Source organism: Notechis scutatus, chromosome 1, assembly GCF_049901735.1.
Source record: "Notechis scutatus isolate UNSWTSFEM ecotype Mainland chromosome 1, rNotScu1.2, whole genome shotgun sequence".
NCBI lineage: Eukaryota > Metazoa > Chordata > Lepidosauria > Squamata > Elapidae > Notechis > Notechis scutatus.
Window position 1 is genome coordinate 136649604 of NC_142009.1, and position 72089 is coordinate 136721692.

At 41.3% G+C, this 72089-nt stretch overlaps 2 long non-coding RNA genes across 2 annotated transcripts; both read left to right on the forward strand.

Moving 5' to 3' along the window:
• The first annotated feature begins 16414 nt into the window (after window positions 1-16414).
• LOC148133015 (uncharacterized) lies at window positions 16415-30730 on the forward strand. The gene is made up of 4 exons (XR_015747033.1): window positions 16415-16784; window positions 18140-18215; window positions 27863-30254; window positions 30316-30730. It is a non-coding gene; the product is annotated as an uncharacterized LOC148133015 (long non-coding RNA).
• Window positions 30731-42232: 11502 nt separating this feature from the next.
• On the forward strand, window positions 42233-53493 carry LOC148133016 (uncharacterized). Its single transcript, XR_015747034.1, has 3 exons — window positions 42233-42457; window positions 49590-49708; window positions 52803-53493. It is a non-coding gene; the product is annotated as an uncharacterized LOC148133016 (long non-coding RNA).
• The last annotated feature ends 18596 nt before the right edge of the window (window positions 53494-72089 follow it).

The following is a 72089-nucleotide window of genomic DNA, read 5'->3' on the forward strand; positions in this document are numbered from 1 at the left end:
GGCATTTGGTTCTGAAATGAGGTCTTGGCTACAGAATTTAACCTGTACAAGTGGTGATGGGATTGTGCATTTAAGTGGCGGTTGGTGTGTCTTTTCTTCCAGTGGATGGTGTGTCCTAGGAGTCATTGGGTTTTTGTAAATTAGAACATCCAGGAAGGAAAGTAGTTGGCTTCTGTTTCCACAGTGAATTGTATTTTGGGGTGTAGGCTGTTGAGGTGTGTGAGGAAGTTGTCCAGTTTTTCTTTTCCCATGTGACCAAATTACGAAGTGTCATCTACATACCTGAGCCAGAGTTTGTGTTTGTGTTCGGTTGTCTAGAGCATTGGTTTCAAAGTGTTCCATGTATTGGTTAGCGATGATGGGTGAGAGGGGTGATCCCATAGGAGCTCTTCTATCTGTTTGTATCTTTGTCAGCCCCATTGGATGAAGTATTCGTTGGTTAGGCAGTGGTTGGTCAGATCTAGGATGTGTACTAGGGGTGTTGTATTTGTTTTGGATGTCTGTCAAGCCTTCTTTAATAGGTACTTGGGTGAAGAGTGCGTAGTGCTTTTTCAACATTGTCTTCTGTGAAATCGATATGTATTAGATCATTGTTGTTATCTGTGGTACGGCTAGGAAATACTGGGCATGATCCATTGCTGTTTACAAATACTGAGCCGAAGAATGTGTTAAAGATGTTGGCTTTAATGGTGTCGTCGTTGTAGTCTTTACCATCAGGTCCTATCAAGGAGGGATGGACCTTGAGTCTTTGCTAGTTTGTTGTTTACAAAATTGTAAAAAGCACGGGTGGAATTGGTGCTTAGAAGGTTTTCCTCTTGTTTAATGTGATAATTGGTGCACAGAAGAATTATAAAGATTATATATAAGTTTGATATTATTTTTAAAGATCTATTTAGAGCTAGAGGATTCTTTACAGATTTTTAGAAGTAGAGGGAAGGACAGCAAAATAATTATTCTCAGCAGCTTCATCTGTAATCAGCCTGTTTAAGGATCGCTGCTAAAAATCTAAATCTACCATACTTTGTCCAAACTATAAGTATTAACATTTTCCTTAGTATATAAATTCCATTAAAAACATGAAGATGCTACAGTGGAAGATTGATAATAGATTGAGGCAGTTACCTTGCTTGTCAAAAAGTGGCTTTATGATCCATGCATTTTGCCAGAACTACTGCGAAGGGCTTTAGAAAAAATGGCTGGAATGCAGCCAAAGTGCATGGTAACTACAATAGATGTGACTCCAGGCACTCTATGATTGTATCCACACTATGTTGGATAATACTTAGTAAATTCGCCTCCTCCGGTTGGTTTGTCCTCAATGTTAACAAATGTTTTCTTTTGGCAGGTGTGTCTGGAGAAATACTGACAACATCAGAGACCAAAGTAAGTAACCAACTATTTTGTTTGTGTGAGAACCGGTAGCAGGAGTGGGGATACAAAGGCAATCCTCCCTCTGCATCACACCTGACCCTTCCTATTTAAGGGCCAGTCTTAAATTTCAGTGATCTTGGTGGGTTAATATGTAACATATTTTGTGAATGTTGTTTAATAGCACAAGTGTTTTTCCTATTAAAATACAGAAAAAAAGTGGATAGAAGAACTACGGTCAATGCAAGAAAAGGAGCTGGCAAAAAAAGATACCACCATAAGAGCTGTAAGTCACTCATTTCCTTTACCATGCTGTTTAAGCTTCTCTTTTTGTCCACGTATTTATATTATATGACTGATGTTTGCTTCTTGTAATTTCTGCATCTTAGTTGGAAGAGGAGAACAACCGTTTAGCCAGCAAAATGGCTCAGCTTATGAGGGAAAATAAAGAGCTGCAAAAGAAAATAAAAGACAATCCAGAAAATGAGCATTATTTTAACTTAACAACATTTTAATTGTTTTCATTCTAAAAAGAAAAGTGATTTATTTCAAGTTAAGTTTGACTGTACAAATTCTAGTTCTGTTATTTTTTTCCCAGGAGATGCTGACAGAGAGGAAATGGAGTACGAGGAACTAAGAAGTAAAAATGAAAAATACCAGAAAGCCATCAGCAGAGTGAAGACTGTATCGTATATGATAGTAAGAAATCAGAGCAACCTCTTTGAGTGAGATTTTATAATGCATTAAAAGTTAATTTTGATTGTACTTCACCTATTTCTTTTTATAGGAAGTCTCAAAAGAAACTGAGAAAAAGAAAGAACTGGTAAGGGCTCAGGAGCAGGCAATTGATGACATCTGCTCCCAACTTGTATCTCTACCTGTCCAGGGAAGACCAAGATGGTAAGATTTGTCCTTCCATTTCTTGGAGAGAAATAGACATGTTTCAATTGATGACTTGCTACATGGGATGCGCGGAGGCCAAAAACAGGGCACGTGGAGGCCGAAAACGGGGCACATGGAGGTGGTGATAGGTGATGGCGATCCCTGCAGACTGGAACAGGTGATTGTCAGTACTCTGGGAGGCTGACAATCAGCTGCTCATGCTAAATCCGGCTGTGTTGAAGTTGACCAGGTTGTTTGCTATTGGCTACAAGGAGGCAAATTGCTGGGAGGCAGAGGCAGATTTTTTTTTTTCTTGTTTTCCTCTCCAAAAGCTATGCGCATCTTATAGTTCAGAGTGTCTTATAGTCAAAAAAATATGGTAATACTAAAGTATTGCCACATTACTTGGTAAGATAGATAAATGTGGGGATAGACAGCATTACCACCAGATGGATTCATTACCGGCTGACCAATTGCACTCAACACTTCATCCCCAACGAAACTTCATCTAAATGAAGAATGCAGTGGGGTATCTAAAGGCTCAGTACTCTTATCACCTTTGTTGAGGTATTCCCTGTTAGGAGAATGAGTGCACTCAGGGAAACGTAGTGAGAGTGGTGTTGAATAACACACAACCATCATACAGATACACTGAATAGTAAAATGTAGGTTTTACTTCCAGTAAACAGGTAAACAAAGTCCAACAAACAATCTAAATCATACACGGTTATAGCAGGTAGTATTCAATACAATCAGTCCAGGGATAATCCAAAAACGAAGTCCAGTATCATAAACAAAGTTTGCTAACAGTTGCAAGACTCACAGCAATCCAACAGAACGACGATCAGGCAAAAGGCAATAGGGAAAATGCAAGAAGAGAACAAACCAGGTTTCTGGCTCTATCTTATGGCCATTGGAGAAACCTCAGCCAATCACAATTACAGCATTCTCTTAAAGATACAACAGTATTAAATGACTATCCTGGTTTATATATCACCAACCCAACTGTTAGGTGACTATCATTCCTAACAACCTTCATAAATGGTTTAGAAGAAGGAATAGAAAGGGGATTCATCAAATTTGTAGACAACACCAAGCTGGGGAAAATAGCCAACAATTTAGAAGATAGTCTCAAGATACAGAAGGCTTTTCACAGACTTGAATACTGTGCCCTCTCCAACAAAAATGCAATTCAGGGATGAGAAAAGCAAGGCAAGAAAAGTCAAACATATGAAAGGACTCTATCGAGTCTGTCCCAAAGACCTAGAAGATGATCACTACAAATACCTGAGCATCCCTCAAGCTGACAACATCAAGCACACTGAAGTCAAGAAAAAGGCTGGACATGAATACATCAAGAGTGTGAAGAAGTTCCTAAAGTCCAAACTCAGTGGAGAAAATACCATCAAGGCAATTAGTGCCTGGGCAATTCCCGTCATTAGACACAAAGCTGGAACAATGGACTGGACTCAAGCAGAACTAAAGGCCCTGGACTGGAGACCAGAAAGACAATGATAATGAACCATACCCTTCATCAACACAGCAATGTTGACAGATTCCACCTACCAAGGAATTGGGTGGGTATGGAATATTGCAAATAGCTCAGATGACTGAAGAAAAAAGAGCATTGGAAAATTATCTGAAGGACAGTGAAGATATACTGAAGCTATAATATCAGGAAGGCTATTAGGTATTGGAGACACCAAACTGGCCTACAAGAAGGTACATACCTATACCTGTGGTATATTGCTTGAATTATTAACTGGACACAAGTTCACCTAGATAATTTCAATTGAAAACCAGAAAGTTAATGATAATTTGCTAAGCAAATACATTTATTTGGTGATATTAATACATTATACTTGCCCCATAGAAATGGAGGCAGTTTCTAGAAATTCAACAGGGACTGCTAGGATGTTGTGCCAGAAAAAGGGAGATAGATGAAGATGTAAGGTTGCAGATGTTCCCTGGAAGGCATTCCCAAATGCAGTGAAATAACTAAGGGGAGAAGTCATTTTTGGATATGCATGCTGACATATGAATGTGCGTGTGTATTTTTGTGCACTCTTGACCCAGCACTGCATGCAGTCTTCATGAACCAAACAAATTTCCCCTGGTAATGGCAGTGTTAGAGATGCCTATATATATATTGCAGGATATGCTCTAGGTGCACTCAATTTTGTTGTGGGTGAGCACAGCCAAGATAGTTTAGCAGCTGCTCTGGTTTTGTGGAAAAAAGATACATTTGTTGTCTAGCTTTCTCCCTGGGTTGCTCAGAAAGCTTTCTGTAATATAGGTTATGAAAGCTAAAGTAAAGTGAAAAGAAGATGAATTAGTGTGCTTTCCCTACAATGCACAACAGCAGTACTTCGTGTTGAAAACCTATTTTAACATTCACATTATTTATTTAATGCTTTTCCATCCTTCTCCAAACTGCATCATTTTCTTTAGTACTGGAACAGTAATTTTTAGAAATAATGAAACTAATAAAACAAGACGCAGGCATACTGTATCTACCTGAAAGAGAATAAAACAGCAGCCAACCAATTTTTTAAAAAAATATGCTAAGTGCTACATGGTTTAGAAATCATGCCTTGCCACATACAAAACTTTCTTTAAAAGCTAAGTGTTGATTGAAGGACATAATGAAAAAGTACAAAGCTACTAAGTGCAATGACTGGAAAAAGGCACATTTCTTATTATTCTACCACAATTAGCTGCCACACCAACCAAAGTTTTCTTTCTCTGAACTTAGTTTCAATCACAATTCCTTTGTTCTGACCTAGGTTTCCCAAGATCATGAAGCAGACTCCTCGTCCCAATAAAACCCCTTTTATTTAGGTTAAAGTGAATTCCTCTCTAGCAAAAGTCCCAGCAAACAGTCTTTCATGAGATTTCACAACTGCAGACCTTTATCAGGTGTGGAAAGTTGCCAGGCAGATATCTTCCAAATGCCACACTGTAGCAGCAATTACTTGGCAAGAAGTCAGGAACAGATCTTCACCCTAATGAATTGAACTAATTGTCTCCTGCAAACACCACTCCCCTTTCGCTCCTCTTTATTCCCTATGGGAGGGGCCATTCACTGTCCACCTGAGCCTTCCCGAGTCGATCCTTGTTCTTTAACTCTTCCCTTCTCCTGGCAGCTCTGCGCATGTGCACACTGGGAACAGGCTCCAGCTGTTCTTCTGTCCCACTTATCTCCGACTCCAAAGGCAGCTAATAACTGTCAGATGGCCCTGGCCCCATCTCTGCCTCCGACACAGAGCACTCATCCAAACCTTCCGCAGACTCCAGGACTGGCCCATGTTCCTCCCAACCTCCTCACTGTCCGAATCTGCCACCAGCTCTGCTGGCCACTGGTGGGCCACAACATCCTTTTGCAAATCAGATCTATTTAATTTTTGCCGACATTGCATGTTTGATCTCAGCTGGCAGGCAGAATATTTGGGGAAAATCAATTGAAAATAATTCAGCACTCCTTAATCACCCTGAGCATAGATGACAATTTTTTTTAGTCTGAAAAAGGAAAAAATAGACTTGCCCCTTCTGAGGTTCTGAAATCTGGCTTGTGAGCCTTGCATGAATAACTGCAGGGGAGAGGGGAGGCACACGAGTTAAAAGCATGAATTCCTTGCATCAGCCATCCTGATGCAAGCACATAAGTTCCTCAGATCCTTGATTCCTTGGTCACTTTGGGTTTATTGCTGTTTGCCTTGGAGGGCTCTGCTTTGACCAACTAAATCTGCCTATGAAAACAGCTCCCTTGACCTTTATAAAACTCTTATTTGACGAATGACGCCTGCTTTGCAACCTTTTCAAGGATGCTAAGAGGCAGTCACACTATAAATGAAACCATACCTACCAGGGATTTCTATATTTTGTATGGATCACTGAAACAGCATCTAGCTAAAATAAGGGTCAAGTTATTGAAGCTTCCTCTACTGAATGTAAAGCTGAAAGGCTTCATTTTTAGCTCAGGATTAGTTTCTTCCTATAGAATGTTATCTAAAATTATGCCTCATCTTCTTTTCCCATTATGGTGGCCATATTGTTTTTTCTAATGGGAAAAAAAATCTGCTAAGATCGATGCCATTTGGGATGGAGGAGGGTGGGAGGAATGGTTTATATTATTATTATTATTCCTTCTCCCTGTCTCTCTCCCTCCCTCCCTCCCTCCCCCTCTTTCTCTCTCTCACCCTCCCAAAATAGGGACAAATTCAGGTGTGACTTCATTTTAAGCAACCTGCAAAAATTAAAACAATATGTAGATTAAAATAGCTCTTTCTTTTCGAAATAGGCACTTTTCTGAATGCTCAGTCTTTGGCTCAACAATTCCGTGGAAAAGGAATTGGGGAAACATTGGGGAAACTTGCAGATGTGAGGTTACAAAATTAAACCAACACTTTTCTCCTTATTAAATGATGCAGACTAGCATGTAGCTTGGACCAAATCGAACCAAACTTGATCAAATGCATGAAAATGCCCTGGATATGGTTCATCTGGTGATCTCTCACACTTCGTGTTTTGTTTGGAAAACAGTCATTCCTCAATTTTAGTGTCAGTCTCTATGGAACAGTAATTAGAACAAGTCTATAGGTTTACGTGCTAGATGGCTAATATACCAATCAATCATTTTCTCTTTTACAACTTAAGGGAGGTTCAAATAAATGTGCAGATTTTGTAGGGGTGAAAACAGATCTTCGTGAAGCTATTTCACAATTTCCCAGAGACCCTGGGATCTTACACCAATAATATATATCTTACACCAATAATGCAACATTAGGTAACCCCCAACTTCACATAGTGGAACTGATAGTTTTGACATCAGAAGCTGGATGTCCTAAAAATGGTGTTCTATACAGTATTGTTTATGAGAATTTCTGGTTTCATACCTCTTATTTATTTGATTTCTTTAATCCTGCTTTTACTATTTTTATAAGTAACTCAAGGCAGAGCATATCTAATCCTTCTACGACCTCCTATTTTTCCCACAACAACTAACCCTGAGATGTGGCTTGGGCTGAGGAAGAGAGAATGGCTGGTCCAAAGTCACCCAGCCAACTTTCATGCCTACGTTGGGACTAGAACTTACCATCTCCTAGTTTCTAGGCCAGCACCTTCACTATTAGAACAAAACTGGCTCTAATATAAACCCAGACACCATGGCTTCAACTCCTGCTACTTTTTTCTCCCTCCCACCCCATCCTGTTTATTTAATCCATAGTTGGATGACACTTTGCCCCCTGAGAGTTACACTTTTGTGTCATCACATAAGGCTGCATGGACAGCATGCAGTACATATCATATTGCATCCCATCACGCTCCATTCCACACAAAAGTCCCTTCCCTCCCTTCTGTTCAAAACCATTCTCTCTCAGATGTACAGCAATCACCAAAGCTCTTTATTGGTAGATGAAGGAAGCACTAAGATGTTACCGTTCCTCCCATCGATGGCAAAGTCAGATGCCGTTGGCGCAATGGTTGGAAAGCTGTACTGCAGGCTACTTCTGCTGACCGCTGGCTGCCAGAAGTGTGGCAGTTCAGTTCTCATCAGGCTCAAGTTTGACTCAACCTTGCATCTTTCCGAGGTCAGTAAAATGAGGACCGAGATTGTTGGGGGCAATAGGCTGACCCTGTAAACTGCTTAGAGAGATCTGTAAAGCACTGTGAAGCGGTATATAACTCTAAGTGCTATTGCTATTGCTCCATTTTTGCTGCCATCAGCCAAGGACACCCAGCAAATCTCACTTGCAAAAGTGCCCATTTAGTAGCCTGCTGATAAGCCAGAGGTTTGGCAATGCTATCCAGATTTTAGTGGCAAAGCAGCTCACTAAAGGCTTTCTGAGGGCTGCATATATTCCTAGCAATGCCAGAATCAAGCCTGAATGAAGTCATTTCACCACAGTGATTTAGAGTTATCTGATCAAACACTGGGGAGGAGTACAAGCTTTTTACCAATTCAGTGATGAATGGATGACTTTGTGAAGTTACTATAAGCATCTAAGTGAGAAAATGGTCAAAGAATTTTAGGAAAATGCAAATGCTTTTGTCATGTTTGAATTGGTTTATTGCATGCATTGCTCTAGGATGGATTTAGAAAGAGAGAGAGAGAGAGAGAGAGAGAGAGAGAGAGAGAGAGAGAGAGAGAGAGAGAGAGAGAGAGAGAGAGAGAGACGGCATTCTTGCATTTGTTTTTTTTTTTTTAAAAAAAACATGTAGGTTATATATTGTTTTGAAGCCTGCAGTCCTAACCACCATCATTATTGTCTAAACAGGAGGAGGAGGAGGAGGTGGTAGTGGAATTGAAGAGACAGCAGTAAGTAAAATGTCCCTTTCTTATCCAACAAACATCATGATATTGTGCTGGTTTCAAACACTATCCTTGTCCATTAAACCTTCTTTTCTTCCACCACACTGCCATTTATTTCTCCAATTGAATTATCCTCCCTTCTTCCTTTTGCTACAATCCATTTTTCAGTTTTGGGTTCAGCAACTCAACAAGAGATTTCCTAACACAAGTTCTCTGGAATGAGGTTGTCTATGTTTCCTAAAATGTTATTACCAAAGCATCTAAAAACATGCCTTTGCAAATTATGCAAGTTCTGGGAGACTCAAAGAAAGAGACCATCAAAGAAAAACTGGTGGGTTGTTTTTTTTGTGTGTGCCTTATATTGAGAAAAGTGTGTTTTTCCTTGCTTTCTTCAGGTAGAATCAAGATGACATGTGGCACACCCCCATGGCTGCAAAGTCCATTTAATTCAGCTCAGTGCTGTTTTTACTGTCTTCTAAATGGGCAGCTTTTCAGAGAAAGCAGAGAGAAGGATAATCAATAAAAAAACAGAGTTACCCAGTTCACAACATAATCTAGCCAACATTCATATACAACACAATCTAGCCATGCATTCTCTGCTAACAAATCACACAATCAAACTTGTTACTATAGCACTATTTGGAGATTTTGGATCTAAAACTTTATTCATGGACTGTTCCTGCGGAAGAGAAGAACATCGTTAAAAAATTCTTTTCCTTCTATGGTGCAGGGACAAAACGTCTACCATGAAAATGGGGTAAATGGGGAAATCCAAGCTTGATCAAGGTAGGGAAAGAAGGACCAATCGAATGCTTCTTAGATTTACACTGACCAGGCTCTTGCTAGTGTTATTCCTACCAAGGGTTTCTTGAACTCCCAATCAAGATATAGATTAAAGCCATATTGGTCATTCTCACAACTACAATTAGTATTTTTACTTCCCAGGACTGCTTTTAACCTAGAGAGAAAGAAGAAAAAAATAACTGTTTCCTAATCTGCTTGGAATTGCAGCATCTTGTTCAAGGCTGCTGACCTGTGCTTTCCGAATACAGCTTCAACAGTTTCACCAAACAACCCACTCTGTCATTTTAATCCTTCCTGCTGGGCCCTCCCTGGCAGGTTTCTGCTGCTTCCAAGGATCTTTTCTCTCCTCGGGCCAGGATTCGCACAGGGTCTCCAGTTCACATAGCACAAATTCAACACAAACAACCTCCTCCATGGCCTAGCACAGCGGCCCCCAACCTTTTGGGCATCTGGGATCGGTTCTGTGGAGAGAGATATTTCCATGGACTGGAGAAAGCCTGGTTTCATGTGCTGCCTGCATCCCACGGATGGGGCTTCACTTGTTCGAGCGGCCCAGTTTCTGGCATGCCGCAGACCGTCCCAGTCCGTGGATCAGGAGGATTGGGACTCCTGGCCTAGCAGATAGAGGTATCTGCTTCCGGGTGTGTTAATTTTGCAAGAATCAGTGTCTACCTGACTTTGCATAGAGTTGGCACCCAGACAAAAATCTTTCACCTCAACACACATTGCAACTCTGTTCCAACCTAGGTATCTCTCCCTGGCAGAATTACTTCTGCATCTGTAAGTTTTATTGCTTTAAAATATTGAATGCCAAATTAAATATTTCTTCCGGGCTGTAAGAAATGCGGTTTTGATGGGAGGAACCAGAATGAACTTATTTTCAAATAAATAAGAGTTTGGTGTCCTAATTCACTGTAAGGCAGTTCATAATGGGAAAGAATGATGCAACCTTTCAGTCGGTTTTGTTTTCAATTCCCTGTTAAAATACAATGTGAAATGATTCATAAGTTAATACCATACTTCAAAATCAGTCTTCAACAAATCTCTTAATCAAGGGTCCCATGGAATCAGTGACAATTAGCTCACATTGCAAGTGGCTGAAGCATAATGAAACTAATAATCTGATTATTAAGATTTAATATTGAGTAGAATAGGGCAGCCCTATCTGAGTTGCAGGTTGGATGACCACCTAATGGCAGCAAATGGAGCTTTCTCAAACTTTATACCATCTAGTAATTATCTGGACCAGTAGCCTGGATATTCAGATTCAGCTTATCAGAGTTGGAAGGGACCTTGTAGGTCATCTAGTCCAACCCCCCACCCAAGCAGGAGATCCTACACCATTTTTGACAGATGGCAGTCCAATCTCTTCTTGAAAGCTTCCAGTGATGAAGCTCCCATGACTTCTGATATGATACACCCAAAGTAAAATCCAATGGAGTCCAACTTGCTGACAGAGCAACTTCAATCCAGAATGCTAGCCAAACACCATTACCACACCATTACAGCACCAACAATTGTTTTCACAGTGGTGTAAACAGTTCTTTTTACAGTTTGGTTCTCCACCTCTTGGTGCTCCAGTCTCTTCAAGCCAACGCTGAGTGATAGAAATTTCCACAATGCCTAATTTCTCTTAGAAAAACCAAATTGCATCTTCTTGCTTCAGATGTGAATCAAACTTACATTCCAACAAGTTCATCCTGTGCTGGTAAATGTTTGTTTGTTTTTACTGGAGGCCCTCCTTGCTTTCTATGTAGTGTTTCATTCTGCTGAATGAAGCAATTCTCAGAGTATTGCAGCGTAAATTCAGCGCCAGAAAAGTAAACACAGATGGCTAAGGCTTCATTTAACTTCTTTATAAACACAAGTAAAATTTTACAATACCAGTTGTAGATTTCTTCAACATGGAGCAAACTCAAACAAACAGACATGTTACAGGTTCAGAGCAGAACAGCAACTCAACTTCAGCAAACAAGCAAGCAAGTTAGTTTCTCTTTCACTTTAGAGCTGAGCACAGAGCAGAGATAAACCATGCCCAGATTCTCTCTTTAAGTTTCAGCCCTCAATTCAGCTCTTGTTATTAAGCTCTATTCCAGTTCATGAATATACTCTGACAAGCAAAAAGTCCTCAACTTCAATTTTAGGAGCCTCCTCTTCCTCACTGGGTCAACTGCTGTGCAACCCTCTCAGACTTTGCTGATGCCACACAGGGATCCCTAGAATACCACCACCAAGTTTGATCTGCAATTCTGATTTGGAGCTATGGGAGCTCTTTGATGCGCTTTGTATTTCAAAAATTACCTTCCCTTTCAAACCAGCCCCACAGCAGTTGAGAAATGTTTTGCAAGCCATCAGACAAATGTCCAGAAATATAAGGGAATAAATGCTTGGACTGGTACATGCATTGAAAAGGGAAACTGTTTTATCCTTGCCTCTTTCTTTTTCAGTGAAAGAAGAGAAAAATATTTTTTTTAATTCATAGAGCAGCGGAATCTCTAGGCATGCTCCATGTAGCAATGGACCAGTCAGAAAGTCCACTGACGGCTTGGCATTTTCTAGGCCCAGTCTTCACTTATCTCAACCCTGACAAAAATTGTCTGAAGACCTCTCTGGATTCCAAGGTCATAGGCAGCTCTAGGCCAAAAAACATTTGGGATTCACAGATAGTGTAGATATCATAGAGAAATCACACGGCAAATTATTGGCAAATGGGAAGGCAAATTGAGAAGGTAAATTGGGGTACAGAGGGCGAAGAATTATAGCCCCAATACATTCCTGAGCAGAAATAAAAATTGAATTTACAGGAGAAATGGTTCATGGTAAAGCATATTTTTAACAAAATGAAGGAAAAAAATCTTTGAATAGGTGCATGTTTATAAATCCCCCAGGCTATATTTCCCCCTTATTTCAAAACTGGAATACCTTGTCTTACAAATAATAATTATTCATTTTCCCAATGGAGATCCCAATACACACACACACAAACCCCAAGTGTACTGACCTATGCATATTGTAAATATACTGCAATTTAGCAGAACAGGTAAACATTAGGAGAAGGCCATTGCTGAGATACATCTCAAATTCAATTAAATAAAGAAAAGGGAGCTGTAAACTAGTACAAAGTCTTAGCCCACTTAAAATTAACACAGGAAGATCATTGATTTTGAAGGGAGTTGAATGAACTTGAAAAATCTGCTTGTTAATCAGCATTTAATTTGTTAAATTACAACTAGGAAGATTTGAATATTTCAAAGGGAGAAAGCTGGCCCTAGCAGATTCTGTACAGCCAAGTTAATAAATACTGTAGTTGCTCCCAGTTCAAATCAGACTTTTTAAGAATGAATATTCAGAGGCAACTGGCAACATTTCCACAAATCACTTGAGTTTGAATTGCCTGTAAGGAGAGCAACATCAAATGACAGAATAGGAAATTGCTGGGAATTGTAGATACATTTGTACATTTTACTTTTTAAAAGTAAATAAATAAAATTTCAATGTATGAAATAATGGCTTCAGCTTCTGTGTTGAGATGGTTTCACAGTTTTAGCTTTTAGAAATACATAATCCTTTGAAGCTTTGTAATTGTTTGACTATCAGATAGCTTTATCTTTAACCAGTAAATGCCTCAAAACAATACATTTCTTCTCCCATCTCAAATACCATATTTTTCCTACTTAGATCTGCATACTAAAATGTTTCTCAATTACTAGAAAAACCTCCATTTAAAGAATTTAAATGTAGCTTTCTGGCATCCAGTAATTCAGTGAAGCCTGCAGGTGACCCAGGAAAGTTCTCATTTTAAAAAGGTTGGTATAACATGATCCCATTACTCTGCCCTTTCAGATCCTTTCACATTAGATTGCTGGAATGGAGATAGATATTTAGCATCCATCCTTCCTCTGAAATTATCATTCCTCCAGAATTTAGACTGGCTCCCACTCTGATAGTCTTTTGTAAGACACTGAAGATGTGGTTTTGCCAACGGGCCTGGGAAACCCAGAGTGGGATGGAACCAGAAGTGGGTATTCAGCAGGTTCTGACCACTTCTGGAGAACCGGCAGCAGAAATTTGAGTAGTTCGGAGAACCGGCAAATCCCACCTCTGACTGGAGATTTTACAGTGTCCTTCCCCTGCCACGCCCACCAAGCCACGCCCACAGAACCGGTAGTAAGAAAATTTGAATCCCACCACTGGATGGAACCCATTAAATGGCTGATATGAGTGTGTGTGTTGTCACCAAGGGGGCTTGATAGTGGTTTATTATTTTATTATTTTTATTTTTTCTACATTATGTTTTTTTTGTCTGTAAGCCACTAGAGTTGCTGTGAGCGAGTAGGCGGCTATATAAATTCTCTAAAATAAATAAATAAAATAAATAAACAAACTTAATACCTGATCTGGTCTCAGTAGCCGTACAAAAGTGCATAAGAGTTAACTACATATCACATAATGAATCCAAGTACATTTGTATGAATTGCACTATAAAGCACTACTGTATGATGTTTAGTTTTTCGTTATGTGGCAGGTTTTGTTTTATTTTGTTGAAAAAGTACAGTATTGGTAAAATTGCTCAAAAGCCCAGGAGTCTGAGTAACTGTCAGGTGTAAGAAACCAGAAACAGGAATTCAAAATACTAAAAGTTTATTTCATGCTACCTATAGACAAGACTCTGATCTTTTTAAGTCAAGTTTTTTATTTGTATATAAATATTTTGAAGACAGTGTATTGTCCAAGCATTTCATTTTACAGAAGAAGAAGAAAGTAACAGATATAGTGATAGTGATAATGATAATACACATAATTATAACCATGTTTACAATTATGTTAGCTTATTTATGATCATATTAATTATACTAACATACTTATAGACAACATTCATATTTTACTTACACATAACAATGCTCTTTCCTCATCTAATTTCTTCCTCTTATGTCTAACCATCGATAAAACCTGTTCCATATTGAATACTACTCTGTGTCTCCTTTGTCTTTTATTTTCAATGTCAATCTATCCAACTCTGCACAATCCAATGTTTTCCTAATTATATTTTCATCTGGTGGGGTGTTCTCATTTTTCCAATATTATGCAAATAGAATTCTTGCTGCTGTCAGTACATGTAGCATTAAGTATATGGTCCCTTTATCATAACTTTCTGGTACTATACCTAACAAAAATATTTCTTGCTTTAAGTCTATTTGCTACTTAATCATCTTTTCCAGCCATGTGTATATTTTCATCCAATATTTTCTTGCTTTCACACATCCACCACATATGATAACAGGTAAAGAATCTGATCTTCTAATGGTCAAACCAAATTGGCTCTAGGGTCAGTGGAATTCCCAGGGGGCTGGGCTTGGGTCTGTTGTGGAAGCATAGTGATTCCAAACTGATGACACATTTGACCCTACCTTCATTCTCTACCTGGTCATCTCCAACTTCAGTTTCTAGAACTGAATGTGAATTACTATTACTTGTTTTGCTAGATGATAGAAAGGGAGATAGAATCATCCCATCTGCAAATGATATATCAGATGAATTGAAGTATTTAATATACACTGTTTTTGTTAATGTTTCCCTCTCCCAAATAAACTTCAGGGCTGGCAAGAGTGAAAAACTTTAGATTTTCTCTCTCCCCACACAGATAGCATTCCCTCTCCCATCACCAAAATACCAATTTCCATTGCAAAAAATATCACCCCCATTATAATCATGCAACTGAATAACATTTTCTTAAGTCATGTACAGCAGGAATTCTCATTTTTTCAAAAACCTCCTTTAATAAATAGACTGGGAAGGAACATTTATCAAGTTGTGTTCATATTTACAATGACTGGGAATTGGTTAACATTTCAACAGGTATGATGAAGCAATTATCATTACTTAAAGCACAGGTCATTATCAACTTTCCAATTTAAAAAAAGCTATTTCTTTTAAAAGTATACCTTTAAAAATACTGGGCACTGCTTTTCAAAATGATATTTCATTTCTGTATTTTCAATGGACCCATTTCCTGATGGAGTAATTGCTGTACTCCAGAATGCTTGATACAGGAGATTTTTATCTCCAGAAATATCAACTCTGGGATAATTTTAGTATCACTTATACTAGCCATAAATACATGCCATAAACATACTGAATTAGAACTTTAAAATGCTGTTATCAGTCAGACATGAAACAAAAATTACGCAGGGATTGGCTACCAAGATAAATAAAACTAAATAGATGACCAATGATCTTGTTGTTTGTTTTTAAAATAGTCCCTTCTCTTAATTTGCAAAAAGAAATGAGATGGTGAAGTGATGTGTCTTTTGTAAACCATATAAAGAATGGCAAAGATATTATAGAATGAAAGAATGGCTAAGGACCCTAAAAGAGCATTTTAAAGGACACTAACTATGACAAGTCTTCATTTTCTTAATCACTTTGGGATATAATCAATTTATACTACAAAATAGGTCTTTGAAAATAGACCATGAAAAAATGGAAAGATTCTGAAATGTCCACAATGGAGGAATGGTTGGTGAAGATGGCAAAATTTAATGTATTTGTTTAGAGGAAGATTAATAACTAGGAACCTCTTATGGACTTTTTGCTGAAAAAAAGACAAATGAACTTGTGATTTGTCATTTGAAGATTAGAAAAAAAGATTATGGAAAGACGAAATTATAATGTATCCTTAGGGGAAAGAGGATAAAATATATAGGTATTAATGATCTCTGTCAAAAAGTTTGGAAGCCAGTTTTTCTTTTCTTTTTTTATATATATATTTTTTCTTATTTATTCTCCATTCTTCCTTATTTTCAATATTGGTATTATTTTTATATTCCTTAATATGTTAATAATTTTTATTAAAAAATAATCCATGTAATTCAGAACAAGTTCAATTATTTGCAGCAGAAAGTTATTAGATTGCATTTTTACAGGAAATAATTTTTGCTACATAGACATTTAATTGATAGACATTATCTAGAAAATATGACTTCATCTGGGAGAAAAAACTTATTTAAAACTAAAACTCCAAAATAAGAGATCCAAAATGCTTTGCAATCTGACAGTATATTTTGAGCATGTGCATCAGGGATAAACTATAAAACACATTTCCTCCAAGTCCTTTTCTACCTTCCAATTCCTTATCTCTTTTGTTTATATCTCTTTTGTAACTAGTACAGAACAAATGAGAGCCAGTCTGATGTTCTGATTAAGGCTTCAGGCTAGTAACTGGGAGACCATGAGTTATAGTACTGCCTTGGACAGAAAGCCAGCTGGGTGACCTTGGTCTAGTCACTTTCTCTCAGCCCTAGAAACAAGGTAATGACAAACCACTTCTAAACCAGCTTGCCAAGAAAACAATCCACAGAGTTTCTGAGAATCTGACATGGCTGAATAGAAAGGAAAAAGAAGAAAGAGAGCAAACAAAGTACATTGGAGGGAACCCTTTTAATTCTGTCCAGCTCTTGGTGAAAAGCTTACAGCTTTCTAAGATGTTGCTATGTAAAGATTCTTTTGTGACTTCACTGAGTTTCCTTTGGAACAATCGGGGGGGGGGGGGGAGGGAAGGGACCACTGTTGTCTTCTTACTTTTTAAACTATCACTCTAATTTATCGTCCTCCAAGTGTTAACCAGATCTGGTCCTTTTTGTGCTGAAACTGAAGGACTGAAAATGGTTTCAAATCACATACACTATTTTTCATACAATCAAGGATTTGGCAGATCTCTTCCACTGCAGTTCCCCTCTAGACCTTCTTAAGTAAAAGCTGGATCAGGCTCATTGTGAAGTTGCAAAAGTCAGAGGTTAATAAATTGGCAGATGCTAGGAAACGTTTTGGTGGGCACTATTTTGATGGACTCTTCAACAGTCTCTTTAAATGTTATCAGAACAAATGGTCCTGAGTAATTAGATCACCCTAAAGCAGGGGTGTTAAATTCAAGGCCCGGGGCCTGGATCTGGCCCACAGGGTGCTTAGATCTGGCCCATGGGGCCACCCTGGAAACAATGAAGGATGGGCCTGTGGTGCCTTTGCCAGCGAAAATGGAGCATGGGAGGGCCATGGGTGGCCCTCTCCGTTTTCACTGGCAGAGGGTTGCAGGAAGCCATCACAGCCAAAAATGAGCTCAGGAGCCCATTTTCACTGTCAGAGCACTCAGGCCACCACAGGCGCTCCTGACATGAGTGACATCAAGCTGGCCATACCCACCCTGGCCACGCCCACTCTGGACCACCCCAAGGTCAAACACAATCCTGATGTGTCCCTCAATAAAATTGAGTTTGACACTCCTGACCTAAAACAAGGGTGAGCTGCACTATACATTTTTATCATTTAGTGGACTACAAGCAGTGATGTTGTGTGGTCACAGTGGGCAAGTGCAATATTTTTAGCTTTTTAATGTTTGAAATCTCTGAGCAGTACCATTAAAAGTTTACCATTTTCTCTTAACCACTCCCATGGGAAAGAGTAATCTTATTTTTGGAGTTTAGAGAGTATAAAATTTGAGGAAGCCAGTTCCTCCATTAACAGCCTCTTCAACTTTCAAAGTAGGCCAGGAATGTTGGACCAGCCTACTCAACCCATTAACACACAGTCGATAGATCAAGGATTGTCCAACTCTTTCTTAAATTCATGTGCATTTTTTTGTATCTTGGTTTTCTCAGGAAAACCCGTCGTCAGATGTAGACTGAAAACTATTCAGAAATAATTCCATCTGCTGCTCTCCTTCATTTATCCTTCAATCCTGCCAGATCCAATTAATCTGTTCTATTTTTTCCACTGTAGGAGAAGCTTCCAGACAATTGATATACTAGCAAGATGCAACAGATTCTCAAATGGAGCTGGCAATGAAGGATTACGGGTATGGTCCAGGCTTTCACCATGCAATCAAAATTTCATGAAATTGGTCCATTAACTCAAAAAGCAATGATTTGATTTAAATGACTTCTTCTCTCACACACATCACTTTGCTTTAGCTGACTCACTGTGCTGTTTTGGGAGCTAGTCCCACTGAACTTATCTATTTAGACATGAATTATGAACTGGGAAGTGGGGTTGAGGGAAGATATTGTAAAACTGGTGAAATTGTAGGAGAAGGTCCAGGTTTGTGTCCACTCTTGACCTTGAAGCTTACTAAGTGATATGGAAGTTCATTCATTCTATCTCAGTAGCTTAATCCAAATGGTGGGGGGGGGGGAAATCCTTTTATATTTGATGTTATATGATTTTCCCAGCAAATCAGAAATATTTCTAATAACTGGAATCCCCATCTTAATTATCTTGCAGATGATTGATCAAGACAATAACTAGTTTCTACTAGCTGTGCTACTGAATTAAAGGGATTATTGTACAAAATAATTATTTTAAAAAAAATTCAAAATAGTGAATTCCACCTATTTTGTCTTGTCAGCATGCTCAATCTACCTGATGCTATAGAACAGGAGTTTCCAACCTTGGCAACTTTAAGACTTGTGGACTTCAGCTCCCAGATGGCTCAGGAACTCTTGGAGTTGAAGTCCACAAGTCTTAAAGTTGCCAAGGTTGGAGACCCCTGCTATAGGTAATACCTGTGTGCTATACCCACAACTAATAGTTTGTAAAAGCAAGCATAAGGTAAAGGTTCCCCTCACACATATATGCTAGTCGTTTCCAGCTCTAAGGGGCGGTGCTCATCTCCGTTACAAAGCCAAAGAGCCATCAATGTCCGAAGACGTCTCCATGGTCTTGTGGCCGGCATGACTAAACACCGAAGGCACACAGAACGCTGTTACCTTCCCATCCAAGTGGTCCCTATTTTTCTATTTGCATTTTTATATGCTTTCGAACTGCTAGGTTGGCAGAAGCTGGGACATGTAATGAAAGCTCACTCTATTATGCAGTACTAGGGATTCGAACCACCGAACTGCTGACTTTTCTGATCAACAAGCTCAGCATCTTAGCCACTGAGCCACCACATCCCTGAAAAGCAAACATTGCTTTTTAGGGATTTCTATAATATTCATTGCTCTATAGCATTGCTGTAATATTCTCTGACCTCATTTCCCTTCACCTATCAAGTTTTCACCTACCCTCTGCAATTATACACCAAATATAAAGCATGAGAAGTCATTTAATCCATCTTATGGCTGATACAATGCATTCTCATTTTTTACTCAGAAACGAGCAATTAGAATGGCACAGAACTTTTAAAAAGTATTGGTGGCATAGTGGTTAGAATGCAGTACTGCAGGCGACTTCTGCTGACTACTGGTTGTCTGCAATTTGGCAGGTTGATCGTGACCGGTTCAAGGTTGACTCAGTCTTCCAAGGCTGGTAAAATGAAGACCCGGATTGTTGGGGGCAATATGCTGACTCTGTAAACCCATTAGAGAGGGCTGGAAAGCACTGAAAAGTGATATATAAGTCTAGTGCCACTGCCATTACAATAAGCATTCACTTGAAGCAAGGTGACCATGTTGCTTACTTTGGTCTGCTTTGCAGTCTTTCACATTTTTCCCTGGTAGAGTTCATGCTATCAGAGAAACCTGAGGGAACTCTTCCAAAAAAACGTTCAAGGTGTCTCCCAGGTTGGCTTAGCCCAGCTTGAGCTTCAAGAAATCATACCAAGATGCAGAAGGAGTAGTCAGCTCGAAGTCACCTAGGATCACTGAGGAGCTCCCTAGGCATCATACTTCTTCCAACATGGGTTTCGGGAGAACCTCTTCTAGACTGCTCCCACCAATGAAGCACAATCTGGGAGCCCTTTATCACATGCGAAGGGGGAGCCAAGGTTGGGTAGGTTCATTGCAACTCTGCCAAGGTGGAAGAGACTTCTTCTAGGTACCTTCTTCCATATGTGGTGGTCATGCAAGGAAACCCAGAAGTATTGGCAAAAAATTAGGCGCTGGCTAGAGGAGATAACCAAGGAACAAATTGAGTACAAACCAGAGTCCTTCCTTCTAGGAATTTTTGATAAACAAATATCCAAAAAATCAAAGTATATTACAATTCATATCTTAACCGCGGCCAGACTGGCATTCGCCCAGTGTTGGAAATTACCTTCCATCCCCACTGAACATATGGTTATCCAGAAAATTTTACAATGCGCTGAAATGGACAAACTAACCCAAGCATTAAAAAATAAAGAATCCTCAACCTATTATAACAATTGGAATCCTTGGTATAATTGGCTAAACCAAAGATAGATCACTTCTAGGAAAATTAAGGCCGAGGGCTTCCGAAGCAGAGATAAAGAAAAGCACCGCCAATGACATTTTTGAAGAAGAAAGGATCTTACAGACAGTCACCAAAAATATGGTTTTATTTTAATTGTTTTCCCTATTCTACCCCCCGCCCTTCCCTTACTCTTCCCTCTTTTCTCTCTCAAGCCTTCCTCTCTTTCCCTCTTGGCCTATGCTAAGGCCTGTTTGTCTTTTTGTTGTACATAATTTGTAGTTGTGTTGTTTTTTTAAAGGTAAAATTAATAAAAGTTTTTTTCTAAAAAAAAAAAAAAGATATACAGCTGAATCCACTGGGGCTCACGCTGTTTATCAAATCGACAATTAAAATGACCAGAGTAGCACGTAATCCACAAAAACAATTAAAACATTGCCAGTACATATAAATAACCAATATGAAATTAATATAATGAATAATCAAATCAATCATGAACAAAATAATAGATGATGTAAATAACAATTACGGCAACAGCATGCAAAGTACCAAACTCTGGGAGAATTCTGTTTTAAGTAAAACTTGAATGCTGTAACACAGGGGTGTCCAACCTTTCACCTTCCCTGGGCCACATTAGAAGATGAAAATTTGGTTTGGGCCGCACATAATTAAATAAAATAATTAATTTAATTAAAAAATTAAATTAAATTAAATTAAATTAAATTAAATTAAATTAAATTAATAAAATAATAAAATAAAATAAAATTAAAATTATTATTTATTATTTATTAAAAATTATTTATTTTTTATTTTATAATTTTCCGGCCAAATTTTGCGGGGTGGGGGGAGGGGGAAGAAAGCTCGCCCGCCTCGCGCCTACCTCTCTTCCTGCAAATTATTTATTTTTTATTAATTTTCCGGCCAAATTTTGCGGGGGAGGGGGAAGAAAGCTCGCCTGCCTCACGCCTACCTCTCCTCCTGCAAATGCAGCAGCGGTGGCGGCGGCGCAGCAGCAAAGCAGCAGAAGCAGCAGTGGCAGCGGGGGGCAGAAGCAGCAGCGGCGGCGGCAGGGCAAAAGCAGCAGCGGCGGTGGCGGCGGGGGAGCAGAAGCAGCAGCGGCGGTGGCGGGGGGGCAGAAGCAGCAGCGGCGGTGGGGGCAGCAGCGCGGCGGGGCGGGGAGCAGAAGCAGCAGAAGCAGCAGCAGCGGCGGGGCAGGCAGGGGGGGCAAAAGCAGCAGCGGCGGCGGCGGGGGGGGGAAGAAGCAGCAGCGGCGGTGGCGGCGGGGGGGCAGAAGCAGCAGCGGCGGCAGTGGTGGCAACAGCAGGAGGTGGCAGGGCGGGACTTTTGGGCTGCAGCTGCCCGCCTTTTCTGTTGCTCGCCTCGCCCCGCCTCGTGCCTGCCTCTCCTCCTCCTCCTCGCTGGATCTTTCATGAAGGTTGGGGTGGGCGTTGGGCCGCATTACGAGGCGACCTGGGCCGCATGCGGCCCGTGGGCTGCGGGTTGGACAAGCCTGCTGTAACAGATGGAGCAAGGTTTATTTCTAAGAGAAGATGGTTCCCTATGGCAGCAGCTACAACAAATAAAGACAGCTCTCACCTCTGGTTTCTCTCACTTTATGAAAATAGGGTACCACCAGGAGCTTCTCCTGGGATGTGTATAATAATGAAATGATTTGAAATGAAACTGAAATAAGGGAAGGTTGGAATGAATATTTTAAGGATGTGTATGGGAATGAAGTGGTATCTTGAAGAGTGATGTTGAAAAGAAGGCTATAAATGTTAGTCTCCAAGAAAAAAAAAAGCTATACAGTTATTCATAGTAATTTTATTCTGTAGAAGTGCCACAGATACTGAATTAATAAATGCCCAAACTTCAGCCGGGAATATGTCCATCAGGTGATTCCACTGTTTTGCTGCTCTGCATTTCTGTGAATAAATGCAACAGCATCATAAATATTGATTTTGGGGTTGCCAAAGAACATTTTCAGGAATGAGCAAATCCCCAAATACAGAACCTGCAAATAACAAGGATTGCCTGATTATGCGGTGAGAATGCTAAATTGTTATAAAGCTGACAAGGGCAGATGGCGTAGCTGAAGAAAGGCTAAAATACGAATGTAGTTTTCTTACAGAGCAGCTGGGTGATTTGTTTAATCGGTAGGGAAGGCTGTCTTTGTGCCTGATGGGGAAAAGGACACTAATTTTCCCCTATACAAAAGGAAAAGTAACAAATATGAATGCAAAACCTACAAGGGGATTAGTTTGTTAAGTGTCCTTGAAAAGGTGCTTGGAAGAATTCTGATCAAGGAGGAACTAAAGATGACAATGAGCCAAATTTGAGAAATATCAGGCAGCAGAGGTATAGAACAAACTTTTGCTCTTCAGCATAGAAATGTATGATTAAAATTAGTTCCCCAGATCAGGAGAGCCTTATATTTAGCTCAATATAATGCTCTCCCTACAGCTGTCCTTGAAGGAAAATATAGGAATACCCCATATGAAACCCCATACTGCCTCTGTGGTATGTGTAGCATAGAAACCACAGCCCATGTTCTTCGGTATTGCCAGTTCTACAGGGGCAGAGACATCTCCCTGCCAACAAAAGTCTGTACAGTCAAGGCTATGGTTTTCCCGGTTGCAATGTATGTGAAAGTTGGACCAGAAGGAAGGCTGAGCACCAAAGAATTGAGGCCTTTGAACTATGGTGCTGGAGAAGAGTCCTGCAAGTCCCTTGGACTGCAAGGTGATCAAACTGGTCAGTCCTAGAGGAGATCAACCCTGACTGCTCTTTAGAAGGCCAGATCCTAAAGATGAAACTCAAATACTTTGGCCACCTAATGAGAAGAAAGGACTCACTGGGAAAGAGCCTAATGCTGGGAAAGATTGAGGGCAAAAAAAGAAGGGGAAGGCAGAGAATGAGGTGGCTGGATGGAGTCACTGAAGCAGTCGGCGTGAGCTTAAATAGACTCCGAGGGATGGTAGAGGACAGGAAGGTCTGGAGGAATGTTGTCCATGGGGTCACAATGGGTCAGACATGACTTCGCAACTAACAATAACAATAACAACAACAACAACAACAACAATAGAGGCATTTGCCATCAGTTGATTATCCTTCTTTTATTTAAATTCCTGGAGCACTCTGGTAACTTTTAGTTGCACTATATGTGAAACATGTAATTGTATAAAAGTGGCAAAATTTTGCTACATTATGTGTAAGCTTCACTCACAAATGGTTACTATCAGGAGATAGGGTTGTGTTACTCCTTTTATTGAACGTACTGTTTATATTGATCAATGATCAAAATAAAGTTCTGTCTGTGACAGGGATCTCCAAACCTGGCAACTTTAAGACTTGTAGACTTCAATTCCCATAATTCCTCAGTCAGCCATGAACTCTGAGAGTTGAAGTCCACAAGTTTAAAAGTTGCCAAGTGTGGAGACCTCTGGTCTATGATTTATGATTTAATTTATGGATTGTTCTGCATAGGGATAAAGTTGAAAATGTTTGATGAATGTGACAAGAGTGGGATATAATGGAAGGAAAAAATAAGGGAATAAATGGAATACTTAGTGACCGATTCATCATTGAGTAGGAAATGAGAAAAGGATATTTGATAAGATTTCGATTGTTTAATATAATTCTGGTTAAAGAAGTAAGAATACTTGTTAGAATGTTAGAGGTGAGTTAATAGAGGATATGAATATATCTGTATCTAGGCATGATGATGATACTGTTCATTGGCTGAGAACCCAACTACGATTAGATACCTCACATGATGCTACGGTACAAGGAATATGAATCTGAAAATTAATGTATCAGAGAAGTACAAACTAGCTATGCTTGGCAGAGAAAATGGAGTAAATAAATGAAAGCTAAGCATAAATGACAATAAAAAACTATAGCAAGTATACGAATGTGTGCAACATGCAAGGAACAGATAAGGAAATTCTAAGTTGTGCAAATGCTGATAGAATGTGGTTTGTTCTAAGGAATGAACATTTGCTATAAGAAGCAAAAATGGTTGTCTAGAAACATGCTTTACTGTATGGAAATCAGAATTGGGTGCATCAGGAGAAGCGTTAAAATAACTTGAAAGCAGTGAGAATTGAGTGTGGTAAAACAAGAAGAGACAGGGTGAAGAATGAGAAGAAGCTGAATAAATGTGAACTGAATACAAAACTGATCGGTACAAAAGAAATCTACTAAGGTGGTTTGGTCATAAAGAGAGAATGACTAAGGAGTGAATTGCAAAATAAAGGGATAGTAAGGTGGTTGAGAGAAAATAAAACTAAGAAAGTCATTACTGAATCTTCCAAAAGAAATGTGCAGAATTATTGAATGCTATTGTAATAGCGAAGACAAATGGATGGCATCTCCACTTTTGTTCTGTGCTTTTCTGTTAAAAAAAAAAGTGTCTCTTGTCTTCTTCTACAAAGCCTGATTGGGTAAGGCCTGAGATTTCTAGAACAAGCTTCTGAGCTCCCGCCCCCACCTTCTTCCTCCTCAGCTTTCTCAGTTATTTGCTCATCTCTTGAGGCAGACTAGCTAAAGAGCATTAATCTTGTTGTTTTAAGAAATGCTCTCAGCCCCAAGGCCAGCCACTCATGGAAGGAAGATTTGAAATATGAAGTAGTACTGTCTTCCCAAGCCTTTTTATGGCTGATAGGCAAGAAGGAGAAACAATACAGGTGCTTAATTAGAAATGTAACAATTGCAGTTATGTGCTATATATAGGGAGGAATTTCGGTTAAAGAGGTCAATCCCAACAAAGATGCTACATACAAGCTGGTATAATCTAAGAATGCCCATGGACAAGGATGGTGCTTTCAAATGAAAGGAACATGGGATTTGATTCTGTACTTAACATTCTTCTATGAACGTTGCCATTTCTTGCTCTGTTGCCTTGACCATGAATGCAATGAGCCATGTGCAGATATGAACACTGGGGAAACAAAACAACCACTTCATAAACACATGGTACAACATGGGAGAACAAATCCATCAGAACTAGATTCAGCAGCCCATCTGCAGTTAAAAGGCAAAGGCCACTCTTTTGAAGAGTAGCAAAGCCCACATTTTGGACAGAGAGGACCACTGATCTGAAAGATCAGGAGGCCATTTATGTCAAAATTGAGCAGCCCTCTCTCAACAGAGGAGGAGGGATACGACATCATCTATCTCCAGTCTACAACACAGTCCTTTCAACAGTTCTAAGAAGGCTCCACACCTATTTGCACCATTCAGGTGACCCTGATGACACAGATAAACCGCCAGGTGACCTCAATGACTCTCTTAAAAAATGCAAAGGTCCAGCTGTCTGCAAGGAGTACAAATCCTTTTATTCCCCACCATTCAGCCACAGCTGAAGAAGCTTCTTGGATGAGAAGCGAAACATCTTCAAAAACAAAAACAAAAAACCAGAAAGTCCAGTTGCCTCTTGAAAAAGCACCTTTGGGACTTGATCGTGAATATTTCTGTCTATATGTTGCATGTAAAGCTTTTTTCTTCCTTTGCTTTCTCCAATAAATCTGCCCACAATTCAGAGATGGAAAGATTAAAGAAAAGACAAATTATGGAACACTATGTTGATGTGGAAGAACCAAAATGATTTGCAAGAGTAGAAAAGTATGGAGAGTATATAGAATGAAGTAGACATGAGCTAGACTTAGCTATATTCCCTTGTACTATTTCATGCCCTTTATTTCTTGGCTGTTTGTTACCTATTTCTTTTCTGCACCTTGCATAACACTATTTACTCTGAAAAGGACTAATGTGATAGTTATGTACCGTATTTGCCGGCGTATAAGACGACTGGGCGTATAAGACGACCCCCAACATTTCCACTCAAAATATAGAGTTTGTTATATACTCGCCGTATAAGACGACCCCCCACTTGGAGGCATGTTTTTCAGGGCAAAAAAGTCATCTCATACGCCGGCAAATATGGTAAGTTGTAACACTTGGGGTATTCTGGATATAATTCTTGATTGACACCCCCACCCCTTTCCCCCAAACTTACAAAGCCACCAAAATGCTTTAGAGAGGCAGCTTCGCCTTTCTCAGGCTGGCACTCAATTCCTCTCCCTTTCTTTGTGACAGCCCCCGCGTGCGTGCATCGGGACTCAAGGGTGGGGGATGGACAGCTGCCAACTCTCTCTCTCTCTCTCTCTCTCTCTCTCTCTCTCTCTCTGTGTGTGTGTGTGTGTGTGTGGTGTGGAGGGTAATTCCGCTATCTCTGGCCTCCGCTCGGTTTTAAAGTCACTTGGCCGGTTCCCAAGTCGCAGCGCGCTGGCCGGGAGACGCGGCGCCGGGTGGCAGCTCGGTGCAGGGGAGGCGGATCTTTCTCTCTAAGTGAGGAGGGGACAAGAGGAGGGGTGGGACGGGACGGGGTGGGAGGAGGTCCTCGCCTTCTTCCACCGCTCACCGGACCCTTTTCTTCCCAAGGGGACCCTGGAAAGCAGCTCGGGAGCCGGGTGGCCCTGCCCAGCAGGGTCCCATCAGGAACTTCCCGAGGAAACCCCCGCCCCAAGCACAGCCCTCCCGGTCTTTCAAAGAGGGAGGAGAAGCGGAGGAGCAAATTGCCGCCCCGCCCGCTGCCCAGAAGGAGGGGCCACAGTCCACCCCACCACCTTCTCCCTCCCACTCCCGGGCCATTACGCGGCTCGGGGCTGGCTGGGCGGCGGCCCGCCAGAGACCCTCCGCTCCACCCCCACCCCACTTCCAGATTGGCCTCAGCGCGCCCGAGCCGGGCGGAGGGTGGGGGTGGGGGGGAGGAGGAGGAAGAGAGACTCCGGCTGGGCTTGAAGGGGCTTCGCAAGTTGCGGAGCCCCGCCCCATCACTCTTGCACCGAGTGACAACGTATTTACCGGCGTATAAGACGACCCCCACTTGGAGGCATGTTTTTCAGGGCAAAAAGTCGTCTTATACGCCGGCAAATACGGTATGTGCATAGAAAATAGATATTTTCTTCAAGGAAGTTGTTTTGAATGCATACAATTTGATTTTGGGGGAAGGGGAGAATAAGAATGTTCTCAATGTGAGACTAATTGCTATAAAACATTATTAGTTCCTATAACACCTTATTCTAATATGATTTTTGTCCCCTACTTCACATCCTAACCCTAAGTGCCATAAATAAAAGCACAGTGTTAGTGAATATGTGCTTTTTCTAGTAAGTCACAATGGACAAGGCAATTAACTATCAGTTCATAGCTTCTAGGCCTTTAATGAATAGATAGCAAGGAAAAATAAGTGGGAATTTTCTAGCTTAAATAAAGTGAAACTTCTATTGATTTTCTGAACATCATGTACATTTTAAAGGCAATATCCCATTTTTCTTCTCTCACTTTCCACAGAGAAAGCATACACGTGCATGATACATGTGCCCAAAGGACTCGGGAAGACTCAAATTACACAAACACTAAGCGGTGTTTTGCAGGCTGGACAATGTGATACAATCTGTGTGATGGAAGACTGGGATGACCCAGAGTGTAACACAAACGTAACAAAATCCAAAACGTAAATAAATGTCCTTTAATGCCTCCAGCTTGGTCCCACTGTTCAACAATACTCAGTTGGAGATAAAACGTACTCAAAAATAGTCTTCAAAAGAAAGCAATATAGTCCGAACTTAATGAGCAGATAGAGGTGAAATAACAAACCAAACAAACTACAATGACGAAATTTCCACAACGGAACAGGAGAAGGATTTATCAAATTCAAGGAGATAACAAGGCACAGTCTGTTGGAAGGACGCCAACCAAGATAACTTCAGACCCAAAAATAAAACATGCTTTGTTTCCAGCATTTGCCAGTACGCAGGTCCAGACTCTTATTCAGTTCTCACACCTGCAGCCCATGAAGAGGATCAAGGTCCTCTCCTCCCGAGGAGACCATGTCTCTCCCTTATCCTCTCCCCCCTGAGTGCCCTAGGATGGATAGGGGATGGGCCTAGGTCCTCCTCTGACTGCTCAGCCGGCCTCTGCCCTTCCCCAGCCTCCTCCACAACATCCAGAGCTACACTTCCACTCCCTGTCGGCTGTTCCTCCTCTCCCTCAGCCAGTCTCCACCAGGGACATGACAGAAGTCTGTCGGTAGAGTAGTGCAGCATTTCATGGAATGTCTGTATCCCCATATGCTGTGTGGTTACGTGATCGTTCCTAGAAGCATGAGAGAAGGCAGGCCACGTATAAGTTTATCATGCTTTTTTTTAATGCTGCTGGAAGAGATTTCTCAGCCAATTAATTCATTTTTAAGAACAGTGTGAAAATTGCCCTGCCAAAGTGACAATACAATGAAGTACATTTTTTGAGGTTCTGCCAGTGCTCAGCCACAGTAGGGGCTGTAAATAAAAGCTTTTAAATATGTTTTACGTAAAGCCTGGGGGGTGTCCAGTGAACTGATGAAAACAATGAAGGTGGTTGCTTTCAACGCACGTTATGGATTGTCTCGGTACGAACAATTTTCTTAATTAATTCAGCCCAGCCATTTAAGGGTTTGAGTAATTGTATCTTTTATCAAGATGGAGAGGCAGGAAGGCATCCTGGCAGTACAGAACTATCAGGAGAGAAGACTTGTTTAAAATGAAAAGAGGCTTATGATTATGCTTGATCATTAGATGGACATAAGTGTGGCTTGGGGAAAGCTGTAATCCCCATCCATGGAGAGTTCATTGGTTTTATGACTCTTGATTGGATAGCTGGACAATAAAAAGCAGGAAACTATACGGAATCATTTGAAAATTTATTGGTAGTGTCTGCTGTTCTTTTTAATTGTCCCCAGATCTACCTGATCCGGCAGGAATCTGTTTCTCACATTGCCCCTTTGTTAGGAATATAAGTCACCTAACAGGTATTTGGGTTAGAAATATATAAGCCAAGATAGACATTTTAATACTGTCTCTTTAAGAGCATGCTAAAAACTGCAATTGGGTGCGGTTACTCAAACGGCCATAAGATGGAGCCAGAAACCTGGGTTGTTTAGCCTTAGTCTCAGAAGAGAGTGAATCTCTGTTTCCTTCTGTTGGAAAGTATTGCCGTTCCTCCATTTTTCCTAATTGACTGATATTCCTGGATTTAATGTAAGTCTGATACTGAACTGTTTTTGACACTGGAATTTGATATTTGGATTATCCCTGGATTGAAAACTGACTGATTTACTTGTGAATGACTTTGGATTGCTTATTTTGGACTTTGCTTAAACCTTTCTGGAAGTAAAAAACCTACATTTACTGTACAGTGTATCTGTGTACTGTGTGTGTATTATTCAAACACTTCTCTCAAATACGTCTCCTTGTATGCGCTCACTCTCCTAACGGGGAATTACCTCAACACCCTTCGGACAAGAACAGTAAGGATGGAAAGATAGCAGATACAGATAGTCCTTGGCTTATGACCACAACTGACCCCCACGTTTCCGTTGCTAAGTGAGACAATTGTTCAGTGAATGTTGCCACAATTGTTAAGGGAATAGCTGCAGTTGCTAAGTTAGTAAAGTGGTGGTTAAGTCAATCTGGCTTCCCCACTGACTTGGCTTGTCAGAAGGTCTCAGAGGTGTAAACATGACCTGAGGACATGTCTTAAATGTGTGAGCCAGTTTCCAAGCATCTAATTTTCATCAGTGAACATGGAGATTCTGCAATGGTCTAAAGCAGGAGTGTCAAAGTCAAGGTGGCCCATGGGATGCATAGATCTGGCCTGTGGGGCCAACCTGGAAATAGCAAAGGACTAGCCTGCGATGCCTCTGCCAGTGAAAACAGAGCTCCCAAGCTCTGTTTTCATTGGCAGAGGGTTGCAGGAAACCATCGCAGCTGAAAACACAGCTCAGGAGCCCATTTTCATTGGTAGAGCACTCAGGCCATCACAGGCACCACCCATATGAGTGACGTTGAGCTGGCCACGCCCACTCTGCCCCCCCCCCCACACACACACACACATGTGAGGTCAAACACAACCCTGACGTGGCCCTCAATGAAATCGAGTTTGACACTCCTGGTCCCTAAGTATGATGACCGGGGCGTGGCACAAAAGCAACAAAGTCGCAAAAATGGGTAAAGTTCCTTTAATACCTCCAACTTGGCCCCCAGCATCCAGTTATCCTCGGCTGGAGATCAAACTCTTCCAAAAACAGTCTACAAAGAGAAGAAATGCAGTCTGAACCCAAAATACAGATAAATTAGAAATAAAAAACCCAACACAAACCACTCTGAAGTAATTAACACGACAAGCCAGGATAATAAATTACAGTCTTCCAAAAGATAATGAAGCACACACAGTTGGGAGGACCAAAACCCAGATAAGCCTTGAAAAAGATAATGCACGCTTTGCTTCCAGCAAGGAGCTGTGTGCAAACGCCCTTCTTATATCCTGTTCTCCCAGCTGCAACTAATGAAAGGGATCAAGTCCTTTTTTTCTCCCGTAAGCCACGTTGCTCCCTTCTCTGTTCCTCCCTGCGTGCCCTAGAATGAAGACGGGGTGGCCCTGGGTCTTCCTCTGAATGTCCAGTCGGACTTTGCCCTTCCCCCATTTCTTCCACAGCCACCGGCGCCACACTCTCACTCCCTGTCAGCTCCTCAATCTCCCCCTCAGAATCAGACTCCAACAAGGGCATGACACTAAGTGTGAAAAATGGTCATAAGTCACTTTTTTCAGTGCCATTTTTACTTGAAACAGTCACTAAATGAACTGTTGTAAGTCAACCTGTAATTCAGGCAATAAATATGTTTGGTATTTTAATGCTTGTTAAAATTTGTTTGAATATCTCTCTTCTTTCTTTTATTCACATGAACTGTAATCTCTCCTTCACTCTATCCTCTATCTATTTATCTATCTTACACAACCTAGATGTCAACACTGAGTTTACTATTGAAACCCGCATTGTACAACAAATACATTGATGCAATCTGTAGCAGTTTCTTTTATCTAATGTTATAGTCAACTTTGGACAAAAAAGTCACATAATTGCATGTTTGTGATATTAACAACCTAATTGAAATTCATATTGATAGAAGATTTATCTTTTTCTTTTGCTTACAACACTGTGCATTATCTAAATAGTAGACTGTCAATAAATTTAATTAATATTGTAGAAACATTGATGTAAAGACTGTATTGAAGCAATGTACGTATGAAGATTTACAACAATAAAATCGGGGCGGGGGGGGGAGAACTAAAAGAATCATTTTGTGAGATGGGGAGGAAGGAGAAAACCTGTTCAATGCTTTATTCTTTCATTGTAAAGCAGCTTCAAATCTCTGTCCCCAAAAGGCGGGTGATTAAAAATGTTTCTTCCCACCCTCCCTTCCTTTTTATCTAACTTGAGCAGGAACATTTTAAGTTCCAACATAATCAAAAAAGAAAGAGCTACTCTTCCATGACCCAACCTTTTTTCCTCACAGATCACATTCTGCCCAGAATCTATCCATCAAGACATTTTTATTTACATGAGTATAAGAAAATATTTTAAGACTATTTATTTTCTTTCAAAATATACATTCTCATTTCTTAGCCAAAACTATGTCATCCTATTCAGAGATGTATATTCATATAAAGTATATTCAGGTTTACACATTACCTCTAGTCGTGTTGATTTAGTCAATTCATGTTCAGAATGAATGAATCTCACCAGCTTCCTTATTATAGGTAATCCTTGGCTTACAACCAGAGGTGGTATTCAGCAGGTTCTGACCAGTTCTGGAGAACCGGCAGCGGAAATTTTGAGTAGTTCAGAGAACCGGCAAATATCACCTCTGACTGGAGATTTTACACTATCCTTCCCCTGCCACACCCACCAAGCTACGTCCACAGAACTGGTCGTAAAAAAAAATTGAATCCCACCACAGCTTACAACCACAACTGAACCCAAAATTTCTGTTGCTAAATGAAACATTTGTAAAATGAATGTTGCCCCATTTTATGACCTTTCTTGCCACAGTTGTTAAGTGAATCACTGCAGTTGTTAAGTTAGTAACATGGTTGTTTAGTGAGTCTGGCTTCTCCATTGACTTTGCTTGTTAGAAGGTCACAAAATGGTGATCACATGACCCTGGGACACTGCAACTATCATAAATATGAATCAGTTCCCAGGCCTCTGAATTTTGATCACATGATTTTGGGGATGTTGCAACCATCATAAATATTTAAAAAAAAATAGGCATAAGTTACTTTTTTCAGTGCTGTTGTAACTGCGAACGATCCCTAAATGAACTGTTGTAAGTAGAGGACTATCTGTACAAGATGCCATTAATGATCCAAAGGTGCTTTTTCAAGAGACAACTGGACTTTCTGGTTTTTCTTTGAAGACCTTTAGCTTCTCATCCAAGAAGCTTCTTCAAGAAGCTGAAGAAGCTTCTTGAATGAGACGCGAAATGTCTCCAAAGAAAAACCAGAAAGTCCAGTTGTTCTTTGACAAAGCACCTTTGGGACAACCATGACCTGGATGACTGAGAATCTCCACAGACATTTAGCTATATATATAAGGTTATACAATTACCACATTTGGGACAATCAGACGATATGTCACTGCTTTTAGCACCAGCATACATCCCTCTTAGGAGACGGGCTCTGCTTATAATAAAGGCAGTGAAATCTTGGCCAGAAGATGCTTCCCAACAACTTCAGGATTGTTTTGAGAACACAAATTGGGACATCTTTTACCACCCTGACCTAGAGGTGCACTGTTCTCTGCTATATCAAACACTGCATAGATACTATCACTGTATTAGGATCTATCCCAATCAGAAACCCTGGATGACCAAGGAAGTCCAGTGCCTCTTGCGTGACAGGGCCAAGGCCTTTAGGTCCGGTGATGGGGCAAAATACAGTGTTGCCAGAGCTAATCTGAAGAAAGGTATTCGGAAGGCCAAGATTATAAGAGGAAGATTGAGGATAATTTTTATAGCAATAACATGAGGCAGGTGTGGTGAGGGATTCAACAAATTACAAACCATCAACCAACCAATGTCATCCCTGCTGAGGGGGATGCTTCATTGGCAGAGGAACTGAATCATTTCTTTGCTCGCTTTGAAGTGGAGACATCAGAGACAGCTAAAACACAATTACCAGCCAATTGTAGCCCCCACCTCATTTTGGAGGAACAGGAGTTTAGGAGCATTCTGAGGGCTGTGGACCCTAGAAAGGCTGCCAGTCCTGACGGTATCTCTGGCCGAGTGCTGAAAGACTGTGCTGATCAGTTGGCTGGAGTCTTTACCAGGATCTTCAATTGGTCTTTATCCCAATCCACTATTCCATCTTGTTTGAAGGCTTCTACCATTGTTCCGCTGCCAAAGAAGTTTCTTATCAATAACCTCAATGATTACAGACCAGTGGCACTCACTCTTATCATCATGAAATGCTTTGAGAAATTGGTTTGCCAGCACATCATTTCTGGTCTTCCGGATACATTTGATAAACACCAGTTTGCATACAGAAAAAATAGATCTACAGAGGACGCTACAACCATCACTCTTCACACTGCTCTGACTCATCTAGAACAGCGGGAGGTTAAGTGAGGATGCTCTTTGTGGATTTTAGTTCTGCGTTTAACACAATTCTTCCACATAGACTAGTGTCTAAATTTCTGGACCTTGGGCTTTCTAATTGAATCTGCCTTTGGATTATGGATTTCCTGTCTGGCTGCTCACAGAGGGCCAGATTAGGTAATCATACCTCTTCAGCTCTTATTCTTAACACTGGTACACCACAGGGTTGAGTGTTGAGTCCCTTACTCTATACTCTTTATGTGCATGACTGCATTCCCACTCACGTTAGTAATACTATTGCTAAATTTGCAGATGATACAACAGTGGTGGGACTTATCTCCGGGGGGTGGGATGAGTTTGCCAACCGAGATGAGGTGGACCAGTTGCTTTTGTGGTGTGGAGACAACAACTTGGTCCTCAACACCAATAAGACCAAGGAGCTTATAGTGGATTATAGAAGGAACAGATCAGACATCCAGCCCTTGCTTATCAATGGAGACCGAGTGGAGCAAGTGGCCAGTTTTAAGTTTCTGGGTGTTACCCTAAAAGAGGACTTGACCTGGGGTGCCCACATTGCAGCCCTGGTCAAAAGGGCCCAGCAGTGATTATACTACCTGAGGTTTCTCAGAAAACAACAACTGAATGAGAAACTGCTGGTGACCTTCTACCGCTGCACCATAGAGAGCATTTTAACATACTGCACCTCTGTATGATTTGCCAATTGCACAGTGGCAGATAGGAAAGCACTCCAAAGGGTTAATGTCATTGCCCAGAAGATCATTGGTTGCCCTCTCCCCTCTTTGGAAGAGCTTTATAGCTCCCGCTGCCTTAAGAAAGTTCAAAACATTCTCAAAGATCCATCTCATCCTGGGAACCCTTTTTTTTGAAGTATTACCATCTGGCAGATGGTACAGAATAATAAAAACAAGCACAAATAGGCTGAAAAATGGCTTCTATCCCAGGACAGTAGCTCTTTTGAATTCTGCTGTGTAGTGCAGTGTTGGTGTGGTGTTGGGGGTTTCTGGTTCAATGTGTGAAGGGTGAAGGATGTGAGTTTGTGTTTATTTTCATAGTCATGGTCATGATGTGCACTGAAGATGGTGTTTGATTTCATTGTATGAGGTGCAATGACAATAAAGTAAACTAAACTAAACTATGCCATTAATGAGTTATCTATTATTATATTTATATTCCATCTTTATTTTGGCCAACTGTTCCCACCCTTTATTTTCCAAACTATAACAATAATGTTGCAAGGTGGGCTGGGCTAGGCTGAGACTCCAAAGTCACCCGAAGAGATTCTGTACTTAAGGGAGGACTAGAACTCATGGATTCCCAATTTCTTGTCCAACACCTTTAAATACTACATCAAACTGGACATCCGGGCAACAGCTTCATTCTATACTTTATGAAAGGTTTGTTATTAACTGGAAATGCATTAAAATGGTTTTCTGTAATTTATATTGCTAAAGTTGTTCTAGTTAAGGTTAATGAGAAAAAGTAACCAGAACAAATTGCCTTTGAGATAGATGTCCTACGTCCAGGATGGTCTCCTCCCTTTGGGGCTTCCTGCCTGCCACAAGTGATGCCCTTGCCTTGAAAAATGTGGCACAGTCCAGCTTTGTGTGATTCAGGAATTCAATTGCCCAAGTTTTCATCAATAAACTTCAGAATGAAGTCCCATGTTTCTTGGTGGCATACTTTTGAAAAAACAACAACTAATAGTGACTTTGCATTGTGTCCAAACTGGAACATTCTATGGAGGTAAGGAAAGGCTCACTGTTAAGGTTTTTTTAAAATTATTATTTTTTGAGAAATCAAATTGCTGAATTGATCTCTTTCTATGATTCTGGATTAATGCAATTTGGTGGCAAGTCATAATTTCCCACCCTTTTCAAAAGCATGGCTGTGTCATGCCCCTGTCAGAGTCTGAATCCGAGGAGGAAGCCAGACAACTGACAGGGAATGGGAGTGTGGCTCTGTTGGCTGAGGAGGAAGCTGGGGAAGGGTAAAGTCTGGCTGGGCAGAGCAGGGGAGAGATAGAACAAGGGAAAGGGAGTTCAGAGGAAGAACCAGGCCCACCCACTCTTCATTCTAGGGCATGCAGGGAGGAACGGAGAAGAGAGCAATGTGGATTGCATGGCTTATGGGGAAGGAAAGGGCCCTGATTCCCTTCATTAGCCACAGCTAGGAAGACAGTTGATAAGAAAGGAAGGCTGCTGGGAGCAAACATGACTTTATCCTGTGTTGTCATGGCTTATCTTTGTTCCTGATGTCTTTCCAACTGTGTGAGTTTTGCCGTGCTTTCAAATCTGAAATTCTTGCTTCTGCCCTGCCAAACTAATTATTTCAGTTTGGCTTGTTTGGATAACAGATAAATAGATAATCAGAGTTGGAAGGGACCTTGTAGATCATCTAGTCCAACCCCCCGCCCAAGCGGGAGATCCTACACCATTTCTGACAAATGGCAGTCCAATCTCTTCTTGAACTTTAAGTTACAGTTTGCACTTTAACTTACAGTTTGTGTTGACCATGTTTTGGACTTAATTTTTTGCAGTCAAAGTTTTTCTCCAGCCAGAAGGTAAGCTGGACATTGGGGGCAAAGTTGGAGATAATAAAGAGACTCTTATTGATTATCTGACTGTGTTGCCTTTGGCCACACCCCGGGTCATCACAGGCTGCAATTACAACCTGTGATTGCAAATACATTCCTGGGCAGGAACGGATACAGAAATGATAGAAGAAAGGAAAAGACTATTATTACCTGTATTGGGCTGCTTTTCTGTTTTCCTCCATCAGCTCCCTTTAGAGTGACCGTACCTGACATGAACGTTGAGTGGAAAATTAACTTTTTCTCTCTTTCTATTTCTTTCTGTCCTATGCAATGGTATTGTAGTTCCTTCCTTTTCTTTATTTGCAAATAAATCCTCCTCCTGATGTGAAGGGCAGGAACCTTTCTGCATTTTGCCACACTGAACATGGCAGCTACCCTATGCCTCCTCCTTTTTAATTACAGCTTGACTCTCGTGCCCTTTTGTATGTGATAATTAACATTTCTTCTACCCTCATCGTACAATGGCAATTTATCTCTTGAAGGTATGATTCACTTCTTGCCCTCTTTTATTTTTGCTCTGGAAGAGGGCACAGACTTAAAATATTTTCAAAGGGAAAAGTGAGTGTTGTCCTGTTCTGTAACAAGTCTTTATTAGCTGCTGCAAGTATTAACACAATTATACACAATACATTCCCTTCTGCCATATTATGCTTTATTAATGTTTTAACTTTCCCATCTCCATGGTTACTTGATATATTAAGTATTCCTGAGGCAAGGAGAGGCTGAATATACATGGATAAGATACACCCACAAGAACTATCAGTGGAGTGTTCCCTTAGAGGGTTGATATAAACCAAAATAGCTGAGATTATCTCTTTCCCTTAATGGACCTTGTTGACCAGTGAAAATAACCAATTCTACATATGGTGTGGGGACTGCAACAAAGTTTAGGGCAGACTGAGGTGTACCTCACTTCTGGAGGTGCAGACTGTTCAGAGTTTTTGCAGCGTTAATTCAGCACCAGAAAAATAAACAGAGATGGCTGATGCTTCACTTAACATCTTTATAAACATAATAAGTAGATTTTACAAACCAGTTGTAGATTTCTCCAACATGGAACAAACTCAGACAGAAACTTGTTGCAAGTAACTTCCATAGCACAGAGAACAGACACTACTAGTTCAGCAAGCAAGCAGAGGAGGGAAGCAGTTTCATTTTCAACGGACAGACTCAAGAGCTCAACATAGCTTCAGAGCCAAATATAGAGCCACGCCTAGGCTACTTCTAGTTTCAGTTTCCAAACAACCCTCATTGTCTGACTTAGTTGCTATGTCTATTCACTGGCTGACCTTGTTACTATGCTCTATTCCAGTTCATGAATATACTCAGACACAGACAGAGACCAAGGAGGCATGAAGAGCCATTAAATCCACTTTTCCAAAATGTTCATTGCATTGCTTTCATTACAGGTAGTCCTCGACTTAGGAACACAACTGAGGCCAACATTTCTGTGAGACAGTTGTTAAGTGAAATTTGCCCCATTTTACAACTTTTCTTGCCATGGTTGTTAAGTGAATCACTGCAGTTGTTAAATTAGTAATCCAATCGTTAAGTGAATCTAGCTTCCCCCTTTGACATTGCTGGTTTTGAGAAGGCCTCAAAAGTGGATTACATGACCCTGGGACACTACAATCGTCATAAATATGAGTCAGTTGCCTTATGTCTGAATTTTGATCACATGACTATGGGGAAGCTGCAACAGTTGTAAGTGTGAAAACAGCCGTAAGTCACTTTGTTCAGGGCCACTGAACTTTGAACGGTCACTAGATGAACTGTTATAAGTCAAGGATAACCTGTTTTCATTTTTGTTCATGGTAGTGTTTGGATTTTTAGAGGAGGCGGGTACATTAAAATTGGGGTACTGAAAGAAACCTTCCCCTATTATTCTCAGTACTTATGCAGGGAGTAGGCACACATCACGTGTTTCTTTTACGTTAAAATGCCACAACTTTCCAAATTGGGCTCCGTTGTGAATTGGATGACAGCAATGGAGCCTTTTGTCATCTGTTGTTCTCAGTTTGAAAATTCTCACAGGTTACACCACATGCAAAACTCAGCATGGGTCTGGGAAAACTTGTTTTAAGAGCGGGCATGTTATACCAAATTGAATCATTTATTTATTTATTTTATTTTATTTGGTTTGTCAATTGCTTACAAGATAATAGGTATAAGTATAAACATAGTTATGAATACATGGATGCATATAAGAAAAATAAAAGAAACAATAGGACAGGGACGGTAGGCACGTTGCTGCGCTTATGCGCACCCTCTACAGACCTCTTAGGAAGGGGGTGAGGTCAATAGTAGACAGTCTAAGGCAGGGGTGGGCAAACTTTTGGCTCGGGGGCCGCATTCACTTTTAAAATTTGACAGACGGGCGGGTCAGCACAAGATTTTTTGGGAATTGCCCCCTTCCCCCTTCTTCTCCTCCTTCCCTCCCCTCGGAGGCCCCTGAGTCAGGAGTTGCTACTGCCGGCACGGCTCACGCGCTCCAGTCCCACGTTGCCTCGGGAAGGAAAGGCAAAAAGGAAGAGCCGCGGCGGTGCTTTGCAACAGCAGCAGCGGCACCGGAGGTTCAGGCTCAGCGGCTCCTGGTTTTGCCTTCCCTTCCCAAGGCAACGCGGACTGGAGCCACGCCGGAGGTAGCAACTCCTGACAGCCCCAGCCGGACACCTGAGCAGAGCCCGGCAGAACTGCCTGTTGATGCTGGCGGGCGCTGCTGCGGGTGTCTGGCTGCCCAAGTAAAGAACCGCACCAGCTCAGGGCAACTGTGAGGAGCAAGAGGGAGAGGCAGAGAAGGAGGAGAGCACCTGGCCAGTTGGGGAGGCTTCTTGTGCTGCGAAGAGGCGGCCAATGATCTCTGGCTCCACTCTGCTTCTCCAACATCCGGCGCTGCCCTGTTCTGTGCGCCGCTGCTCGGACTTGCTGGGCCTGACACAGAACAGGGTGGCGCCGGATGTTGGAGAAGCAGAGCGGAGCCGGAGATCATTAGCCACCTCTTTGCAGCACAAGAAGAACAGGGTGGTGCCGACCATTGGAGAAGCGGAGCAAAGCCGGAGATTAGTGGCTGCCTCTTTCGGCGCAGAAAGCTTCCCCCAACCAGCCGGGCTGGTCTCTTCCTCCTCGGCCATACAAAACAAACAGACAGAGAAGGAGGAGAGCAGCTGATCAGTTGGGGAGGCTTCTTGTGCTGCCAAAGAGGCAGCTAATGATCTCGGCCCTTCTCTTCTCCAACATCCGGCGCTGCCCTGTTCTGTGCGCCGGCTGCTCGGACTTGCTGGGCCTGACACAGAACAGGGTGGCGCGGATGTTGGAGAAGCAGAGCGGAGCTGGAGATCATTAGCCACCTCTTTCGCAGCACAAGAAGAACAGGGTGGTGCCGGACCATTGGAGAAGCGGAGCAAAGCCGGAGATTAGTAGCTGCCTCTTTCGGGCGCAGAAAGCTTCCCCCAACCAGCCGGCTGATCTCCTCCTTCTCTGCCTGTTTGTTCTGTATGGCCGAGGAGGAGGAGACCAGCTGAGAAGCACGCTGCCAGGCGGGGGCCACGCGATGCAGGGCAATACACCACCGCCCAGCCCTGGCTTGGGAAAGCAGTGGGCGTCCCCAGGCGGTGGCCTTGGCCCCGCTAGCAGGGAAGCAGCTGCCCAGCTCCGTGTTGTGTGTGCACTTTTTTGGCGCGTGGCGCGGGGTCTTTTTGGCCGGCCCAATTTTTTTTTCAGAGGGGAATATTTTTTTTTCAGAGGCGGGCCGTATTAAAATGACCAACGGGCCGGATGTGTCCTGCGGGCCATAGTTTGCCCACCCCTGGTCTAAGGTAAAAGTTTTTGGGGTTTGGGGAAGACAAAGGAGAAAGGTGCACGTAGGACACAGTGGAACGTTGAGGTTGAAAATTGAGAAAAAGCTATACAAACTTCATATAATCACGATAGTAAAAGCCCAGAGCCTTTTTGCCTTGGGGCAGCTAGAATAATAATAATAAGATCCTTGGGGAGGACTCGATAGATGGACAAAAGCGCCAAATCCAGTCTTAAACATATGGTTGATTGTGCGACCAACCATAATAATATGTCATGAGGATTTTCCGGACATATGCATACATTTGCTTTGAAATTTGATGGAATGGGAGCACAAACAAGTGGACATAAATTATTTATAATGTATCCCCCCCCCCCAAGTGTTCTGTTACAGTGAATTAGAAATGAACCGCACTTCAAATTACACAAAAGGAATAAAACCAACATAGGCCATAATATTAACCCTCACAATGAAAATAAAATGTATATAATTATGAATGAATATGTGAGTACGTGCAGCATTCACATAGATTGATCTCAACATTCCAAGATTTTCAGTGGCATGAATATTTTATACGAAACAGAAAGTAGTTCATTAAAACCAGTTGATGTTTTAATGAAAACATGACACACTGATTAGCAAGTTCATTAAGTGTGGACTGGAAAGCACAACAATTAAATGGATATATAGTTGGCTCAAAGGGTGCTTGTCAATGCTGCCTCATTAGATTGGAGACAGAAATCAAATAGGATGTTACCAAGAACAGAGTTGAGCCCACTATTGTTCAAAATTTTCATTTATAAAAACAAAATTCTTATTAAATTCCTCTTGAATGATATAAATTTGAGTGGGATACATTAATACCGCCAAACTTAGAAATAAAATTCAAGTAGATTTGGGTTGATTGGAAATATGACTAAAAGTAAATTTGTTTACTTTGCTTAGGAAACAAAACATCCAATGAATGAATATAAGGAAGGAGGTTGCCTGGGTTATGTTGTGGCCCACCAGCGGCCAGTAGAGCTGGCAGCAGACTCAGACAGTGAAGAGGTTGGGGAGGAATATGGCCAGTCCTGGAGTCTGGGGAAAGCTGATGAGTGCTCTGCATTGGAGGCAGAGATGGGACCAGGGCTGCCTGACAGTTACAGTATCATCTGCCTTTGGAGTCGGAGATCAGTGAGGCAGAAGAACAGCTGGAGCCTGTCCCTGCTGTGTGTATGCGCAGAGCTGTCAGGAGAAGGGAACAGTTAAGAAACAAGGGTCGACTCGGGAATAAAGGCACAGGTGGATGGTGAATGGCCCCTCCCAGAGGGAATAAAGAGGAGCGAAAGGGGAGTGCAGGAGACAATTAGTTTGTTTAATTACTGTGAACATTTGTTTGTGGCTCAGAGACTCCTTGCCAAGTATTTTCTTGTACAGAGTTGGGCTTGGAAACTATCGGCTTGGCAGCTCTCCAAGCCTGATAAGGTCTGTGGTTGTAATTCACCCTTGAAAGACTGTTTGCCGGGACTTTGCTGGATGCGAATGGTAGGAATTCACATTAGCCTAATAAAAAGGGGTATTGTCAGGACAAGGAGTCTGCTTTGTGATTTTGTGAAGCCTAGGTCAGAACAGGTTGGTCTGAAAAAGAATACATGTGAAAAAGCTCAGAACAATAGCCTATTGAAAAGAATGTGGCCCAGCAGCGTGATGCCAAGGCAAATGTAATTATGGGCTGCTTCAACTGAAGTATAGTTTCCAAGGACAACATAATTTCATTATTCTATTCTTTGTGGATCAGGCAGTACGAAGGCTACTCTGTCCACTTCTGGGCACTACATGTTAAGAAGACTTCAGAGAAGCTGGAGTACTTTCGGAGTAAGGCAACTGAAGAAGGACAGAAGGACAAGAAAAGCAGCCCTTTGAAGATGTGTTGGGCCTCTTGCGGAAAGACAACGGAGAGGAAGTATCAGAGGCCCCTTCAAATACCCAAGAAGTATGTCACACAGCAGAAGGTCAAGACCTGTTCTCTCTCATTCTGGAGTGCAGGGCATGAAATAATGGATTTCAGATTCTATCTGAAGGTAAGAAAAGACTTTCTAAGAGAGAGAGCAGTTTAACAGTAAAACCAGTTATCTAGAGAAGTGATGGGCTCCTTTCACTCAAAGTATTCATGGGGAAGCCAGACAGCCAGCGGTGGGTTTCTACCGGTTCGCACCAGTTCTATAGAACCGGTTGTTAATGTCACCGGTAGTTCTAAGAACTGGTAAAACTGACCCCTGCTTGGCCCCGCCCCTCTCCGCCTCTCCTATGGGCCAAAAACCGAATAGTAAAATAATTTTTATTTATGTGTTTATTTATTTCTTTAGTATCTGTTTTGTTTTTATGATTAAGGGTTAGGGTTAGGGTTAGGGTTACGGTTAGGGTTCTTGTTACACTGATGTTGCTAAATGTAACAAGAAGTTGCCTGTCTCCCTTTTCGTAAATTGCTTTTCTTTATTTATGTATTTATATATTTTTTTACTATCTGTTTTTGTTTTTATTAATCATAAAAACAAAACAGATACCAAAGAAATAAACACATAAATAAAAATTATTTTACTATTCATCTTAATGTTTCTTCTTTGCTTAAAGAAACATCAAGATGAATAGTAAAATATTTTTTATTTATGTGTTTATTTATTCCTTTAGTATCTGTTTTGTTTTTATGATTAAATACATAAATAAAAAGGCAACTTACCAAAAGGGAGACAGGCAACTTCTTGTTACGTTGATGTTATACATTATCTGTTTCTGCTTAAGTCAATATATAGCAACATCAACGTAACAAGAAGTTGCATGCATACATAAATGAAATTTTTTAAATAAAAGTGTTTTTTTTAACATAAACAAAAACATAAACATAAACCATCTTCAGTTATATAGTGTGTTGGTTGGTACAAATCACTTGTGCACAATCTCTGCAGTCTTTCCTTTCCAATGTGCATAAATCCTTATATCAAGCTAAACAATTGGCCACTAAGTGAGCACCTAGTCATTAAGTGAGTACCACTTAAATTTGGGTTGCCAGCCAGATGGCCACCTGCCTGGGCCTTGCCAGGGCCTCCCCAGGCCTTGGAAACTGGCAAAAAGCACTTGCTAAGAAATTGGCCACTAAGCGAGCACCTGGTCATTAAGTGAGTACCACTCCCAGGCCTTGGAAACTGGCAAAAGCACTTGCTAAGAAATTGGCACTAAGCAAGCACCTGGTCATTAAGTGAAGACCACTTAAATTTGGGTTGCCAGCCACAAGGCCACACCCACCCCAGTCACATGACCATGTAGCCACGCCCACCCCAGTCACACGACCACATAGCCACACCCACCCCAGTCACATGACCACGTAGCCACGCCATATCAGCAAGCCACTCCCACCTCAGTCACATGACCACCAAGCCACACCCACAAATTAGGCCACGCCCACAGAACCAGTTGTTAGGAAATTTGAATCCCACCCCTGCAGACAGCCATCTGTCAAGGATGCTGGAATTCAGATTCCTGCCTTCAGCAGAAGTTTAGACTCAAGGAGAGTTAAATGGCTTCTTCTTTGGCTATGATTCTAAAGCGGATGCCAATTTGGGGGGGGGGGTGTATTTGTGGTCACCAGGGATGCCCAATCCAATTTAATTCTGGTTAGAATCAATCCACTCAAATCAGTGGCATCTAAGTTAGTTCTGTTGAAGAACTAACTTAGTGAGGAGAGCCAAGGTAAAACTAAAGGTGAATCCTGTCAGTGTGTTGTGCAACCCATCCATTTGTCTAATCCTTGCCAGAATCAGTGAGATCTATCGATTTTCTAAAGAATTATTATATGATGCCTACAGTTCAAAGGTAACTTCCTTCTCAATTCCAAATAGTAGGGCTAAGCCAAGTGTTCAAAAGTGGCGCTTTTCAAAAAAAAATAACACAATGCAAGCAAAATATTCCTCTTCAGCTTTAAAATATCGGCATTCCCCAGCACAGAGTTGCTTTCAACTCTCCCCCCATCTGTTTGCCCCTGTCTGTTGCATGCACAGTTGCTTTGTTTTGCTGGCAGACCTATCCTAGTGATTGTGTTTTCTAGACTTAACCAGAGATAGCCAGAAATAACCTTTGAAGCGATTGCACTCAGTTTTTAGTGCCCGACTTTGGGATCATTTAAACGCACAACTCCTGCTCAAAGAGCAGGGAGCAGTCATGGGTAGGAAGGCTTTTGCACAACTTTGTGTTGTGGTCCAGTTGCGCCCTTTCCTGGATCGTGAGTCTCGTGCTCAGTCACTTACGCCCTGGCCATCTCACGTTTGGGCTCTGCGTGGTGGTACTTTTGAAGGGTATTTGGAAGGTACAGCTGACACAGAATGCAGCTGCGCAGACAGTTTTAGGTGGTCCATGTAACACCAATGTTCAGGAGGCCTGGTGGTGCAGTGGTTAGAATTCAGTGTTGCAGGATTGGAGTTCAATCCTGACGGCTCAAAGTTGACTCAGCCTTCCATCCTTCTGAGGTGGGTAAAATGAGGACCCAGATTGTTGGGGGCAATAGGCTGACTCTGTAAACCATCCAGAGCAGGGGTGTCAAACTCAAGGCCCGGGGGCCAGATCCGGCCCGTGGGGTGATTAGATCTGGCCCACAGGGCCACCCTGGAAATGGCGAAAGACTGGCCTGCGGTGCCTCTGCCAGCAAAAACAGAACTTGGGTGGGCTGCACACAGCCCTCTTGAGCTCTGTTTTCATTGGCAGAGGGTTACTTACAGGAGGCCGTTGCAGCCAAAAATGGAGCTCAGGAGCCTGTTTTCTCTGGCAGAGGTCTCGGGCCACCACAGGCACCCCTGACACGAGTGATGACCACACCCACTCTGGCCACGCCCACTCTGGCCCTCCGAGGTAAAATACAATCCTGATGCGGCCTTCAATGAAATCGAGTTTGACACCCCGATCCAGAAAGTGCTGTTAAGCATAATGCAATTGTATACAGGTCATCATTGACTTACAACAGTTCACTCAGTGACCATTCAAAGTTACAACAGAATAACAAAATAACTGACTTATGATTATTTTTCACAGTTAAAAAAAAAACCTTGGTAGAATCCCCACGATCATGTGGTCAAAATTCAGATGCTTGGCAACTGGTTCATATTTATGACAGTTGCTGTGTCCCAAATCATGTGATCCTCTTTTGTGTCCTTCCGACCGGCACAAAGTCAATGGGGAAGCCAGATTCACTTAACCAGGTTACTAACTTATCAGCTGCAGTGATTCACTTAACGACTGAGCCAAGGAAGGTTGTAAAATGGGGCAAAGCTCACTTAACAAATGCCTCACTTAACAACAGAAATTTTGGTGCTCAATTGTGGCCGTAAGTTGAGGACTACCTGTAGCTAAGTGCTATTGCTGTCATGAGCTGCACTAGCTGTTCGTTTGCTTTCAGATCTGATTCAAGTTGTTTATCAGTACCTTTAAAGCCCTTTGTGGCAGAGGTCCCCAACCCCCAAGTCACGGACTGATCTTTGGCCTGTTAGGAACTGAGCACAGCTGGAGGTGAGTGGCAGGTGAGTTAGGGAAACTGAAACCATCCGCCCATCCTCCCCCCCCCGATCCGTGGAAAAATTATTTTTCACAAACCTTCCCCTAAATGTCAAAAAGGTTGGGGACGTCTGCTTTATGGCATAGCTCCAGGCTATCTGAAGAACCATCTCACTCCAATGGGCTTGGCCTGCCCCACTTGTTCCATTGTTCAATGCATTCCAGCTGTCAGGGCCCAGGAGAATGATCTTTCCTGCTGTGTGGCTCTCACTCTGTGGAACAGTGTGCCCCTCGAGACGAGATCCGCCTCATCCTCTTGACCTTCTGTGAGGGCCTGAAAACTTGGCGCTGCAAATGGGGCCTGGAGCTCCGATCCGAGTGTTCCATGTTGGAGATGGTTTGTGGACTAGGAAGGAGATCCCACCCTGCTGTATTTTGGTTTTTGACTTATTTTATGTTTGTCCCCCTTAACATTCAGTGTTTTTCACATTTGCTTTCACCATGTTGTAAGCCACGCAAAGTCACTTCAGAGTGAGATGGGGAGAGCTTATAAATTTAATAAACAATAGATAATAGATGATAGATAGATAGATAGATAGATAGATAGATAGATAGATAGATAGATAGATAGATAGATAGATAGATAGATAGATAGATAGAGCAAGCTTTCCTGAGGTCGCAATTGCTTTAAAGCTTCAAAAAAAATAACCTGGCTCATATCTGTTTGATAAAGTTTCACTTTCAAATGCTTTGCATGTAACCATGGTCTTCTAGAATATATTTTTTTCTTTCAGTATCTGAACTCAGCTTGACTTAGAGGGCCTTTGGCTTGCTTCTAAAATTGCCAGCGGTTTTGTTAATTATGACCTACAACAGAGTAGCATTTTTAATGGAAGGTGCCACTTTTCTCCCTGCGGTGTTACACACAAATAGCAGGCACCAAATCATTGAACCACGATCGGCATTTGAAATGATACATCCTCCACTCCATAAACAGATCGCTGAACCGTCCACTGCCCTTTGGTGTTGGGCCATCAATATACATTTGAAATAATTATATAGCAATCCACAACTTAGGGAATCATAGCACAAGTTACTCGCTTTTGTTGTAGAGACATTGTACATTCCACTTATTGCTTCACGGATGATCAACTTCCCAAATTTGAACCTGCTGCTCAGTACAGCGGATCGGTTTTGCTGTTGAGTAACAGCATACAGCCTTGGCACTACATTGGAAGTGCTGCGTCGTCAGCAGCAAGCGGAAAGCACCAAAACAGTAATTGCACATAGTCAACCTGACCTTCACAGCTTTCACATGGTAACCATTTTCCTGGGTATAAATTATCTGCTGGCATTTCAATCTCTGGTCGATCCACCAATCAACTATGTGCTAGGCTGGCAAAATGGAAGATTGCTCACAGATTTGATCAGCAAATTGCCCTTCCGTATTTCATGGGTGCAGAACATGAAGAGATGGCTGAGAAATGCAGCAGCTAACTTCCACTGCCCTCTTTTCCCTCCCTTAGTGTTGCCAGGGATAAGGGCAATAAAAGAGGTACACCAAGGAAGGAAATGAGGACTATTGTTCATGTTGCAGATTAATGTTTGTTCCTACCAAAACTACCTCCACTTTGTAGTCCAGAGGTCTACAGCATAGCTGGCTGGGGAATTCTGGGAGATGAAGTCCACAAGTCTTAAAGTTGCCAAGTTTGTTGTAGACTCTGCTTTTGCTATAATAACAGAATCTTGCAGATCTGAAAGAACTTCCACCCTCCCTTCCCCGCTGTTACTTTCCAGAGAACTTGGGAGGGCGCCTTGTGAGATGCTTTCTCCAATCTCAGTACTTCTTTGAACTTAAGATTTAATTCATCAGAATGTTGTCCAGGCTGCATCTCTTCTGCCTGTCCTCCAAGGTTACTCTCACAGCACATTACAAATGCAAATCCATCTTGATCATGCCTGACAACAAAATGAATTTGTGAATATGGTTTTTTTTTTGTAAATTTTATTGATTTTTAAAGACAAACATAAACAAACAAAACATAAAAACATCAAACTTTCTTCCATAAATATACAAGCAGTGTGCCGGTTGGTTTACAAAATTTTTTGTGCATCCATTTCGTAGTCTTCAGTTACAGTTACTTGCATAATAGCTCATATTATCAATCAAAAATTGAATACCCTAGTATCATTATTAATCAATCATTTGACAATAATTTTATTCATTCATATTTTACGAGATAACCATAGTTTACTTAGTTTATTTTATAACAATTCATATAATCCTCCGAAATCTATCCTAAAAACATTCTGTAGATATCATTAAAAAAAGAAAAAAACACCATCTTTATATATTTATTATTTTCTAAAATTCTACGTATTTCATTATTGTATTTTATTATCTAACCATTGATAGAAAAGGTCCCAAATTTTATAAAATTGTTTATCCTCTTGTTCTCTAATTTCAAATGTCAATCTACTCATTTCAGCACATTCCAATATTTTCTTAATAATTTCCTCCTGTGATGGTGTTTTCTCATTTTTCCAATTTTTAGCAGATACAATCCTAGCTGCTGTTAATACATTTACAATCAGGTATTTCAAGTCTTTGCTATATGTATCAGGTAAAATTCCCAATAAAAATATCTCTGGTTTCAAATCTATATGTTTTTTTGTCATTTTTTCCAACCACATATGGATTTTGGTCCAGTATTTTCTAGCGTCCGCACAACTCTACCACATATGGTAATATGAGCCAGGTATCTGATGACATTTCCAACATTTTTCGGATTTATTCTTGAACATTCTTGCTATTCTTGTCGGGGGGAAATGCCACCTGTAAAACATCTTATACAAATTTTCTTTATAAGCTGTTGACAGAAGAACAAGTTAAAGAAACTATGATTGTTTGGGGGAAGAACTTTGGATATGGGATTAATTTAGAGAAATAGCAAAAACTGTGGTCTCAAAATTTGTGAATATGTTGAACAACCCAACTACAATAACAGATGCCTAAACTGGAATGAAAACAACAAACACATTCATTCTTTTTATGTATGTATAGCTGAAAAATGTTCAAATCCCAGACCGCTGACTGAAAAAGGATCCTATGGATTATATGGAAAATTTTCTGCCACAAAACGTTACTCTTCACCAGGTTTTGGGTAGTTTTTGCAACCAATAAAGCCCTAGATGAGTACGTACAGGTGGTGCTCGACTTATGACCACAATTGAGGGCAAAATTTCTGTTGTTAAGTGACAACATTTGTAAAGTGAGTTTTGTCCCATTTTATGACCTTTCTTGTCACACTTGTTAAGTGAATCCGTGCAGTTGTTAAATTAGTAACCTGGTTGTTATGTGAATCTAGGTTCCCCATTGATGCTCTGCTTTCCCATTGACACATGAAAATCACATGACCTTGGGACACTGGAACCCTCACAAATATGAGTCAGTTGCCAAGCATTTAGATTTTGATTCCTGCAATGGTCATAAGTATGAAAAATGGTCATAAGCCACATTTTTCAGAGCCATCGTAACTTCGAATGGTCCCTAAAGGAACTGTTGTAAATCAAGGATTAGCTGTATTAGGATTTTTCAATTAACACTTATTTCTTATAAATAATCCAGGGTTTCAGATCTCCAAGAAATGTCTTTTTCTCAGATACCACTGTAAATAGGTTTGTTGGGGACACGAAGGATTGTGATTTTTCATCCGTTAGCTGCTTTTTCTGCAGTCCTTTCTAGAAATATGACGTGACTGTGTGAACATCTGATTTTGCTCCCCAAAGGATCCGAGGTAAAATTCTTTAGCATGTCTTGTTTCTAGCTCTTCTTTTTTGTTTGAGGCATAGTGCATTAGTTCAAATTAAGTGGGGACCTGCTGTCTTCTTAAATTAGAATTCTTCTCCTCTAAATTTGCTCTTCTGAGTACCAGCGAGAAACATGTCAAGCATGACCTTCTAATGCCTCTTTTCTATTTGAAATGTTCAACCAGTCCAAAAGTGAATACAGCTAGTCCTCAACATACAGCTACAATTGGGACAGGAAGCAAGGCAGTCTTTGAGTGAGTGACGCCGGATTTTACCACCTTTTTGCCATGGTCATTAACTGAATCACCATGGTTGTTAAGTGAATCATGTGATTGTTAAGGCAATTTCCACTGAGTTTGCTTGTTGGAAACCAGCTGGGAAGATCAAAAATGGTGATCATGTGACTCTGAGGTACTGCAACCATCACAAATACATGCCAGTTGCCAAATGTACAAATTTTGATCGAGTAACTGTGGTGGCTTGGCGATGGTCATAAGTACAAGGACTAAGTCTTCTTCTTTTTTTCAGCAGTGTTGTAACTTTGAACAGCCACCAAATGAATGGTCTTCAGTCAAAGACTATCTGTATGGGCATCCATAGAACCAGTTGGTTATGTGTTAAATTCCTTTAAGATTGTAAACTTAGTTTTTATTTGAAACCCAAAGCTGGGAAAAATTAATTCTACTTTTTGAACCAAATTTTCATCACCATCGTTTATCCATAAACTACTAAAACTCTTGTGGCTCTTTGTTTGTAACCTTTAGTTGGGTGAAATGGTGCGCCATAGGGAAACAATTTTTGAATCGACATCCCTCAAATGGGGTAACTTACAGAAAGTGTCCAAAATCTGGGCCCCATGGCTCACATGGAGTTGAAATATGGCAAAGTTATAGCCATTTCATGAAACATCAGTCGTTTCCTACTACACTTTCCGGAATTCTGTATGTTGCCTGGCACAAAGCAAGAAGCAAAGGGTGCAGCTGCACCCATTTTCCCACCTCCCTCTGGTCTCTATGTCCAATTGGCTAGTGACAAGGTTTGATGGTGAACAGCAGTTGGCTGCTTTGGAACCAAGGCCATTAGATTGATGGCAGACTTTATCCCCCCTCTCCCTTGGTCTCTGCTCTCCGTCACTGATTACTTTATCATTGTTTATGTTATTGTTCTATCATTTTTCTTCTATTCTTTTCATTTTTCTTCCTTTTTATTATTGTAAACCACCTAGCGTAGCCCAACGGCAAGATAGGCGGCCAATACATTTAACAAATAAATAAATACATTTGAAATCTCTTAATGGCATTGGGTGAGAAGGGAAGGAGGAATGATTGACATGGTTACCTGTTGTGAGTAGGGCTGGCTGGGAGTCACTGGTAGTCAATGGTTGATTATTCTTCCTCCCTGGAGGGAGGAGGGCCTTGGGGACATGCTAGGATGGGGATCAGGGATGCAGTTTTCCTCACAGTGCCTTTGTTCCTCCTTCCTTCCTTAAATTTATAATTTATTATATGCAGGATGTACATTTTAAACAGTTGAACACTGTCATGCCCCTGGTGGAGACTGACTCTGAGGGAGAGGAGGAACAGCCCACAGGGAGTAGAAGTGTGGCTCTGGAGGTTGTGGAGGAGGCTGGGGAAGGGCAGAGGCCGGCTGAGCAGTCAGAGGAGGACCCAGGCCCATCCCTATCCATCCTAGGGCACGCAGGGAGGAGAGGAGCAGGGAGAGACGTGCTCTGCTCTGGAGGAGAGGGCCTTGATCCTCTTCATGGGCTGCAGCTGTGACACCTGAATAAGAGTTTGGACCTACATAGTGGCAAACGCTGGAAACAAAGGATGTAAATATCTCAAGTTCATAGTTCCTCTCTGAGTTTGGCATCCTTTCCAGTGTGTGTTATCTGTGGACATCCTCCAGCCCTTATCTTGCCTGGTTTGTGTTGCTTTTTTCCTTCTTCATGTAACTGTGTGGGAGGTTTTTTTTGTCTTCCCTCAAAGATATTCAGAGCTTGGAAGCAAAGTGAAGGAATAAAAGGGGCTTCACCTGTTTTCTGTGACTGTGTTTGTTTTGTATCTACCCTGGGTCATCACAAACACTAAAAAAAATCTATGTGTGTAGATTTTGGTACTTGATAATGTCACCGCAAACTTTTAATGGAGACAAATGCCTTACTAAAGGTTATGATTGCTCAAAAATGGGGAAATTAATTTGTTTTTGCAGCAATTTCCCCTCCTCCTTTTCTTTCTTTTGATTATAAGCTACTCTTACTCTTAGAGATTGCACAACCATGTGTCTGAAATGGTATAGGGTCTCCTGCCTGAGCAGGGGGTTGGACTAGAAGACCTCCAAGGTCCCTTCCAACTTTGTAATTCTGTTATTCCCCCAGCAAAATGGCAGGCAATTCTATGGGTCAGGTGATGGCCTCACTTGGGGATCTGCTGAGGGTTGTGAGGGGAGGAGAAATGATACCAGTCTATATTATAAATAGAAAAAAAAAGATGACCCAACCTGTCACGGGTTGTATAGCACTACTATTAAAAGCACATGAAAAGGGAAAATATTCTTTTAATTAAACCTATAGATTCAACACATTAATCTTTTAATGTATAACAAAATGCAATGGAGTTGGAAACAACTTTTTTTAAAAAAATTAACATTTCAATTAATTCAGCTAACAAGTTAATAATCTGTGGTTATTTTCTAAATTAGTCATGCCCTGGTAAGTAACAAGGCAAAGCAACTGGAGATTGTTTGAAATGTCAAATGGCTCCACTTAATTTATGTATGGATTTGATCTTTCATGTTTGAATACCCAGAGGATATGGTACATGTGCAGAGGGATGTTTACTCCATCCACTGAATGTTAGGTATTTTACATTTTCATACATGAGTTGTTACTCTAATTCAGACTGTTCAAAGTGATCCAAAGTAGGTTGATTAAAATTGTACAATGCAAACTTACATATGAGATTGCCAAAAGACAAATAATTAATTCAACTTCGTACATAATTTAATATTTTTCAAATATTCAGAATGTAGTTCTTAAGAATTTGACTCATAAATTAATTTCTTTTTCCTTGTTATCTACAGGCTCTAAGATAAATATAAAAAGGGATGGAAAAAGGAATACATGGCTTTATGGAGCCAACAGATCTTGTTGCCAGACGTATATGCCAGTAGGCAATTCACCTTCTGTTCCTTGGACTCAAATATTTGTCATTTCCCTCCACCCAGGCTTCTGATGTAATGGGATCACTTTCTCCTAAGCAATGTTAAATGGGCTATTAAGCATGTATTGTAATCATTCCCTCATATACTTCATTCATGTGCATCCAAACATAATATGCTTTGAACACAATTTGTAAACCTTAGAGATTCACACCAGACCAGTAAGTATTTCTTCACTGCTAGTTTCATAATTTCAGTTTCCCTATTAGGTACTTCTGGGATCAAGTCAAAAATACTCAGAGTCCTATACTGGTATTAAGAGAGAAAACCTCAATTCATATGTTGACCAAACATGCCTGCATAAGGCATGGCCTGTATAATGAGGGAATGATTTACTGAATATAAGTCATAATCTATACTAAGATATACTAAGATATAAATCATCACATTGGAGGTGGTTGATGAATTAAAAATCTCCCCCACTCCCTCACACACATCTGCTCCCTCCTTCCCCTTCTTTTGACTATAATTCTATTTTTCATTGTAATTTCCATTTTTACTGTTTTAGAAATATTTATCTTTTACGATTTTAATGCTTTGAATGCTGTGAGCCACCCAGAGCTGTTTTGAAATAGATGAGTAGCAAATAAATTTAATAAATACATTGTAAAAAAATATGTACTTTACAACCGCAATGGCTCCATTGACATCCCAAATGAATTCCAGAGCTTATAAATTATTCTAATTTTAGTTTAATATGTAAAGCAATCCACTGATTGCACAGTTTTCCCTGAACCCTTTGGAATCAAATCTCTAAGGATGGCTAATCTTAATGGGCACCTGCCTCTATATTAAGATTCAAGTAAGGAAAACAAAGCCAATCGCAAAACTACGGTATCATTCAGCTTCTCATAGTAATCCCTCCACCTCCACACCCTCCCCAATTTTGAGGAATCAAGGAAGAAACAGCAGGGAGAAAAGAATCTGGTCCCTTGAATGCTGCCTTTTCCTTCTCCTTTTTCTTGTTCCCTCATAAAATATAACTTGTCACCATTCCCGAACCAGAAACTGGAACGTTCCAATTGTCCTTTTAAAGGCAATTTCTGCTGGAGCTCAGAACTTAAGAAAAGAAAAATTGGGTCTGTCTGACACTGATCTTCAAAAGCGTGATGTGACTAAAAATAAATAAAACACACACCAAGAAGCTTCTGCGTTCAGCATGGCAAACAGCCCCAGAGCTGTATGGTTCTGGAGCTGCTTGCTACCTCACAAGGCAGGGTACATCATCATCATCATTGGTTCTTTTTGTGCGAAACGCAGAGGACAGCAAGTTTCTTACAATGAATTCTAAAGAAGACAAATGCGGTGCAGACAAAAAGTCAGTGATGGGGGCGAGATAGGCTGATGGAGGGAGTTGAAGGCAACCCCTTCTCTTACCAAGGCTTGGAATTAGGAGGGACCAAGTCTAGAATGGCTTGAACTGAGGTGGGTTCTTGGCTAACAACTGTGGAATTCACTTAATGCTGAAAACAGCGAGTTCCAGGATTGCCATCGCTAAGCCATGCGGCCATGTGACATTATGCTTTATGACCGCATCACTTAGCAATGGAAATTCTCGTCCCAGTTGCCATTATAATTTCCGGACTACGTGTAGTCTATATTAGGAATGGACTAAGCTTAAGTTAGGGACGTGGTGGCTCAGTGGCTAAGATGCTGAGCTTGTCGATCAGAAAGGTTGGCAGTTCGGCAGTTTGAATCCCTACCACCGCGTAATGGAGTGAGCTCCCGTTACTTGTCCCAGCTTCTGCCAACCTAGCAGTTTGAAAGCATGTAAAAGTGAAAGTAGAAAAATAGGGACCGCTTTGGTGGGAAGGTAACAGTGTTTGTGTGCCTTCGGCGTTTAGTCATGCCGGCCACATGACCACGGAGATGTCTTTGGACAGCGCTGGCTCTTTGGCTTTGTAATGGAGATGAACTTAAAGCCAGAAACGACTAGTACGTATGCGTGAGGAAAACCTTTACCTTTAAGCTTACCTGTGAAACTTGTGGGTACCAGTGACAGGTTTGCTCTCCTCCATGTGTTCTTAGGGGGGATTGTCCTGATAGGGCAGTCTCTCTTTTGGGGGGGGGGATGAATCGGGAAGTCAGAGCTCAGCACCGATGAATGTCTTTGATCCTCCCGCTCCGCCTCTCAAAACTAAACCTCTGCACAAGACATCATAGACTATGTATTTCTCTGGGAAATAGTGGTGCTATAATGATTTCATATGTATTTTTCCCAGTATGTGAATTTTTGGCACACAGTTGCTTTAAAGTACATTCTTGTTCATGCTTTAGCATGCATACCCTGTTTTAGCTGCAGGCATCTATTTCTGCATGGAGATGCATCCTGGGCTTTCTTGTCTTCAAGGCAGGTCACATGGGGGAGAGTCAGAAGCTATACTTTTGGGGCATTTTTTTTTAGCACTGTGAGCTGCGGGAAGCATGTCAAAAATATAAGATTACTGGAGTAGGCAGTAGACTAGCAGAATGCATCCATGTCAGAAGATATGAAGAAAACTCATTAATTCAGATGCAGTAGCAGCTGACCATCAGAAATGGGAAATGTGGTACTACAGTGTCCAAACAGTGCATTTCAATCACATAACTGGATAACAGAATAACTAAATTGGAAGGAACCTTGGAGGTCTTCTAGTCCAACCCCCTGCTCAAGCAGGTGACCCTATATACCATTTCAGACTGGCTGTCCAGTCTCTTCTTAAAAACCTCTACTGATGCAGCACCCACACCTTCTGAAGGCAAGCTGTTCCACTGGTTAATTATTCTCATCTTTAGGAAATTTCTCCTTAGTTCTGGGTTGCTTCTCTCCTTGATTAGTTCCCATTTATTGTTTCTTGTCCTGCCTTCTGATGCTTTGGAAAATAGGTTAATTATGATGAGGGGACATGAAATAGATACATCCTTTCCTCTACATCAGGGGTCTCCAACCTTGGCAACTTTAAGATTTGTGGACTTCAATTCCTTCAATTCCTCAGTCAGCTTTGGCTGAAGTCTTAAAGTTGCCAGGGTTGGAGACCCCTGCTCTACATCAACCAGTTAGATTTTTACTTGCCACAACAAAGACATTTATTTGATATTGCTTCACAGTTCAGTGTAGTCATTTATCAAATAAATTCTTTACATTCTAATGCTTATTTTGGCACCAATGTTATTTAAACACCAAGTCTTAGGATAAAATTAGTTGCTTTCACACAAATCTGCTGGTCTCTGTAGCTCCATTATGGCTATTTGCCTAGAAGAATTTTTAATACATTATTTAGTCATGCTAATGATTAATTATATATAATTGATGCCATAATTAGTGCCTGAGTGTGTCTTTTATGACAGGATGCCTTGCAAGCATTTGCTTAATTCGGTGTTTTGTAAATTTCTCCTGCCTGAGGTTTGCTATATTCAAATTAAAGGAACAGTTCAATTATTCTTTTTTAAAAAAAATGTGTATGGCAAAGGTGAATTATTCCAATCCTTTTGTTGCTGTAAGAGTATTGAATTAGGATTAGCAACAATTAACTTTTAGAGAGTTGACAATGAGTACATTGTTGTTGTTTTATAAACTGGTTTTGAGATTATTATACCACAGTGGGTGGCAGGAGGGACAGCATCTCTGTTTTCAGTTACACAATCCAGCACTTTGATGCCCCCATGAATGCTCATCCTTTCCATTTGCAAAGGAGAAGTTCTCTTGGTGGGTCTTCCTTAAAGTGGTTCAGGAACACTGGAGAGATATTTGCACAATGCTCCATTTGGCCACACTTAAACAACAACAAAAAGATAACAGGGACCACAAGCCATCTTGGAGAACCTCAGGAAATGCTCTTCTCCTGTGGAAGAAATTTCACAAAGCGCTTTTCTTTCGCAGTTAGAAGAAAATGCAGGATAATTTTTCTGCACTGTAATGGGCATCATCAATTCAGCAGAGGTATATCTGAAGAAGACAACACATTGCCTTTCCATCTAATGCAAAAAGAACCCATGACATGTCTCTCCACTCTGGGACAAGCAAGAGACCTTGCCTACCATTGATTCTGAAGATTTCAAAACCGAAGCCCTCCAGAAGCCCAGTTTCCTTGGGCCACCAATTTCAGTGACCGATTACTACAAAAGTAGCCTTTTTAGATTCAAGGAAGAGCTCGTCACTCAGACTGAACTGCAATTCTATTTAACACACAATCTATTGCTAGAATGACGGTTTAAGTTTTCATTCTGTTAGATTGAATTCCACTCGGAGCTGTCCAAGGTGTTAACCAGCATCCTAATTCTTGCTGTCTTTTTATTTTATTTGGCTTTGCTGAAGCTTCAGTTTTGTCTTGCCTTGCTGACTCTACCCTGACGCTTTGAACATCAGACTTTACCCTGCTTTGCTGGCCACTGTTAAGTATTTCCTGCTTTGATCATAACTCTTCCCCCTGGTATAACCATTGTTTGAATTGGGGCTGACTTGTAGAAGGTCAGAGCTGTGAATCATACAGAACTGATACAACTACTGGGTGGATGTAAAATTTATTTGGAAAATACAGGCCCAGCTACTGGATATCCTGATCTGAGATAATATGTAAAAAAATATTTCTTTTTTTACTCTTCCTGGAGTAAATTCAAGAAGCACTTCAGCTGCTTCTCACTTTGAGTCTTTAAATGCTTAAAGAACGCACAATAGGAAACATTCAATAGCAAGCTACCCACAAACCATAACTACCCACGATGGGCATGTATAAACTCAGGGAGTGTTCTCAAATTGTCTGCAGCTTCTTTGTGTGCATAGACAGAGTTGCCACTTATCTAAAAAAATAGCCTGCAGCTGAAAAAGTTATACCCAGTCAAGTCCTTGGGCCCTCAAAGCATGTCTTTTTTTCTCTCTCTCTCTCTCTATATATATATACACTCTTGTATTCACTTTTTTACATTGATCTAAAAATCCTCTAATCGAGCCATGGAGACCTTCCGGCCATGGGCCATATCTAGCCTATCAAAGAGGGAAGGGTCATGCGATCCACAAATACTTTGGCTCCATCTTACACCCACAACTGAGCAGTAGCTGGGCAGTGGTTAGAATGCAGTACTGGAGGATACTTCTGTTGACTGCCTTCTGCCAGCAGTTCAGCAGTTCAATCCTGATGGGCTCAAGGTGTCAACATTCTGAGTAATGCATCCATCAAAAGCAGAATTTGAGGTAGGTAGATTCCTCAAAGAACATGTTTACTGGATACATCATATTGACACAGCTAGTAAAAACCAACTTTAAAAGTTCCCGTGGTTTTTCCCCTAATTAAAAGAGTAAATATTTTCCTCCCCAGATGTCACTGGTCATATTGTCCAATGAAGGTAGCTGTCAGGCTGCTTGGCCACTCCTCTCCTCCTTCAATTGCTACCTGTTGGGATGACCTTGGTTCCCACAAGAAACCTTTTTGTTTTGACTGTTACCCAGTCTATCTACTCCCTTCCCCCTCTCAGGGTTCGTGGCAACTATGAGGCAGCAAAAGATGGCTTCAGCCAGGTTTGCTTCTGACTTGACACAAGTTTGACTCAGTTTTCCATCCTTCCGAGGTTGGTAAAATGAGGATCCAGATTGTTGTTGGAGCCAATATGCTGACTCTGTAAAGTCAGCCCTCAGAGAGGGCTATAAAGCACTGTGAAGTGGTATATAAGTCTAAGTGCTATTGCCCCTGGTGCAATGTAGTAGCAATAGAGATCCTGTAGATGGCGCAAGCAGCAAACTGCTGTGTCTAATACAGGGGCCTCTTTGCATGATCTCATTCCCTACTATCTTGGGCTGGAAAGTCCCAGACTTGTACATGATCTCACCTTACTAACATCACCACTATTCTTAAGGATTGGTTGGGGGTTTCACCAATCCAAATGCTGTATATATGTTACTCTTCCCTGTCTTGTAAAAATGGTATAAAGCGTAATAAATGCTGCCCAGGCAGTCAGACATCCTGGCACTCTGCACAATGACTGGTCTTTGAAGTCCATCAGTGCAATGAGATTTAAAACAAGCTCCCTGGATCAAATAGTAGTGCTTGGAAAACCTGTTCACAGTGGTCAGTGGGAATGTGGGTGGCAATTGTCAGAAGGGGAGAAGTGGGTTGGAAGGAATGAGCAAAAGGAGGGAATGACTAAGATTAGAGAAAGAGTAAATGGACTATGACTGCTCCTGAAATGTTTGCCTGGAGCTAATTCAGTCCTTTAATTTCAAGAAGTTATCCATCCTATATTAAGTGATTGTGAACAAGCAGCTAAGGAGCATAGCACTCGGGAGAAATGTGGGTGCAGCTAAGTTTTCTCTTATCTATAATAAAAATTTATGGGGTGTGCTGCACAACTGAATTATGGAGGAGTAGTGGGACATTACATTAATATATATACACTGTTTTCACTTTCCATCTTCATCACCAAATGGGATCCCCTTCTGTGCGTGAGATAGAGCACAATCAACTCTTTTAACTTGTATTTTGATGAGCTGTATGGATAAAAAGAATAAACTAGAATTTGAACTATTTAATAAAGATATTTTTCATCACACATAACCCTTGCTGGAACGGATTCATCCAAAGCAGAAAAGCTTTGAGTAGAACAAGAGGAAATGATATGTTAAAGCTAAGAGGGAGATTTGAGTAAAGTTGGTATTCAGCAGGTTCTAACCAGTTCTGGAGAGCGGAAATTTTGAGTAGTTCAGAGAACCGGCAAATACCACCTCTGACTGGCCCCTTCCCCATCTATTTTCTGCCTCCCAAGTTTCAGCTGATTGTTGCCCTGCACAGGAGAACGGAGCTGGAAAGCAGGTTAGTGGGGTGGGGTGGGAATGGAGATTTTGCAGTATCCTTCCTTTGCCACACCTACCAATCCACCCCTGCCATGCCCACCAAGCCTCACCACACCCACCAAGCCAACCCACAGAAGCGGCAGTAAAAAAAAAAATTGAATCCCACCACTGGATTTGAGGCTGTAAAAGGAGAAGGTTCAAGAGAACCAGAAGTATTCAGAGAAGCAGAGGTGGGTGGGATTGCCTTAAAGATCTTGGTGACATATTCAAATATTTCATTTGTTTAAAAAATTACTGCTAAATAGCTCCAAGTGGTCAGGAATTTGATTCAGTTGATTCACTTTAGAAGGGAAGTGTCATTTTGGCAAAAGGGCACATTTTTCTACAGTCCAATATTAGCAAGGGATTGTGAAAGCCACATGTTGGTGACAAAATAAGAGGCCAGCTAATGTTATGATGGAGTCTGAGAAAAACATAGGAAACAGAGTTTAGGTCTATTTAGTCGTGTTATCATCTGCGGATCTAATATTGGAATATTTAAGATCTATGTTCCTACTATACAGAACTCATGTTTATCCATGCTGGAAATACTTCTAATCAAAAGTAAGCTTCTGTGGCCCTTTTTGGATGCACAGGTGTGTGTTCTATTATCAGTGACATCAATAGGATGAAAATGTGTTTCATGTTGCAGGTTTCACCTTTGGGTTTTGTCCCACAACACTGCATGCAAATATGTAAAGTATGGCATCCACATTGTGACATCATGGAGAATATTTCATTTATTCAGATTTTTTTTAAGGCGGCCATTTCATGGGTTTCAGTAAAACAACCACTTGACAAATGCTATGTGCACATGTACAAATAAAGAAAAAATGATAGTTGGGAGGGCTGGCAATAATAAATGCCTCAGAAAAGAAGTGATGGAGAACTTATTTTTGCTCCCAGCTTTCTGAATCCTAGTTTTTGTGCTCCTGACCTACTTGCTTAGCTTATCAAAATATTTTAGCATATCAGAATTTCAGCAGTCATCTTTATGTCCTGTAGCCCTTTGGGGTACCACAGACAAAAAGTGAAGCTTTATCTCCCTTTGTGACTGGGGAGCATCTCTTATATAAAAATAATGATTATTTTCAAACATTAATGAAGATATCCAGTGATTTTTCTAAATCTGATCTCTTCTTTGTCTAGACCAACATTTTCTTTATTATGCATTTTATTCTCTGACTATTCTTAAAGGTTTCTGTAGTTTTTCTGCACCTACATTGGAAATATTACTTCCTCCAAGTTTGACTGCCTCAGGTGTCACATTTGTTGCCTATCACCTGTGTCCCTACATGGACTGTGGCAACCCTCAATTCCTGGTTCCGAGGGAAAATTGTTGGTCTTCTGTTTCGCTGCCTACAATTCAAAGCACCACAACTTCTGAATCAGATTCTGCTTCCTTAATGCCCCACCCCAATCATTTGTGGCTTCATGCCCTCAACGTCTTTTGCTTTGCTCAGCCTTCACAATATTTGCCTGGAGAGTAAAAAAAACAAAAACAAAAACAGTTTCGCGATGCCACATGATACAAACTCCAACACTTTGGGCAACATCATCACGTTCAAGGGGAAAGGGAGTTGCATCATGACACTGTGGTGCTCCTGATGTCGTTCTGTTCCATCTGGTCCCCCTAGGGAACTGTTGCCTTCTGTACACACCCACCCACACCCAAACACACTGCTTCCTAGATGCACCCATATCTAGTATTTGAAAGTCTTCTTCTTTTCTAGCTGGAACATGGTTACAGTTCAACTAATTCAAAACCCTTATGGGAAAGAGAAAGGAAAGGGAAAGAAGGGTTCACACCAGAGGTGGTCTTCAGTCGGTTTGGACCGGTTCTGATGTACCAGTAGCAAAAATTTTGAATAGTTCATAGAAACGTCAAATACCCACCCACCCTTTCCTGTCCTATACTCTCTTGTTTTTTTAGCTCAGCTGATTTGCATGGCAGAGCGGATTGCCACACCTCAGCTGAGCTAAAAAAAACAGCTCACCTCACTAGCGCTGACACAGAGGGCGCTCTTTGAGTGTTGTGTGCATGCGCAAAGCACACTCTCATAGAACCAGTAGGGAAAAATGTGGTGCACACAGGTTCACACAGAATGCTATGATGTTCGCCTTCCATACCATGTTTGAAATACAAAAAGGAGGGTCATTTCCCCCCTCCCTGAGGTGAATTAGCCCCCAGCTTATTAGCCCACTGGTGGGTGACATTTCTCTGGGTATAGTTTTTCCAGCAGTCCTGGGGAATCCCTTGGAAACAGGGAGGTTGAAAGATGCCTTTACCGAATATGAATGGGACTACATCTATGTTTTATTGTTTTTATTTAATATGCGTTTCTATCGTTTCATTGGGAAATAAAATTAAGCAGAAATCCACAGGGTACACAATATTGGAAAGTTGTAGCTCCTTCTCCATCAAAAGGAATTATTTGGGGCTCGAAAATCGAATGAACATCGTCGTATTGACTGTGATCACTCATTCATTTCAAGCAATTCTTTTTTTCTTCTGTTTGAAGAGAGTCATTCTGTTAAAAAAATGTTCTTGATTTGTTCTGATAGTCATTTGGCCCGCAGGCATTTTGGTTAGGATCGAAAGTGGTCTTTAGCTATTCCTGAATGTGCCGTTTGAAAATCCACAACGATCATCATTAAAGTTTATTTTCTTTCTCTTCTAACTAGATGAATAACTGGCTTTAAGGTACACTGTACCGGATTCATGGGCAGAGAATTGGCTTTCATGAAAAGAATAGTAAAAGGCTCTGATTATTTACCAAAGGGAATTGCTTTGTGACAGGCTACTGCGCTCCAAACCTGATTGCTAACTAGTCTAAATGCTATCGCTATTACAAGGTCCAGGCATTAATATTAAACCCTAAGTGGGTAAATAGAAAAAGTCACTGCATACTTGTCAGCTTCAAATGGGAAGACCATTTGCTCAAAACTCTTGGAAAAAGCTACACTCAAATAGTCAGCAATATGTTGCAAAATCAAGCAACGATTTCTAGAATAAATGTGAAAGAGACTTCTCGAAGCAATTTCTATTGTCTGTTGATTAAGCAACTCTCCCTCCGTTATTACTCCCTCCGTTAAATAACTTGTAGCCTCCATCACACATTCCTCTTCAAATCACTAGAGACAAACACAGCCGTGCTGTTCTTTATTGCACAAAGCAAAATGTTCATATAAGAACAAAGGTGATGTTTTCAATAACCATGGAACAGGCACATCGATAAATCCTAGCCACTTTGTGCTACGGAATTTTAGAAGAAGTGACTTAAAAATTATTATTATTATTATTATTATTATTATTATTATTATTATTGATAAATCATACCTTATTTCTTATTAAACTTATTATACCTTATTACACTTATACCTTATTACACTTTATCTTTGTATCTTATGAAGAAAGGCTCTAGAGACCATTCTCTAAAGGTTTTTTTAGTTACAGAAGAAGCTTGTTATCAGGAATATATAGCCTATTCAAAGACTTTGAAACCACTCTTTAGTTACTGGTCTTAACAGCATCATGATGATGTTTGTGCCTATCAATTAAGTAGTATTTATAGCTGCACAGTGATAATATCCAAGAATCTGGACTCCAATTGAGAATTGGAATTGACAGTCATATCTGCAAGAACAATCAGATTGATAAAAGCCCTCACCCCCCTCTTTTCCTGTGTGAGTTTTAATATTACACTCAAGCTCAAAAGTGTGGGTGGGTGGGTGGGTGGGTGGCATTGGAGTACCCCATCCCTGCTGTCAACAGGAGATGAAGTAGGGGAAATAAAAAAAAATGGACTCAATTAAGCAAATAAATGATCCCCTCCCCTGCACACTTTCCCAGTAAAAATAAACTTTCAGCTCAGCCATAAAACATTTAGAAGGTCACAGGATTCTGAGAGAAATGTTCAGAAGTTAGTAGAAGAAAAAATATAGGCTCTGGGAAGAAAGGGCAGTTTTAAGATTTACCCTAATAAAATAACTTTCTAGGGGAAAAAACCTTTGTTCAGGAAACAGGACTCTTTGTCTTTCAGAAAACCAAGTGTCTCTGTATCCCTATTCTGTTTTCTCATAGTTTTTTTTCCTTCTAAGTACTTCACTAAAACCTGATGTGCTATAACTAATCAAATGTTTTGCTAGATGTTTGCTCTAATTTGCATAACTTTCCAAACAGAGGTTTAAAGCCTTCTTTGGGGGAGACTGTCCTTCCCTTTTAATACAACAATAAACCAATTTAAGTTACAATGGAATTGGGTAAAAAAAAAGTTCTATACATTCCCTTTTGTAGGAGTCTTTGAATACCCTAGAGATATATTTTGACAAGCAATCCGTTTTGAAGCCTGAGAGGACTAAATTGACATGAGTTTCTAAAATGTCTGCTTTGCTATTTCTTTCATCCTGAGCAGTGGTGGTATTCTACCAGTTCGGCTCGGTTCTGGTGAGCCGGTAGCAGCGATGAGCAGCGGAGACCAAACCAGTCTGCTGTTCTGCTGTTGGGCCTACCCGCCTGTCCGGGCTGCCATACTCACCTTTACCTGCTGAATTTGAAGCGCAGCTGCTTTGCGCGGCACAGAATAGTGACGCGCGGCAGCTGCTGAAGCAACCAGGATCATGCAGGCTTGCAGAAGGAGAGTTAGAACGCCTCTGTGCCTGTGCAAATGCCTCTGTGCCTGCGCAAAGTGCACGTTTGGCGCACGTGTCCACGCAACGTGTGTGCACAAGCGCAAAGCACGCCCACCAAGCAACGCCTACCGAACCGTTTGCAACAATATTTGAATCCCACCACTGATCCTGAGGCTTGCTAGGTGGTCTAGGTCAAGATCCTGCCAAATGTCATTAAGATCCAGCAGGAGTGGGCTTCAAAATTTTTAGCAGCCGGTTCTCTGCCCAGTTGCTGGGGGGGTGGCATGGCCATGGTGGGCATGGCCTAGTCGGCCTCCTGCATCATGGCGGGAGGTGTTTTCGCCTGTTTCCAGCCTTCTGGAGCATTAGGGAAGCCTGTATTTTGCCCTCCCCGGGCTCTGGAGGCTTTTGTCAAGCCTCCGGGAGGGCGAAAATGGCCTCCCTGGGCTCCGAAGGCCCTCTAGAGGCCAGAAATGGGCACATTTCCAGCCTTCCAGCCTCCCAGAACTTCCAGGAGGCCTGGTTTTCACCCTCTCTGGGCTCCGGAGGCTTTCCTTGAGCCTCCGGGAGGACAAAAACAGCCTCCCTGGGCTCTGGAGCCCCTCTGGAGGCCGGAAATGGAGCCTCCGGAAAGTCCATTTTTCGCCCTTCCTGAGCCTTTGCACAGGCCCTGCACTTACCTGAGATCCAAAACGGACCATGTGGAGACTCCTGGGAGGGGCGGGAGGAGCCAGCCAGGGGTTAGATTTGCCAATTCATCGAACCGGCCATAAAATTAGCTACCAGGGTGAACTGGTAGCAGCCCAACCCTGAAATCCACCCTTGAATTTATTATATTTTAGAAAGTTGTATTTATTCTTGAAGGATCATAATTTTCTCTGAGAGATCTATATCTTCCATGTCTCTTAGTTCTGAATTGCCTTGCCCCAATTACAAATAACTATTATAAAGCAATGGTTCATTATGGGTTTTGGGAGTGCTTGGCTGATATAGAATATTTAAATGCATGCGATGGAGGCATTCATGCATAATATACGCATTTTTGCATGTTTGCATGCATGCCCATCTGGTCTGTTCAGTCTCCGCCACTCACCACAAAGTCTGAACAGAGGTTCTAAGTTGATTGAATCTGAGTAGAATTTGTTTATTATAAGTTCTATTTGTGTTTAAATGAATGCATTTCTCTCTTTCAGACTTAGTCCATGCAGGAAAGTTTCTACATAAGAAACTTAAATATTTCCCGATGTGGTGCGATGGAAATTTCGAAGGACTGATCATTAAAAATAACAAACAATACTGGGCACACTGACCCCAAAGAACTATTTTTAAGCTCCATTGGTTTGGGGGTAAAATTAAACAGATGCTAGCCTATTGATAGACTGAAAAGAGGGTAGCCGTAAGGAAGGGCGGGAAAACATACACCATCATTTTTATTAAAAGAAAAGCTGAACAATATGAAACACAATAATGGCTATTTGACAAAACATGGATAATTGACACGTTCTACTCTGAACATCGCAACAAAGCATTTATATTTTATTTGCAAAAAATATATGTATAACATTGTCCAACCTGCCTTTCTTTGAAGGAATTCAGATAAGGTGGCAAGATTTCTTTCCATCCAGCAAATCCACCACTATGGGTGGACCTGGCTGCCCCAATTTGTTTTTAATCTTCTAACTTCCATCAGCAGGGGAACTGAGAGAAAAGCAGCCATATCTCCATTTTAAGAAAAAATGAAATGAATATTAAAATTCCACACACATCACACAGCCCGGGCCTCTATCGATATGAGCAAGTTATTCAAACGGAAACATTTTCAAGTTTGAATTCTACACTGTCCTCTTCACGAAACAAACTCTTTAATTATGATTCCTGCTTGGTCACCCAGAAAGACTTGAAGGGAGGGCCTTTTGCACATCTTCTTTTATATTTAGCAAGAGGAACGACTAGCTTGTGCCAGGAGATCACATGGGAGCCTTTGAAAAAAAGGGACTGTGCTAGAAGAGCAGGACTTTCACCCTTGCCTGCCTGTAATGCCAGGAATGGCAGAGGTTACACAAACTGAGGCCTCAGGGCTGCAAGTGGCTGTTCACAGCAACTGTCCAAAGGTTGTTTTAGATTTTACATTGTTTTATATAAGAGTAAGATAGTCCTCAACTTATAACCACAATGGCGTTCGAAATTTCTGTTGCTAAGTGAGACATTTGTTAAGTGAATTTTGCCCCAATATACCACCTTTCTTGCCACAATTGTTAAGTGAATCACTGCAGTTGTTAAGTTAGTAACCCGGTTGTTAAGTGAATCTGGCTTCCCCATCGGCTTTGCTTGTCAGATGGTTGCAAAAGGGGATCACGCAATCCTGGGACACTGCAACCATCATAAAGATGAGTCAGTCGCCAAGCCTCTGAATTTTGATCACGTGACCATGGGGATGCTGCAATGGTCATAAGTGTGAAAAACGGTCACAAGTGATTTTTCCCCCCAGTGCTGTTGTATCCTTGAACGGTCACTAAATGAACTATTGTTAAATTGAGGATTACCTGTACAAATATATGGTGGTTCTCCTGTTAACTGCTTCTAATGGATTACATCCTAATTTAAAACCAAGGAAATCAAAATGAGTTATACAATAGCCACCTCCTGCCCAGTGGTGGGATTCACATTTTTTTACTACCGGTTCTGTGGGTGTGGTTTGGTGGGCGTGGCTTGGTGGGCGTGGCAGGAGAAGGTTACTGCAAAATCCCATTCCCTCCCCACCCCACTAACCTGCTTTCCAGCTCTGTTCTCCTGTGCAGGGCAACCAAAGAAGACCCAGCCAATCAGCTGGGACTCGATGGGAGGCAGAGAATAGATGGGGGCGGGGCCAGTCAGTGGTGGTATTGGCCGGTTCTCCGAACTACTCACAATTTCCACTACTGGTTCTCCAGAACTGGTCAGAACCGGCTGAATACCACCTCTGCTCCTGCCCTTTTTCAAATGCCTTGAGAAGCAAGGTGGCGACTTCAGCACATTAACTGACATGGGTTTTTCAACAGAAATAAGGTCTGCATGAAGCTGTAAAATGCTGAATAAGGTAAAGTAAGTCATCTGGGCCCCCAGATATTTCCAACATAGTTACCAAACCTCATCCCAACTTCAGTGTGTTCAGAATCAACAGGTATACAATCAACAAGTGTGCTGCCACTGGCTGAAAATTTCCCACTATGTGTGTGTGGGTGAAGGTAGAATTGTGTGTGCATTATTGCATTCCAAGGTAGCTGTCATGCCCCTGTTGGAATCTGATTCTGAGGGAGAGGTGGAACAGCTGACAGAGAATGGTAGTGTGACTCTGGTGTCTGTGGAGGAAATTGGGGAAGGGCACAGTCTGCCTGGGTATTCAGAGGAAGACCATCCCCTCTTCATCCTAGGGCACGCAGGGAGGAACGGATAAGGGAGCAACATGGGTTACGGGGGAGAAAAAGGCCCTGATTCCCTTCATTAGCTGCAGCTGGGAAAACAGGATAAACAGTGTGTTTGTGCACAGTTCCTTGCTGGAAGCAAAGCGTGAATTATTTTGGTTTGTCAAGTCTTATCTGAGTTCTGGTGTCCTCCCAACAGTGTGAGTTTCGTTATCTTTTGAAGTCTCCAATTCCTTATCCTGTCCTGTCTTGTTAATTGCTGCAGCGTGGTTTTTTTATTTATAATTTATATGTACTTTGGGTTTGGATGGAATTTCTTTCCTTTAAAAACTGTTCTTGGGAGAATTGTTTCTCCAGCTCAAGATAACTGGACATTGGGGCCCAAGTTTGTTTGTTTGTTTGATTGATTGATTGATTTGTCAATCATTTACAAAATAATAGGTATAAGTATAAACATGAGTAAGAATACAGAAAATAGGTATGATTAAATGGGGACAATAGGACAGGGATGGAAGGCACTTATGCACGCCCCTTATTATGGAGGTATTAAAGGGACTTTACCTATTTTTGTGCCTTTGTTGCTTTTGTGCCATGTCCTGGGTCATCACAGTAACTAAAAGAGAGAAGCTGTTTGGGAAGTCCTGAATAATGTTTACACATCCTGGAACTAATTCAATGGGGGGAGGGGGGTTTGTTGTTTTTTCCAATCATGTGCTTGATGCCACTGTCGTATCTCTAGGTACGGACAGATGGAGAGGAATGGTGCGCTTTGTAATTTAGGAAGCAACTGAGTCAGAACTAAAGAAAGTCAGATCTAAAGAAAGACACTGCTGTCAGTTCTGTGGAGAAAAAAGTCTGTTCAAACTAATGATTCACATTTCAAATTTCGATCTAACACTGTAACTTTTGGGATATATTCAGTTTATTAATAGTTTAAGAATAAATACAGGAACATACTGGTATTTGTCTTGTATTTATATCTCACTTTGCCTCGAAGAGCTCACAATAGTTTACAACCATTCCTGTAGTTCAGGGTTGAACTGTGGAGTCCTTGGTGCTTTCTGAGCTTGGTTATTTGCTTGCAAATGATTCATTATTCAATTAGGTGGCAATGACAGTATTGGTGAGAATATAGGCCAAGGTCAGAGAGGACCAAGGCAAACTTCCACCAAGGAACAACTATTTTTTTTTCTACACAAAGCCCTATGACAGCATGCCTATGGCTGTGTGTGATATAAACCTCCAATAAACTGCACAGCTGGCTACAAAATAGCTCAACAACTGCTGGTCATGGTTACTCACTGCAAACTAAACTAATACCAGACGACCTCAAAAAACAACGGGGACAAGCCATAACACAAAAACATTGGCATCTTCCATCAAGGCTACATTTCTCACACAAACTGAAAAAAGGAAAATAAAATTCCGAACCAAACTACTCAAGCTAAGCTAAGCACAGAAGCAAAGAGGTACCTGTTGTGGAGCGGCGGAATAACCTGAGGCAAAACTCGGAGCAAACTTCAGCTGTTACTTTATTGACACAATAAAGGGTTGCCGCGGCTGCCGCGCTAACAAGGCAGCCAGCTGGCGGACAACAGCTGATGCCGTTTGATAGCTCCTTTTATAGCCTGTCAAATGGCATCAGCCAATAGGAACGGTCCATGTTCCCGCTGGAAACATGGACCGGAGTGAAGACTTCGGCTTAGTCCATTGCGAATGCTACAGTACCAATAGGTAGTCAATCTATCCAGCCCCCCCCCCCTTTCTATTGCAGAATGCAATATCCTCTAGAATAGTCCCAATTATAACACAAATAATGCTAACCGGTTTAAAATACCTTGCAGTCTTAAATGCAGCATTTAAGCCACAAGCCTTTCCACCAGTGGTGGGATTCAATATTTTTTACTACCAATTCTGTGGGCGTGGCTTGGTGGGTGCAGCTTGGCAGGCATGGCAGGGGAAGGATACTGCAAAATCTCCATTCCCACCCAACTCCAGGAGAAGGATACTGTAAAATCCCCATTCTCTCCCCACCCCACTAACCTGATTTCCAGCTCCATTCTCCTGTGCAGGGCAACAAAAGAAGACCCAGCTGATCAGCTGGGACTCAGAAGGCAGATAATAGGTGGGGGCAGGGCCAGTCAGAGGTGATATTCTGAACTACTCAAAATTTCCGCTACCAGTTCTCCAGAACTGGTCAGAACCTGCTGAATACCACCTATGTTTTCCACAGAAACCCAGGAAAACAAGGCAGGCCATCATATCACAGATCAGAAGAACATAGATTCAGAACAGAGCAGTCCTCAAAAACCCAAGGAAGAGCCAAATGATCACTAACAGACAACAGCTGAACCATGGTTATCATGGATAGAAGCACAAAATATACAAAAAGCCAACAAATTATTGGAGGACAAAAAAACCTTACATCCCAGTAAACACAACCCCAACACAAAAATTGGGCAACCTGATCAAGAGAACCCTCAATAACCTAACCAGGAAAATTCAAATCACAAAAGAAGAGCAATAGTGGAGGGAAAAAGGGGAGCCATCTTCCCATTCTTCTATGGATGCCCCAAAATACACAAGCCTGACATATCTCTTCCTCCAATTGTATTGTTACCAGGGATCCCAACATGCAATATAACCAAAGGACTTACAAAAAAAAAGCTTGGACATTTCACAGAGGAAAGTAAATATTCTATCAATTCTCCATTACTGTGCCTCTACACGACAGACCCAGTCTAGCCGAATATGCTAAGATTGAAATTCCCAGAATGATGGGCCTCATCAGTCTCTTCCATACTACCTACTTTCAGCTTGATAGACAACTGTATCAACCAAAAAACACCCATGGGATGACCATTCTCAGGGTATACCAGAGACCGTAATGCAGCATCTATAGCACTCCTACACATACAACCAAATATATGGCTCTGGTATGTAAATGATAAGGAACAACTGGACAAGATACATGAAATGATCAACAACCACTTTAACGAAATACATTCACAAGAAAAGAAGATAAAATAAATCACACTACTCTTCCTGGATATCCTCATCAGCAGTGGAAAAGATGGGAAATTACAAATACAAATATAAAAAAACCCAACACACACTAACCAAATGCTCCATTGTCAAAGTAGCAATGCAACCTCCCACAAAAGGAGTTATGTAAGAACATTATTCAGATGATGACTTGGTTGACTACATCAACCAAGAACACCAGAAAAAGGAAACAGATTGCCTATACAACATCTTCCAACAAAATGCAGCTTTATAAAAAAAAAGTCTGATTAAAGCATCACCAGCAAGTCATGTGCAACATACAGTATAAGGCAGGGGTCCCCAACCCCCAGGCCACAGCCCAGTATTGGACTGTGGCCCATTTGGACCTAGGCCACAGAAGCAGTGGGCTTGCGTGCACAAGCATGTGCAGCTTCATTTGCGTGAGCGGCAATCGAGAAAGCATACCTCTGCCACTCACACAGAACTATCCCCTGACCTCCCTGCCGCCAGTCCACAAAGCTGAAAAGTTGGGGAACACTTGTAAGGACTGTGACAACCACTATGTAGGGCAGCTAGGCAGATTAGCAGCACACTTCCATGAACACCAAGTACTAATTTCAAAACATATGGACAGACTCAGCCATAATTTTAATTGAGAAACTGAGCATCCTAGAACATAGGTTCACATTAAAAAATGCTAGGGAATTCCTGAAATCTTGATATTTTGACAAATCATCCATTAATAGATGCATAGAGATAAACTACATGTACACACCATTCAAAAGAGACAATTAAAAAGCTAAGAAGGAAATAAAAGTACCAGAACAGACTCTTTTCAGCGTAGGATAGGCTTGAACCTGTGCCTCTCCTGGTCTAGCATTTATCTGCAGCATCACCCTTACTGATTCTATAGTTAGCTCACTGGAGAGAATAATTTAATACCTTCAAAATTTTGTTCTCTTATATATGTATCACTCTATGGCTCTCAACCTACTGTAATCTTTCGAAGATTTTTGTTGTTGACTATCTTAAGGTGTGTGGGCAATCATAGATGTCATCACAAAAATGATGCAACTTTAAGTGCTTGTGTAAGATGTCATGATGCAAGTACGTAATTATACCGATATCTGTGTAACAAAGCAATTCTGTAGATATGTGTAATATGTGCTTACAATTGTGGGTATAAGTTATGAATAGACTGAAGAATAACTATTACAAGGCCACACTGAAGCATCCATTTCATATGGCTGCTGTGGGAAGCCTTCTACTGCAGCAGATGTGGTTGTTTTCATGGACTGCAGAGAGATGCTA